Below are 70,806 nucleotides of genomic sequence, written 5' to 3'. Positions count from 1 at the left end.
CTCTGTAGCCCAACCAACAATTGAACCCACCCATCACTCAAGCCTTCGGAACCTTACTCAGCACCATTCCACTGCCAAAGCCAACAAAAAAACAAGTCCCCACTATCCGAAGGCTTTCAAACCTCCTCATTGCCAACAACCTATAAACCAATAACCTTACACATGTATAACGGACAAACAGACCCTCGTCACTTTATCATGAGCTTTGAAGCCGCGATAGCTTCGGCAGGCGGCAACGATTCCGTACTAGCAAAATCTTTTGTCATCACAGCCCAAGGTGATGCACTAGCCTAGTACTCCATGCTCAAGCCAAAGTCTATATATACTCCTAGGAAAACATTCGTGACAAAATAATGACAAACTTCCAAGGCTTCACAAGTGAGTCCCTCACATCATTAGATTTGTTCTAGTGTAAGCAGCAGCAAAAGGAATCGCTAAAGCAATACTACCACATATTCGTACACCTCAAAGCAAGAGCCCCAAATGTCTCAAAAGATGTAGCAATGGAAGCAGCTATAAAAGGGCTCCGGATATATAGGACCCTTTGCAGGGCACCTGGCCAGGAAGAATCCATCAGCAATCGAAGAACTCTATAGCAAGTCCGAAAAATACTGTAGGTCAAATAACGACCTCACGAGAAGGCTCGAAGAGCATAATCAATTCAAGCAAGCTTCGCAGCAGCAAGGAAATCAGTACCAGCCTCGGGATAGCACGCAACAAAATCAACCCTAGCAAAGACAAGCTCAGCAAGTGTTCAATGTCCAACAACCCGAAGGTCAGAACAGAGCTCAAGACAAGCAGCAAGGTCAGCAAAGCACGGATAATAGAAATTTCAAAGAACCTAGTCACCAGAGGAACAACCAAGGGAAATCTTTGAACAAGAACCAAGGCAACGAGCAGAAACCTCACAAGCAGTATTGTTTCTTCTACGGTGAAGAGAAAGGACGCTCCACTAGAGACTGCCTAGACGCGAAGGAAACCCAAGAACGCATCAAGCAGAAATAAAATCGCAGCACCAAGCAAATTCAAGACAAATCAACCATATAACCCAAGCACCTTGGCAACAACAACCATACTACCCGATGTACCCAAGTCTCAGTTCGACCATGGTACACCCTTCCACCCAGCATACTACCCTAAATACTTACTAGCCTAGTGAGCAAATCAGCCCCCTCGGCCTAGCCAAATAAACACACAACACTCAGAGGCCAATCTAACCTATGTAACTCCAAAAGCCCCCCACATCACATACCTAGACACAAGTCAAACAAACCATGCCAGACAGCACGAAGCTTTACCCCCACTGCCCCTTTCCACCACGCCAAAGCAAAAACCCCATCCGGATAACCAAATATCCTCACACTACCGGCCATCGGTACGATTTTACCAATATCAAGAGGCTCCGTAATGGAATTTCAAACCAAAAAGCAAAAGAAGGATCACCTAAGACTGGTAAATAATGTATTAGTTAATGGGCATGTAATCCATACAGAATGGTCTAGAGTACCAATCACTTTTTTAGAACAGGACCTCAAGCTTGAAAACTACCCACACACGGACACCATGGTCATAAAAGCCAACAAAGCAGCCTGAGATGTCAGCGGGATCCTAATTGACACCGGAAGCACCACGGACATTCTCTTCGCTAGCATCTTCTACCAAACAAAGCTAAGCAGAAGTCAGCTACAACCTTTGGAGACTCCCCTCACTACTAGAGAACAGACTTTAGAACGATGTCCTAATTTAGCATTAGCCTCGGCATTTTTTGTCCCCGGGACTAAAGGACCTTTAGTCCCGGTTGGTAATACCAACTGAGACTAAAGGTTCCTTTACTCCCGGTTGGAGCCACCAACCGGGACTAAAAAGTCCTCCAACCTTTAGTCCCGGTTGGTAACACCAACCCGGACTAAAGGACCCTTTAGTCCCGGTTGGTAACACCAACTGGGACTAAAGGTCCCCCGATGGGTTAGTTCAAAAGGAAAGCATTCCATCCATTGTTAGATGTGTTGTGTAGGTGGGGTGGTAAGCTCCGCGCAAGGCAGTGTATGAGGTCTTGGGTTCGAATCTCACGGGGCATAGTGGTGGGAGACATTATTTTTTTTTAAGCTGGGAGGATCTTTAGTCCCGGTTGTAGCAAATCGGGACTAAAGGTCCCCACCATTAGTCTCGGATTCATAGTCCCGGTTGGGAAACCGGGACAAAAGCCCTTTCCCAACCGGGACAAAAGCCACGTTGGCTTCAGGGGAAGAAGAGTAGATGCCCTCCAAAAAATATCCCTCCCAGTATCCTTCTTCAGTGACCAAACAAATACAAGAATAGAATACATCACCTTTAACGTAGTGGACCTGTATTATCCCTACAACGCCGTCTTCGGAAGAGGTTTCACCAACAAGTTCAATGCAAATCAGTCTTCCCGGCCTCCGAGACAAGATCGTTGATGTTAGCGTCAACGTCACTCAAGCTTCCATCCAAAAAATTTTGAACCCTCGTGCTAGCCATCATGAAGGCTTCGGCAAAATTCAGCCAATCTCCCGGTCCAAATTGCCAAACCTTCGCCCGAGGACCAGTGCCCCGAAAATAAGCCATGGTTGCACAGCTCGAACAAAGCAAAGGCTAAAAAGCAAGCTAACTCAAAAGGAATTACTGTGTAGCGAAAGCGACATGCGGTACCTCCATTTTAACACCCCCAGCCTTATATAGGAACTAGTATAAAGGTCAAACTTTCGTACTGATGCTTCGACTACCGTGCCACTAGCGAGCCAAGGAGAGGCAGCCATGTCAAAAGAGTAACACAGGCAGCCTCATGCTCGACACAAATTGTTGAAACTAACGGTTCCAGACAGAGTGAGGGAGACAGAGGCCTCCGCCCGCTAGGAGTCGCCCTCGGGCGGAGGCTCGGGACAGGCACGACAGGTGAACTTGTGGGAAGCTGGCACGAAAAGCTAGGGTTTCATTCATTCATTCACCATCTATCCGCACGGTTACAAATGTTCTCTATTTATAGGGCTTAACTACTTCCTGACAGAATTTATTACAATACCCCTCAACTGCTACAGTACATCCCTGGAATATTCTGCCACTGGTCTCTTGTTTGCGGGGCAATCGTGCCACACGGTCTCCAAGTAACGGGCCTCCATAAGCGGCCGGCCCACCGTGCCTCGATCTTCGGCCCAAAGGCCTGGGTTCCCGATGCTGGTCTCCGTCTTTGGGGGCGCGCCGTCGCCTTGGCGGGTCTCCGCCGGTCCGGTCGGAGACATCGTCCGTATGTCTCCGCCCGGCCACGCGGGGGCCGTGGTTCCCGACGCTGGCCTACGTCTTCGAGGGCGCGCCGTCGCCTTGGTGGGTCTCCGCCGGTCCGGTCGGAGACGTCAACCGTGGGTCTCCGCCCGGCCGTGCGGGGGCCATGCTGGCACGCTCGTGCGGACCACGGGCGCCTGCGCTTCAGTACCTGCACACACTTAGGCAAGATTGTTTGTTTAATTAGTTCAGAGGTAAGGCGGCCTCCGCCCTCATCGCCGGAGACGCCAGTGAGCCGAAGCGGGGTGGCGTCCGCCTGAGCATAGGTCGGAGATGTCTGTGCCTGGCCTGGGCGGAATTCGCGACAAGCTCGCTGAGCCTCGTGCAGTGCCCTACGAGCATAGCCAGGAAAGTTCCTTCAGTCAGCGCCAGGTCTCCGCCCTAAGACGGTTGAAGACGCCTTGGCGACACCTCGCTGTCGGAGGCCTTCGTCACCCGCCGAAGCCGTGTTACAACAGTTCCCCCTTTTGAGACCATGGTTCGCCGGAGCGTGCCGTGAGCTCAAAACGCCTTGACCAAAGGCGTCCGCGGGGGCGGAGGCCACATTCATTGGCGTCTTCGAGCGAGGCCCCGCTACTTCCCCCCTGGCCCGCTCTGGCGTGGCCGCTGGTCTCGTTGAGAGTAGCCATTGGGCAGCAAATCTAGTCGTTGTCCTACGGTGCGGCCGTTTATGCCGTGTCAGTTTCCGTTGCATACCTTGCGATTTTTTCGAAGATGACCGTTGTGCGGCAGGCGAATTTTCCGGAGGTGACCATTGTATGGCGGGAGCCGGACCGCCTGCCCGCTGCCTATATAAGGGTGCTATTGGTGGCGGGGTCCCCCCCGCATTGCTCATTCGCTTTCGTTGCATTTGAGAAATCGCTCTGCTCTCTTTGCTTTCGTCTTTTGCTGCCCTCGCGCGTTCCGTCTTTCTGCCTGCGTCTCGCGCTTAGGCTGCTGTCGCTGTGGCTTTCCTTTCCGCCTCCACCCAAACTCGCCGGCCCGCCTTTTTCGGACCCTATCGCCACCTTCTCGGCGTTAGGGCCGTCGACTGGGGTGCGCACTTTGAGGAGTGCATGCTTGCCTCTGCCTCCGCGTTGGAGTTTGAAAAGCTGGTGGAGGAGGATTTGGGGAGTGTCTCTGCGTCTGTCGGAGACCTGATCACTGCGGATTCCAGAGATATGGTGATAAAGTCTTGGGATTTCGGCCCCTCCTCTATTACTGAAGAGGCAATCGCGGAGATGTTGAAGGAATCATGTTTTCCTTCTTCCAGGGTAAAAATCCCTCCGTCGGGCCAGACTGTTTCGGAACCGGAGGAGGGATATGCGGTGGTCTTTCAGGACTTCTTCACCTGCGGCCTCCGCCTTCCTTACATCCCCTTCCTTCGCCGGGTGTTGGAGACCTTCAATGTCCAGCTCCATCATCTGACTCCTACAGCCTTCCTCACGCTTAGCAAATTTTGCTGGGCGTGCGTTTCTTATGGTGCCGAGCCGGATGTGGACACCTTCTGCGCGTACTACGAGCTGTAGAAGCAGCCGAAGAAGAAGAAGGAGATACGAGAGGGCAAGGAGGTGGAGGTGACCTACCAGTACGGTAGTTGCACCTTTATGTCTAAGAGGAACCAAGGCGCGGACCGCCTGGAGATCTCTTTCTGCCAGAAGGGCAAGTGGGACCACGGCTGGCTTGAGCAATGGTTCTACGTAAAGACCTACGGGGTCCGTAGCACTACCGAGGATGGTGCGGAGGTCTTGGAGTATCCATTGACTTCAAGGATGGAGGAGATGGTGCCGCTCACGCGCGTGGATCCACCGGAGGAGGTGTCTCCGATGAGGGAGGCTTGTGATCAGGCTTTTGCGGCAGCGTGCCGCTACTCCGGTGGCCGCGACCTGGTGGAGGAGATTATGGCCTCCAACTACTGGCCCCTGGGCAAAAACAACCCAGCCTTTCGGCTGGAACAGGTGAAGGTTCCCGTTTTTGGGCCGGAGGCCGGGATTCCATTCCCCCGCTTCGGTCAGTCTTTGGGGGAGGGGGTGACGGAGGATAGTTTCATCTCCGAGGTTGAGGAAGCCGCCGTAGGGTTGGTTGGCAAGATTTCCGAGCGTGAGTACACGTCTCGGATGGCCGTGGCAGGCACCATGCCGTGGCTCAATCAAGTTTTTGAGGAGGTCGGGATCGTCTACCGGGAGCGCGAGATTCCCGCCGAGGTCCTGGCTTCGATTGAGAAGAAGAAGAAGAGGGCCTTCACGAAGAATGTTACGGCGGAGGCCGAGTCTAAGAACAGGAAGGGCGCCGTTGTTGCTCGGGTGCCCATGAAAAAGAAGAAGAAGAGCGGTGCTCCATTGATCGCACCGGCCATGTCTTCTGCCGGTAGTGCAGGCGTTGCCTCCACCGGCAGTGAAGACGTTGAGAGCTCTTCCGTCCCGTCAGCGGACACGCAGGTTGCGAGCGGAGGGGATCGAGCTCTCCCGTAGCTCTGGTGTTCCCTATGAGTGGAGCTGTGAGTGGTGCTGGGCATCCGGAAACCAGCGCTGCCCCGGCGCGCTCCTCGCATGGTGCTATGAGCGTCGGCGAACAACCGGAAGGTAGCGCCGTCGAGCCTATGCCCGACGTTCTTGGCGGGCTGTGCTCAAGCTCTGAAGAGGACACGGAGGCCGTCCTGCGGCACGCTCCTTCGTCTCCTGCCGCTGTCACGCCTTCACCCATGCCGGCGGCCAACGTCGGGCAGCTGGAGGCCGTGCTTGCTGAGCAGGCCCCGGCGGCTCGGCCTTCTTCGAGTCCTCCGCCCGTCAGGCCGCTGGCTGAGGAGATCCAACCCTTTGGGCCTTCGCCACACGATATGGCGGAGACTTCTGCCCAGGGGGCGCGGCAAGCTGCCTAGCCTAGGCTTTTTATGAGTAAGTCTGTTTGGTGCACATTTTTGTGTTTACTATTGTTTGGTGCACATTTTTGTGTTTACTGTTGTTTGGTGCACATTCTTGTGTTTATTGTCTTCGCCCGGTTCATTTGTTTACGTATTGTGCCAAGTGCTAATACTGTGTATCTGTTGCTTTGTAGGTGATGTCATGGCTGGACTCCTCACCCCAGAGGAGCGAGCAGCCGCTGTCGGCGCTAGGTTTGGTCCGGGGTAGCCGGGGCTGATGGCGCCGGGTCCGAGTGAGTATAGAATGTTTTTATTTTGATCAGCATTTGGCCTGTTGTTATTGCCTGTTTCTGATCTGCCCTCTGACCTGAGCTGTTGTTGTTGTTTTTTTTTTACGTAGGCTCCTCCGACACCTCTATCTCAGGTTGGGAGGAGTGTTATCTTGCTGTTCTTGGAGACGTCGGAGGTGGTCTTTGGCTGTTGGTGTGTTTAACGTGAGATTTGCTTTTCTCACCTTATTGTTTTGTGTTTGTTTGTTCTTCTTTGAACAGATCGCTTCAAACAGCGTCTGAGGGACATGGATTTCTTCCAACTTCTCCGTGTTCATCTAGAACACCAGAGCCTGGTGCGTCTCCGGCGGTTTGCCCCTTTCCTTTTTTTTTGTGTATGTTCGCTTTTAGACTTGTTTTTTATTCTATTGCTGATCGCTTTGGTTTTCCTCTCTCTGGTCGCAGGGGTATCACACGGGCGTTGTTATGGAAGAGCACTGTACTCGCGAGGTCTCCGACCGAGATGCTGCGATTGAAGCGCTCAAGGCAGAAATCGAGCGCCTGGAAGGTGAAAAAGGGGGGTTGTCCGACTCCCTTGCAGCTCTCCGCCTGTCTCTGGCGGAGAAGGAGCGAGAAAAGGATGGTTTGAGGGCCGACCTCACCAAGGCCCGGGATGCAGAGGTTTTGTCCATCGAGTAGGCCCGTAGGGCGAACGAGCTGGCCGAGGGTCTCCGGCGAGAGCTTGCCTCTGAGAAGGAATCTGTAGCTGCGGTGGGGGAGCAGCTGTCTTTGACGACGAGGCATTTGGACTCGGTCAAGGGAGTCCTTGCTACAACCGTTGGCCACTACCGGGCCACCGTCGCTGAGCTCAGAGGCGAAACCTCCGCTCCTCCGGAGGAAGACAGCGTGTACGCCCTTGCCTCCTGGCTAAAGCGTCACCTTGCGAAGCTCCCTGGTCTGATCAACGGCTACATGGACTACGGGGCGCTAGCGGGAGTAGCGAACTATGCCAAGCTTTTGGCACGTGGCGGGTGTACACATACCGAAAGTATTCCGGAAGGAGCGCTGCTTGGTCCGGAGGAGCTCGGTGAGACTTCTCTTGGTTTGCGAAAAACCTTGAGAAATTTCATTGGGCACTTTTGGGCTCCATTTGGGAGATCTGCTGCCCGGAAACTGACGGAGGACAAGAGGGCGAAGGTATTTATAGTCTTTGCAGCCGCCCCCTTTTTTTGTTTTTTGCGAGGCTGCGACGGCTTTCGTTGCTTGTGCCCCTGATACTTTAGCCTATGCTGCAGGATGTGCAGAAGAGTCTTGCGGGCAGGCCTCTGTCAGTTCCGCGCTCGGCGACTGCGGTCGGTACCTCCGCCGCTGGTGGCGCTCCTATGGGATCTACGATCGGCGGTGGTGGTGGTTGGAGGCCGCAGGCGCCGTGCCCGCCCACAGTTGATGCGGGCTCCGTTCTAGGGACTTCCGCTGTGGCCGATGCGCCGGAGGTCTAGGCTCTTTGTAGCACTTAGTTGTTTTGGCGTGTATATTGTAGTCCAGTTGGACTTTTGTGAATAAAGTTTATTTTGTTCTGAATGGTTTTGTGGGAAATTTTAACCTTGCGCAGGTTCCGAATCGGGAGCCTATGCAAGATGTTGCGCCCTTGACTCTCTACAACGACGGTATTTATGTGAGCGGAGAGCTTTGGGAGTATTGGCGTTCGGCCTTTCCCCGCGGCGTTGCGCGCGACGTGTTTGAGTCAGTTAAGTTTGACATAGACGACGAGCGCGCTGGGTTTACTCGCGTGCTTGCTTGGCGCGGACCTCCACCACAATAGTTAGGATTTTATTGCAAGTTGGTGTCCTGTAAGAATGCTTCTCGACGTTTTATGGAATACAAGACAGGTTCACTTTCTTGATTGTTTGTGCGGTGGCTTGAGCCTGTTGTGCTAGCTTACATATCTCGTCTAGTCCCGAGCTTGCACACCATTGTCCTTTGCTTGGGCGAACGTGCACGATACAGAGGTGGTGGCCAGGACCTTCGCCCCATGTTTTCTCCTTCTCTGTGCTCGCTTGATGGCCGGGGTAGAAGCCTCCGCAGTTTTTCGACCGGCGGAGGCATACTTGAAGTCCGCCTGGCGAGGCTTGCCGAATCGGTGTTTGATCCGACTGGAGGTTTGGCGCAGCTTATGCAGACGGCGGAGACTTTTGATATTTCTTTAGCTGGGTGTTTTAGCTGTCTGGTGGTATGGGTCTCCGACGCTGCACACCCGTGGGGCATGGTTGATTTTTGGAGATGGCAGGTCAGGTCTCCGGCATCAGGGGAATGTTACGAGATTTCGTGCGATATCCCCCTTCTTCCGTAGGCCTTTGCTGTTCATCACCGTGCCGTAGGTCCTATCTCTTTTCCCACTGCCTCCGGCTGTCTACTGTTGCCTCTGATTTTATGAGTTTTCGTACAATATCTACGGTCGACTTGGATATCAAGGAGACCCCTGCCTCCATGGCTATTGCTGCAGCTTTTGCTTGTGCTATGCCTTGCTCCCCCCTTGCGCCCTATGCTGACTGAGTTTTTAAGGGTATGGGGGGAATCCGTTTTTATAGTGGGGCAGTGGCTTTTGGGTGTTAACATTTTTGTATGTTGTTAGTTGGAACGTATCTTGGCTTTAATAGCCTGTATCTTGCTTGAATTATCCGTTCCTCTTGAGATCTTTTGAAGTAAAGAGGCCTGGCGCCGTAGTGGTGGCAGTGTTTTGTCAGACACTTTCTATTTTTGATGTTTTCGATGGCGGAGACCTTCTTCCTGGTTCTAGCGCCACAATTTTGTTGCCCCTGATGCTAGGGGTGTTTTTTGTTAAGGTCGGAGGCCTGTTTTGCCGAGGTTGTTTTTTCCTTGGCGCCTGAATTTGTTCAGGTCTTCTTCGAGGGTCGGAGGCCTTTTTTTTGACCTTGCTGTCTGACTTTGTTCAGGTGTTCGTCAAGGGTCGGAGGCCTGTTTGGCTAATTTTTTTGACCTTGCTGCCTGACTTTGTTCAGGTCTTCATCAAGGGTCGGAGGCCTGTTTGGCCAATTTTTTTGCCTTGATGCCTGACTTTGGACAGGTCTTTGTCAAGGTCGAAGGCCTGTTTTGGCTGTTTTTTGCTGCCTTGATGCCTGACTTTGAACAGGTCTTTGTCAAGGTCGAAGGCCTGTTTTGGCTGTTTTTTGCTGCCTTGATGCCTGACTTTGGACAGGTTTTTGTCAAGGTCGAAGGCCTGTTTTGGCTGTTTTTTGCTGCCTTGATACCTGACTTTGGACAGGTCTTTGTCAAGGTCGAAGGCCTGTTTGGCCATAGAGGTCGTTTCAAATTGCTCATGCCTATGGCTGGCGCTTTGAAAGGACCTGTACTTTTTGTTTACCGAATATTGCGGCGCCAGAGCTGGCCGCTTTCGGTTTTGGGTTTTTCGAGCGTTCTTTTGGGGAATTACCTCTTTATACTTGTAGAGGATTTTTATATTGAGCCTGCCTCGTTAAAAACCTCACCTCCGCTTGGAGTTCCCCTGTGAGGAAAGAGTGCAGGCTCTTTTACATTTTGTTTTGATTGAAGTAAAAAAAACTTAAAGGTAAATAAATGGAGGGGCCTCTGCTTATATTTTGCGGAGGTTGCCCTTTGGCACATTGCCTAGATGTAGTATCTGCGAAGGTTGTCAATATTCCAGGTGTGGGTTGTCGTGACACCTTCGCTATCGGTCAAGTGGAAAGAGCCAGGTCGGCCTGCTGCCGTTGCTATGTATGGGCCTTCCCATTTCGGTTGGAACTTGCCGACAAGTTGTGCGTTGGGTTTTCTTCTGAGTACGAGGTCTCCGTGTTTTATGTCTTTCCTTACCACCTGGGAGTCTCTCCACTTTTTGGTTTGGGCGTGATATTTTGCAATGTTTTCGACTGCTTCCAGTCTTATTGCTTCTATTGTTTCTTTTGCATATTCTTCATCTTGCATCATCAGCTGACTCGTTGTGCGGAGGCTTTCATGCTTTATTTCTTCTGGCATCATGGCCTCTTCTCCATAAAGCAGTTTGAATGGTGTGAATCCTGTTGTTCTTGAGACGGATGTATTGTGTGACCAAATCACTCTAGGTAATTCATCTACCCATTTTCCTTTGCGTAGGCCCAGCAATGTTTTTGATATTGCTGAAAACACTATTATGTTTGCTCTTTCCACAGCACCATTGGACTTTGGGTGGTATACTGAGGCGAAGGCTAGTTTTGTCCCTATGCTTTTGCAGAATTCTTTGAAGTTCTCTGAATCGAATTGTTTTCTATTGTCTACTGTCAAAATCCTCGGTACACCGAATCTGCAAATGATGTTTTGCCAGAAGAATTTTCTGATGGTTTCTGAGGTTATCTTCGCCAGCTGTTTTGCCTCTATCCATCTTGTAAAATATTCCACTGCTACTACTGCGAATCTATTTCCTCCTTGGGATGGCGGTAGTGGGCCGACCAGGTCCATACCCCATCTTTGCAGCGGCCATGTCGGAGGTATAAGCTGGGTCTCTGACGATGGTTTTGACTGCCCTAGAGAGAATGTTTGGCATGCTTTGCATGTTCTGACTGTCTGCTCTCCGTCTTGTATGTGTGTTGGCCAATAAAAGCCTTGCCTTATTGCCTTTGCTGATAATGCTCTTGAGCCAATGTGTGACCCGCAAATTCCTAAGTGTATTTCTTGAAGCAACTCTATGCCTTCGCTCTGCGATATGCACTTGAGGAGAGGCTGGACTACTCCTTTCTTGTACAGTACACCATCTAAGATTGTGTAATTCCTTGCTCTGGCCTGTATTCTTGCTGCTTTTGCTTCATTTTCTTCACTAGTTTTGCCTTCTAGGAATTCTGTTATCGCCTTTCTCCAATCTTCATTTTGCAGGTGTAGTATTGCCTTTGGTGCCTTAGGTGTCTCCGCAGTTGCCGGAGACTTCAAGATCTGGTAAAAAGTGTTTGGTGGCAGTGGCAGGTTGTTTGCCACAGCCTTTGCCAATTCATCTGCCTCTGCATTTTCTGATCTTGGTATGTGCTTCAGGGTGAAGCCCTCGAATCTCCGCTCCAAATTTCTGACAACGGATAGGTATTTGATGAGTTCCAGCTCTCTTGCTGTGTATTCTTTCTCTACTTGGCCAGTGACCACTTGAGAATCTGTTTTGACTGTCAATGTTTTGCCCCTAGGGCCTTTGCTTTGCTCAGCGCTAAGATCAGGCCTTCATATTCTGCAATGTTGTTTGTTGATTTGAACTCTAGCCTTGCTGCGTATTTCATTCTGACGCCGGAGGGTGCCGTTAGGACAGCGGAGGCTCCTGCTCCGGCTTGGCCCCAGGCTCCATCCGTGAATGTTGTCCAGCCTTGGGTGGTTGGTTGTACCTTGGTCTCTGTCGGAGGTGTCCAATCTGCTACAAAATCGGCTAGTGCCTGTGATTTGATTGCTGTTCTGGGGACATACGAGATACCAAATTGTGATAGCTCTGTAGCCCATTTGCCTATTCTGCCGGAGGCTTCTTTGTTTCTGAGCAGGTCTTGCAATGGCAGCGATGTTGGAACTAAGATTTCGTGGGCTTATAAATAATGCTTTAGTTTTCTTGATACCATCAGCACTGCGTAGGCAACTTTTTCCACCTCTGTGTAGTTTAGCTTGGCTCCGGACAGTGCTTCTAAGATAAAATAAACTGGCCTTTGAGTTTTGCCTGATTCTTTTTCAAGCTCGTGAACTAAGACTGCACTGACTGCATGGTCGGAGGCCACCACGTACAGCAATAGGTGGCTTTCTGATTCTGGGACGGAGACCACTAGTGAGCTTGCCAGATACTCTTTCAAGTTATGGAATGCTTCCGACTGCTTGGGCCCCCATTCAAAGTTGTCTCCGCCCCTCAGGGCTTGGAAGAAGGGTAGGCTGCGTTCTGCTGATTTTGAGATGAATCAGTTGAGCGCTGCTATTCTTCCCGTCAGCTTTTGCACTTCTTTCTTGTTTTTGGGTTCTGCCATTATCATTATTGCTCTGGTTTTGTCCGGGTTCACTTTGATGCCTTCACTGCTTATGATATATCCGAGCATCTTCCCTTTTGTGACTCCAAATATGCATTTTTCTGGGTTGAGGCGGAGGTCGGCTGTCCTGAGGTTGGCGAAGGTCTCCTGTAAGTCGGAGACATGATCGTCCTTGCTCTTGCTCATGACCACTATGTCGTCGACGTAAGCTGTGATGTTTCTATCTAGTTGTGAGCCCAAAACTTCCTTTGTCATTCTGGCAAAGGTTGCGCCAGCATTTTTGAGGCCTTTCGACATTCTGGTGTAGCAATATGTCCCGAATGGAGTTGTGAAACTTGTCTTGTCTTCGTCTTCTTTTTTCATCCAGATTTGGTGGTACCCAGAGAAACAGTCGAGTAGAGAGAACCTCTGGCATCTGGCCGCCTTGTTGACGGAGGCATCTATTCTTGGCAATGGAAAGGGTCTTTTTTGCAAGCTTTATTCAGATCTGTGAAATCTATGCACATTCTCATTTTGCCATTCTTCTTTGGTACCAGTACTACGTTTGCAAGCCATTCTGAATACTTGACTTCCCTAGATCACTTTTGCATCTAGCAATCTTTGCACCTCCGCCTTTGCTGCCAGGATTCTGTCCTCCGACATTTTTCTCTGTTTCTGCTTTCTTGGTCTCATGTTTTCATTGATATCCAGTTCATGCTTGTATGATGTTCCCTGCTGACTCCTTGGAGGTCGGAGGCTGACCAGGCGAAGATATCCTTGTTTTTTACTAGAGTTTCCATGAGCTCTTCCTCCTCTGCCTTGCTCAATTCTGAGCTGATTGTTACTTTTCTATCTGGTAACTCATTTTCTAGAGGGATCAGCTTTGTCTGTTCTTGACCTGCCATATCTATTTTTCCTCTGGGCATATCCAGGAGGCTCTTGTTCTTTGTCTGCTGACTCGACTGCATTGATGTTTCTTTGGGCTCTGTAGATAGCTTTTTCTATGTTTCTTGCTTCTTTTTGGCTACCTCGGACTATGATAATACCATGGAGTGCTGGTATTTTCATGCACAGGTAGGCCATATGCAGTGTTGCGTTGAATTTGGTTGTGAATCCTCTGCCCAAGATGGCATTGTATGGGTAATACAAATCGACGACGTCGAAGGTTATGTACTTGGTTCTAGCATTTGCTTGGGTTCCGAACGACACTGGGAGTGATATTTTTCCTAGTGCTTGTATCTGCTTGCCTCTGAATCCTATTAAAGGGGATTCGGAGGGCTGTAATTGATTTCTGCTGAGCTTCATTTGGTTGAAGGTATTTGCGAAGATGATATCTGCTGAACTGCCAGTGTCAATCAACACTCTGCTTATCTCCCATGCTGCTATGTTTGTTTTGATCACCATTGCGTCTATGTGAGGGTAGCTTTCTAGCTAGAGATCTTCTTCTGTGAAGGTGATTGGGACTCTGGACCAATCTGTGTATTTTGCTGTGCCCTGGACTGCTACATTGTTTACCAGGCGGAGGTGATTCTTTTTCTGCTTTTTTCGTTTGAAACTCCATTGATGATCCTCCGGCGATTGGTAGTATCATGCCTATTGTTGGCAGTGCTCCATGAGGGTTGACTTGGTTTTCTGGGTTTGGCTCATTTTTTGGTGTTGGGGGTTGGTTGTGAGGTGGTGGCAGAAGGCAGTTGTTGCATTTGCTGCTGTTGCTGTGGATACTCGAACCTACTTTGGTTTTGTGGCGGTTGGTTTGTTTCAAGGTAGGTTATGTGGGGAGTTTTTTGGGTTTATGTAGGTCAGGCTTGCCTCCGACCTATAGTTGCCCGCCGGAGGCTGCTGCGAGGGCGCTGACCGCCATGCTAGTAGGAATTCTGGGTAATAGGCGGAGGCCAGTGTGGAGGGATGTATTTGGTTTGCGTTTAGCGCTGGGTACATCGGGCAGTACTATTGGTGGCCAGTTGTGTAGGTGGTGTTGACCTCTCTTGCGTTCTGCTGTGCCGGAGGTTGGGCGGTCTGCTTGTTCTTCATTCTTTTCTGTGTCTCCTTTGTCTCTGGACAATCTTTGGTGTTGTGCCCTGCGCTTTCGCCGTGAAAAACGCAATATGGCCTGCGTTGTTTCTGGTTGTGGTTTTTGTTCCAGTTTTTGCCTTGGTAACCTTGCCTACCTTGGTTCCTGGTCTATGTCTCCGGCCCTGCTGGCCCTGGTAGTTGCCCTTGTTCGGGGTGAGGTTGACCCTCGATGCTGAGCACCAGCCCCTGGCCTGGTTTCTGATTTGATGTGTTCTGGTTCGCATAGCTCTTCTGTGAGTTTTTGCTATTGTTTTGCTGTCTGTTTTGACCCTGCTCCTCCAGCCTTTTCCGGAGGTCATTGTCTGATCTGCAGTACTTCTCGAACTCGTCGTACAACTGCTGTATGGAAGTTGGTTTCTTTCTTGCTAGGTGTGCTGCGAACGGCCCAATTCGGAGCCCTTTGATCGCTGCTTCAATGGCGATCTCTTCTGGGACGTCTGGTGCCTTCGCCTTTAGTTGTACAAATTTCCGAAAGTAGTCGTGTAGTGTCTCTCCCTGCATTTGTTTGCACTGGAACAGATCTGTGGATGTCAGCGACTGTGCTGCTAGCCCCTTGAAGTTTGCCAATATCTTGTCCCGGAGATTTTCCCAGGAATAGACTGTGCTTGGTTTGAGCATGGAATACCAAGCCAACGCATCGCCTTCGGCAGCAATAACAAATGACTTTGCCAGGATGGCGTCATCTCCGCTGGCGGAGGCTACTGCTGCCTCATAACTCATAATGAACTGATGGGGGTCTGTCTTTCCGTTGAACTTTGGTAGTGTGATTGGCTTGTACGCCGTTGGCCATGGCGATTGTTGTATGCCTTCAGAGAGTGGGGACTTGGGGTCGATAGGCCTTCGCATCGCCTGAGATGGCATCGTGGTTGGGCTGGTCACTGGTGGAGGCATGTTTGCGGTTGGTGTTGCTGCGGAGGCTGGGATCGCGGAGGTTGATGCTGGTACTGCATGCTGCATACTTAGCATCTCAGCATGTAGGACTGCCAACTGCTGCCTTATTTCTGCTGCTTGTGCTGACGCTTGAGTAGCTTGCTGATTAGCTGCGAATGATGCTGCCATTCTGTCCCTCTCTTGTTGTGCTCTTTGCAACTGTGCTTGCAGTTGTTGCAGTTCTTGCTCAAGTGTTGTACCTGAGTTTGGTTGCGCCTCCGGATCTTGGATCTCTGGATGTTGGGGTTCCGGTTGTTGACCCTAGACATCTGCTCTGGTGCCATCCTCCGCTGGCGAGGTTGCGTAGGTGCTACGGGTGGTGCGCCTAGGCCTTCCTCTCTAACCCATGGTCGTTGCTGCTCTGGTGGTGGTTTTTCTTTTCCCTGCCATCGTTGGTTTGTCTTGGCCAAACCACGGTGGGCACCAATGTTGAAACTAGCGGTTCCAGACAGAGTGAGGGAGACATAGGCCTCCGCCCGCCAGGAGTCACCCTCGGGCGGAGGCTCGGGACAGGCACGACAGGTGAACTTGTGGGAAGCTGGCACGAAAAGCTAGGGTTTCATTCGTTCATTCACTATCCATCCGCATGGTTACAAGTGTTCCCTATTTATAGAGCTCAACTACTTCCTGACAGAATTTATTACAATGCCCCTCAACTGCTACAGTACATCCCTGGAATATTCTGCCACTGGTCTCTTGTTTGCGGGGCAATCCTGCCACACCGTCTCCAAGTAACGGGCCTCCATAAGCGGCCGGCCCACCGTGCCTCGATCTTCGGCCCAAAGGCCTGGGTTCCCGATGCTGGCCTCCGTCTTCGGGGGCGCGCCGTCGCCTTGGCGGGTCTCCACCGGTCCGGTCGGAGACATCGTCCGTATGTCTCCGCTTGGCCGCGCGGGGGCCGTGGTTCCCGACGCTGGCCTACGTCTTCGGGGGGGCGCTGTCGCCTTGGCGGGTCTCCGCCGGTCCAGTCGGAGACGTCAACCGTGGGTCTCCGCCCGGCCGCGCGGGGGCCATGCTGGCGCGCTCGCGCGGACCACGGGCGCCTGCGCTTGAGTACCTGCACACACTTAGGCAAGATTGTTTGTTTAATTAGTTCAGAGGTAAGGCGGCCTCCGCCCTCATCGCCGGAGACGCCCGTGAGCCGAAGCGGGGCGGCGTCCGCCTGAGCATAGGTCGGAGATGTCTGCGCCTGGCCTGGGCAGAATTCGCGACAAGCTCGCTGAGCCTCGTGCAGTGCCCTACGAGCATAGCCAGGAAAGTTCCTTCAGTCAGCGCCAGGTCTCCGCCCTAAGACGGTCGAAGACGCCTTGGCGACACCTCGCTGTCGGAGGCCTTCGTCACCCGCCGAAGCCGTGTTACAACACAAATGATCTCAGTGGGGGGGGGGTAGGGGGGAGTTAACCCTCGGGTCAGGTCTACCAATGCCAATGAGGTTACCACCGAGGGTCCACCAACACCCTGACCTTTTACTAGACTAGAAGTTTTCTATTGTTGCAAGAGGAACATGGTTGTACATGCATGTGCTGGTGGCTTGATGATGTTGGAAGTAGAACTTGATGTCCTTGTACTTTGGGAGGCAAAACCATTGTTATGGTGGCTCATGTTGAATGCTTTCTAGGTTGGTGGTACTTCTAATTTATATATGCTATAAGAATGAGTACAATCAGCAGTTCTTCTATGATTTTTGTGGTACATCTATGCTTTATGGAACACAAGAATCGGAATAAGCAATATTGTGATATTTCCTATCGGCTTCCAATTTATTTGGTGGTGGACATCAGAGATAGTAGTTTCCTCGAAGGGAAACCTATAGAGAAATTGTGTTCAACTGACAAAAATATTTGTATTTCCTTGAAAGGACACCTACATGAAAATTGTGTACAACCAACAATAATATAACTATTTCCTTGATGGTAGGTTCACAAAGAAATTACAGCACACCCACAAAAATTTAAATTATCCCTGACAATAATCCTACAGGGAAAACAAATACCCCGGCGGTTCTCGACGGTCTTAAAAAACTGACAACACTACATTATTTTGTCAAATGACCATCAGAAAATTGAAAATTACCGTTAGGGATAAAGTTTCTGTTGGAAAACTCACAAGCAAAATATATTTCTCTGTCGTGCTAACTTGACGAGATTTGCCCGTCGATTGCCGGACAGAATATATTTCCTTGTTTGCTGCGCACGGCATGATGGTCCACCGATACTTGCAGGGTGTGGTTTATATAGTAAAAAACATTTCTAAAAATATTATACTCCATGGTACCCCTTCATTGTAAATTATAAGGCATTTTGGTTTTTCTAGATATATTGTTTTTACTAGGTATCTAAACAAAATGTAAATCTAAATGCGTAGCACACATTTATTACATTCGGATAGTTCTTAAAGTAGTAGTTAAAACGAAAGCGAACGCTTAAACCATGCCAAAACAAAGATATAGATGGATCAAAGAGCCGCACAAACCAAAGCACACTATGAATCTAACAAGTCCGGACCATGGGCAAAGCTGGGTCCTTTGTACAACAAAATAAAAGTGAATATAAAGTACTCAACAAATGCAACCTTACCCTACAAAGTGAGATGAATACATGCATATGGATAATTCAAGGAATAGGGCTTGGCTTGATTTGCGTAAAACTATCTTTTGACACATGCAAAGTTTTGGTTTTGTAAATATTTTGCAAAAGACATTTATTTTCTATATATATGAGTATTTTCTGAAAAAAGGGTTTGTCATATTTTAAATGCTATTGAACACTTTGTTCTCACAACACATGGCGCAACACTATTGCTACTCATTCCAATCCGACTAATTGTTGATACCAAACCATAATTTGTCTGAGACCACGAACATTAGCTATCCAGACGCTCTGCAACTGTAACCTAACACCGTTTTAAAACAGACAAAGATCCCCCTACCAAGGGTTTGCTAGCTGATGGGGCAACAAAGCAAAAATGGGTCTCACATCTAAAATTCATGAAAAACAACACGAATGCTGCGCTTATATACTGTAATGAATAATGACTTGTGTGATACATATTCAGATCATCGCTCACAACTCCAGGTCTTTGTTAGTTCCACACACTCCAGGTCCAGGAGCACATCATCATCATCGGAACAACTCTGGAAAGGACCACATGATGAACCTGGCATAGATGTCATTCTCTAGGAACTCTATGTGTGCAGCTCTGCCGATCATGGTGCTCAGGTTCCGTCCTTGGGCGGACTGGTCGAATATAACGTCACAACCCATGAATACCCGTGTTTCCGACGTTGGTGCCCGGATCTGGTCCAAGCAATTATTCAGCATCTCAGTGAACACCTGCCCACGCTTTGAGTTATCTGATGACGAGGCGTGGCAGAGGTCGATTCTTGCTGAATGATATGGGACATAGCCATCCTAGCAAGTAGAATGATGACAGTTTCAAGTAAAGTGATGATGTCCAACTTTAAGCCTGGGAAAAGAAAGAATGTTGGACATACATATGCAGTACCTGCGGTGATGATACCAGGATGATATTTTTGAAGTTCTCCAGTGTCTTCAGCTGTCACAATAGAAAAACAAAAGATTAATACATGCGACAAGTTTGACTAGATTCAACAGTAGTTCAGTTTTAAAAACTTAATATAATGTATACCTTGCAGAGCTTGTAAAAGAATGTATTCTGTGGGTCGTGGTCATCACTGAAAGTGAGCTGATGCATGCACTGCATTCCCTTGAGCCGTTTCATGAGCCAGAGGCCAGAGTTGAACAAAGAATTTGGGCTGTACCAGTAGCCTAAGTGAGGCCCCGATATGGACTTGTATGTATACAGGTTCTTCAAAAATGGCTCCAATTTGGGTTCTTTTGAAACAGAAAGATAAGATTAGTCAACACATTCACACAACTGTTAGGAAGGGGAAAATTTTCAAGGCCGCCAATTTGAAAATACCTGTGATGGCACTTCTGAGGATAATGTTCCCAATAGAATGGCCGACAAAACTAAGCTTAATCTCTTTGCAACCTCCATTTTTGGAATACTTGTCCACCTTCCTTTTGAGGAATGCCACTACTTCATTAGTGAGCCTTCTACCCATTTCTTTAAAGTCTCCAGACGTTCTATCCTCATTTATCTGAGACAGTAGGCACTCAGCTCCAGGATCAAGCAAAAGCCATTGGTTTTTAACAAGGCGTAAATCCAAATGATGTCCCTGTTTATTTTAGGGATCAGCAGAAGTTTCAGCTAAATATGTTGCAGTATATGTGATAAGGCTGAAACAATTATTACCAGTCCCAAGAAACTTACCTGAAATCCATGCACAAAAATGACAGCTCGTAAAATGTGGCCACTCTTGAAACCACAAGTTTTTTCCTCCAATGATTGTCCTTGTAGTAGAGGTGACACAATAGTACCCACTGGTTCTGAAGCATCTGTTAGAAAATCCTTGCTAGAACAATGTTGTGGAATAACCATGACATGCTGCTCTATGCGGACAACGGGGATACATGAAGGATCAGCATAAATATGCATATCTTGAACAGACGGCGTGTTAATCTGCAGTATGTTTTCCATTAGTATCCTTTTTACCATAAGTGTAGAACTTGAATAGTATTCCTGACTTGAAGAAAGACCAACCTTCATTTGTGCTATACTTTTCCTGTGCAGTTCAGCCTGTGACATCGAATTTTGTATAGGCTACAAACATGGAACCATCAAATATATAGCAACAAGAAAATACGTTAGGTCAATAATGCAATTTCTCATATAAATTAAGAGTGATCGATGGTAAACATTCAAGAGAAGGTAATTACATCATGATGGACCTTTCGTGAACTGGAAATCCGAATCAAATGGCGAGGAGAGCCATCATTCATGCTTCTCAAATAGCGATGTGGAATCTCAATCTTTGAATGAATAATCCATATTGACCATTCCGCTTTGCGATCAATATCCCACATATCATGCAAATAATCCAATATCTTTACTTTATGTGTCCTGCATTGGACCAACAAAAAATTGGTGGATATTATGAAAGAGTCATTATAAGTTTATAACTAAGAAACCATAAGACTAAGAAACACCCGATCAATGGATACACCCATCTTCAAAAATGAAATGCATGAGAAGATAACTCACCTGTGAAATTTCAAGAACTCATTCCATATAAATGAGAGTTGGCTGCTCACAATTTGAAATAGTTCAAACAATTCTTCCTAGGATAGAGTATACAACAAGATATCATCAGTGCTTCCAACCACAACACCAGAACTCTGAAACAAGTTGTGAGATGCATCAACCAATACAGATATTCTAAAAAATAGAAAAAAATCATGAAAAGTGAAGTATACCTCAAGAAAATCGCGTAAGATGCCAGTCATCTGGGGACTACACTTTGTGGGTGTACCTTGCCCATTATTGTAACTGGGCGAACCGGACTTTGATGGTTGAATTGTCTCATATTTACCAAGGGTTAAGTCAGTGTGATCTAAATCCTCAAGAGTATTACCAATAGCATTACTGATCTTCTTCACTTCTTCAAGAAGTATTTCCCTAGATATTAGTGATGCCTTCACAATATCATATGACTTTGAGCCAAAACTTTGTTCCCGCGGCTGCATATTCCACACCAACTTTTATTCATAAAATTAAGAACGCAATTTATTCGTTTCTATTACTAAATTCCTATTGGCTATTGGCATGGCATAAACATATATGGTCTGCGCAGCTGATGCTTGATTAAATCCCTAAGTAATATGCATATTTGTGACATGTTGATTACAAGCATATTGTAACACCCTGAAAATTTTCATTTCCTAAAATAGCCAAATTGATTTATTTAAGCAATTTTTGTGAGCATTGAAACTAGGGAAACAATAATTTTTATGGAATTAAAATCAATTATAAGGTTAGTAACCTGTTGAGGCATTCATGCTGCTGCACATTGTTTTTGTAGTGATTAGCTTTGACTAAAATTTGAATTGAATTCAAATTTACCTTGAAAATGAGATTTGAAAATTTTATTTATAAAAAGAAAAAGGAAATTTCTTTCCCTTCCCTCCCTTCTTTAGTTTCGGCCCGTGGCCTATTTCCTCCGCCAGCCCGGCTCGGCCTCCTCCCTGGCGCACCGCACCGGCCCAGTTCCGCGCGGCCCAGCACTGCGCGCCTAACCGCTGCCGCGCGCCCTACGCCGCCCTCAGCCGCTGCCAACCCGGTCCCGTCCGTCAGAGCCGCCCCCAACCTCCCGCTCGCCCCGCGCCCGGTCCAACGGGTCAAGCCGCAACCGCCGCTCCACTTCGCGTCGTGGGCGCGTCCTCCCGAGCGCCCGGCCTCTACAAAAGGGTGTCGAACCCCGCCGCGCGCAACCCCTGCTGTCTCCCCGCTCCCTCTCGCGTCGCCCGTGCCCGAGGAAACCGCCGCACCGCAGCGCCGGAATCCGCCGTCCGCCCTCCGCGCGAACCGCCGTCCCCGAGCCGCCGTCTCCGCCCGTTTTCCCCGCGGTGAGAATCCCTTTGCTTCCCTCTACCTCCCCATGTTGTTATTTTCAATTCTCATGGCTTGTATGACCGTTTTCGAGTGCGCCATGGAGCTCCTTGCTGCCGGCCATGGCCGCCACCTCGCCAGCCGCGTCCTCCGGCCGCCTTCTCGGCCTGGACAAGTTCGCGAGAACCCCCTTCATCTCCCGGTGCCCTCGGTTGGGAACACCGTGGCCCGTAGGCCTTGTTTTCCCGCACGCCGGCGAGCTCTCGCCGCCGTCCATGGCTGAGCCGCCGCGGCTGCTACTGTTCCAGCGCCGGCGTCACCTTCTCCCTCCCCAGATCTAATCCGTGCCGCTCGATCTTGATCCAACGGCTCTTAGTGGCCGATACCCCTTCGCGGGTAAAATTGCTTAAGAGACCCCCTGTTTTCGCCTAATTGAACCCGCAGTCCCAAGCACAATTCCAGAGTACGCTTTCCCCTTTTGAAAACGTAATTTAAACTGTTTTAGTCCAAAATACGTTTTTAGTATTTACAGAAATGCCACTAGATTTGTTTTGCTCATAAAAACTTCGTTTTAGCTCCGAATTGACCCATTCAAATTGCTTTAGTTTCGTAATTTCATAATCTACGTGTTAGTACCACTGTTAATCATGTTTGCAACTTTTAAATTTCATGGTTAGAATTAATTAAATATATTGCTATAGGAAATCTCGTTTAATTCATAACTTTCGCGTTTAAGCTCTGATTTTCGTGAACTTCGCGTTGACGTGATCGTAGCGAGACGTAGATTCTTTTCATAAACATTTTATCTTGTTTTCTTTACTGTTGGTGTACTGTTCTAACCGTAGGATTGTTTGCTTTGCATGAATGTTCCTGGAATGTTGTATGTTGACGTGTTGGTCGTGTTCAGACGGTGAGGAGAACGTTGGTGACCAGGAGTGCTTTGACGACCAGCAGTATCAGCAGGAGTTTGCTAACCAAGGAAAGTATAGCATGGGATCTACCTTGATGTCCTATTCACCATTTATTAATTACTTATTTGCATGTGTCTAATTTTGATACTCGTAAGGACATCCTAGTGATTGATTACCCTGTTCCTTGTTCTCCTATGGGTTAATTGCATATGGGTAGATTTTGCTAGCGCTCTAACTGAACATGGTCTACACAATGGTTAATGGTTCTATGGAACTAAAGGTAAAACATGCTTTATAACAACTGATCCATAGGGCGAATGAGAAAATGACTTTCGATCATGTTGCTCTCAGCCCTCCATAAGGACTTATCTGTCAGCAAAAGCTAGGACTGATAGTGCAACCGTGAGAGTCATATGGCTCTGACTTTAGCTCAGTAATAGGACCTTTTCTAGCTTGTTAGAGGTTACCTTTATGGAGCAAAAGGGGCTTGCCACGTTGGGTATAGGGCTGCCTCTGTTCCTATGTGTATAGCCGCGATGGATATGTGCCATAAGAAAGGGGGTTCCTACATCTGCCTGCCGAGAAAACCTAGCGGCCCTAACTTGTTAGAGAAACCTATGAAATGGCTTCATAGTGTACCCTGCATGCTCACCTTGGCAGCGATATGGGAGTAATTAACCCGGGCATATGGGAATCACGACTCGCGGTGAATGTGCACCACCTCTGCAGAGGGTTACAAACTGTTATAACAGCCGTGCTCACGGTCACGAGCGGTCCGGAAAACTCATAGAATAATTGGTTATTCATTGTTGTTCGTTTATGATGGTATATGATGATAATATGATGCAAATGATTCTAATATCTGATTATGTGGGTAAATGGGAGTTTAAGCATAACCTGATAATACTGGATAATAAAATCTTGACTTACTAAAAGTGCTAATTGCAGTAAACCTGTGTCATCCTTTTTGAGCTTCATAACCCTATGTTATCTTGTTAAGTACGGGAAGTACTTATGCTTGTTTACTTTCTATATTTGGATAAAAATCCTGGATGGGTAACAGATGACAACGTGTATAAGGAGTTTTCTGAGGATCCCATGTTTAGCATCAACCTGTTGAGGCTGGAAGTGGTAGGCAAAAATTAAGGTGGCTACCATCAGCATTTTGTCTTGACGAAATGAAAATCAAGTGAGACTATGATTTATATTGTTTTATTATTACAGAAAATGGTGCTTGGCAGCGCAAAGGACACCTACTTTTATTTGGTATAAGCAGCACGACTATTGTGTGAACTGTGAGGAATGAATATATTACGGACCGCCTGCTAAGATGGCATGGAACAACATAAATTTTGAACTATATGTGTTTTGCAGTTTTGATGCGCATAATAAGACTATGATAAAGCGCATCTAAGCGAGGAGTTCAGCATGGACACCTGCCTTGTACCATGGAGCCTAGTTGGGTTCTATAGAGTTTGATGGTCAGGAAACTATCAGACATTTAAAAAAAAACAAAGATCAGATGCTTGACATGGCATAGAGAAATACAAAGCACATATCCTATTTAAGTAACACCAGTATGTCATTTTTTCAATGATTAACAGCAGCATACCCTTTTTTAGGATTACCACCAGCACACCTTTAGCAAGGTATAGGCAGCCAATCTGCATTATATTGTTAATTAGAAGAGCTTGCTGAATCTAGTGTATCCGTGGTAGTGAAATATGCATACTATGTGTACATCTGAGAATAGTCTCATAATTAGACACAGAAAGGGAAAAATAGAAGAATCGTTATGGTAAAATAAAACATGGGATACAGCCATACAACCATACTCTTTTATAATTTGTCAGCTTGTGTGTGTGACTAATCTCTGGGCACACATGAGTTAGTGCATTCAATTTTATCCTTAAAATTGGGTGTGACACATATACATGTGGTTTATGTTATAGCAACATCACAAAAGCATTGTAGTGGAAAAAGTATCTAAAAAATATAAAGAATCACAAACATGTGTACCTTCAGTGATGATGATTTAGTCACAGCGGCTTTCAGGTACACTATGTGTATTGTCAGATCCACAAGTGCCGAGTGCAAAGCGTCAAAATGGACAGGGCAATATGAGTGTAAGCCCAGGAGTGCTCTATGTGGGATCCTAAATTCATGGACAGGGATCAAATCTGTGTCATCACTTGAATCTTGAACTTCAGTCCTATGATGCAAAAGGAAGCAGCTTATCAGAGTTGATGAATATGGACTGTAAAATTTTGGGTGCACATGTAATTTAACACAATAACATACACACCACCCATTCCCCAGTGTTGGGATATATATATGAGCTCGAACTTCAATATAACAGAAGAAGTTGCTGGACCCTAGAATGGAGAGAGAGTACAGATTAGGCTAAAGTAAACAAGGTTCATTAACAGAAGTAAAATCTATAATACTCAACCTCGTCTTCGCTGTTGGGTATGTAGAAGGACACCATAACTGATAGATAAATATCTTGCCTAGAATATTTTACAAGAAATGGCTGTGTATAGAAGCTATTGTCAACATCATCTATTTTCCAAAAGCCAAATGAGCTCTTCACACCAATATCAATAGCTGCATAATCCACCTAGCATGTCATTATCTATTAGCCAAAGATTAGAATTCAAAAGTCATATGGTTAAGAAATATAGGAAAATGTCAAAAAACAATTCTGACACTTCATTCTGTTCCTGGATGTTCTCAATTTATACTACCAAGGATTAACGAAAACATAATGATAAACCACTGCAAGAGGGTTAGCACATGTTTGTTGCTTTAGCATTGTATAATATTATCCAAAAATAATGTAGCGCAACACATAGTTTTTCATGGCGATGTCCTAAACAATTTTCACTTTTCATCTATACTTTGACATAAATACAAGTAAAAATAATCAATTAATGATAGTTCCCTTGAGAAACTTCTGATTCTAGGTATGTCAAGATTTAGACAATGGAGAGATTATTAGGATGGCCTACATGTTGATTTTATATATATTTAGTAATGAGGGAATCATTTACTCTACATAACAATATAATTAGTTCAAGAGTAGGTATGATTGAATCAGAAACTACAGGGCAACAAGCACAGTATTGATCACAATAAAGCAGTGAATTTTCTTTTCCCTCTTGAAACAAGCAAAAAAACTGCATATCGTTGTATTATTAGGAACGAAGATAATAACTGGTCCAAATAGATTATAAATCAAAATGAAGTAGGGAAATTTGTATTTGAGGAAAGCTCATCATGAAGTAGGTAAGCAATTTGACCGTTCATCTTTCACTCTAACCTTCAAAATCATGCAAGAAATATATCCCATAGTGTTACGGCGCCTGCGGTGTGGTGAACGGAGGGGAGAGTGGAGGAGGCTGGACTGGGAATTGGAGCGCAAGGGGTAGCGAGGAACGTCAGCGGTGGGTTCTTCTCCAGTGGGCGCGGCTGAAGCGCTCGACGCCACCGTCGAAGGGAAACTCCCACCCCGATAACCAGGGAGAGTTTATTCCTTCTTTGGTAAAGATTACAATCTCCTAAGGTGCCCTTTATAGTATAGGTGCACTTCCTAAACAAACTCCAATCAAATCTCTTAACAAATCTCTCCCTGGTCTAATCTCCTAAGCCGACCAGCCTAGCCATGGCTTGGGCCCGCTGGCGTGGTCGACGCCTATAGGTGCGTCCAACAAAGGAGTCTATAACACATAGAAACCCATGCAATAAACAGAAATGTGAGCTTTAGACTACCCTAAATGTTGATCATATTAATACGAGAATCATTTAATCTACTTAACGATATAAGTACAGGCATGTGAGTTCCCCAACTTCAGAAGAAACAAACCCATGCTGCCTCGCCGTAATCAACTAGCTCTCTATACTTTCATAATGAAGCAGTGGTTCATGTTTTCTTGTTGTCAATGAACAAGGTTCGTTTTATTTTTTTATAAATTTTATCTTGTTTTGTATTTTATGCAGCATTAGCACAGGCACACTGCTAGTTAAGATAGGAACATGTCCAAATAGGGTACAGCACAACAAATTGTATTGCATGTTAAATCATGCTGTGAGAAATATTTCCCGCATACCAGAATGAAGAATGAATTATTTTTATCTCTGCATCAAGAAAGGTGAATTCGCACCTTCGTATTGCGTGACCCTGGCCGGTGAGATCGGTGCTCTATTATTCTTGTCGTCCTCCCACAGGGCACTAATCTTCATGCGGTACCATCTACAGGCAAACAAAAAATCAAGGCCAAAAGGGAAGAATTGAATTTCAATGCATTGCAAACAAAAAAACCAAGGAAATGGAACAGCAAGAGTCCCATAAGAATATGATTTGTTTCAACACCAAATTTGTTCTCCAAATTAACAAACAATGTAATGCGTATCTTTTTCTACCCATCAAGGAGAGCCGAAAGAATGCATGCCATAAAAAAAATGAGAAAGTTAATATGTTCTTGAAAGGAAAAGGAGAGGGGCTGGAAATTTTTCCCCGAATCCTTGTTGGTTGCTACCCTTGCTGGAACAGGTCCAGATTGTGGAAGCGGTCGATGTAAACGGCCACCTCGTGCGCCGTCTCCATGACAACCGACCGACGCCCGTGCAGGAATCGCCACACGGCGGTGATGCGACGCCGGCGAGATCGCCCACCCCTCCTCCCGCTCCACGTACGCCTTGGTCGGGCCACCCTTAAGCGACCTCCTTCCTTCCTGGCCTCTTGTTGCTGTCCGACGACAACTTTTTTTTAAGCCAACCAATGGTCGGACGGACTGGTTAATGGGCCCACAGGACCACAGCGCAGCTCTCATCCGCAGGCCCATTCGTGGAAAAATCTTCCTGAATTCCAATGATAATTTGAGCGGACATAATTTCCAAGCCAAGATTTGAGTTTTATGGATTTCTTAAAAAGGTCTATTTTATCTCTCTGAATCAGGATGGTTGCTCGTAATATTCTCCAGGAGACAGTGGTTACAGGGGTGTAGTGTTTGCCGGGTTGTGTTTTGGCACCATCAGGCCATTTTGCTCTTTTTTCCCCTGTTGTATAGTTTTGTTTTATTGTGCTCTGCCATCTCTCTTTTGTTATTTTTTGTATAAAAGGTCGCTGTAGAAAGGCTGGATGGTACCTTCATTCTTATGCTTTTTATTCCTATCGTCTAGAAAAATTGCGAAAAAGCTTTTATCGTTTTTTCAAAAAAAAAATTCTCTCCAGATCGCCATAGTCTGATTCTTCTTCTCAAACCCTAAAACTATACATCTTATCCTTGTGTGACGTCTTAAAACCAGTCAAGTTACCTCCCTCCGATGGTTTGTAGTGGTTTCTAAAGATGGTTTTATCTTTTCTAGTTTAAAAAATTCGATAAATACTTGATGGTCTTTAAAGCACAGAAAATGTATATAAGCTTTCAAAACTTTTGAAGTTCTAAAGATAGGTTTTGATATGACAAATCAAAATAAAATATTTAGAGCTTATTAGAATATCTCTAGATGCTTAAAAATAGATTTAGCTCTAGGAAAATGAAAAAAAATTAATAAAAAACTAAAAAATTCTCAAAACATTCTAATTGATATGTCAATGTGTTTTGAAAACTTTTTGCGAAAAAACATAATACACAACTAACATGGACGGACGTATAACATGAATGCATTCAACATTAATGTATGCTACATTATGCTAGTTGCATCTTATATTTCTTATAGTGAAAAGTTTTTAAAACATGTTTATATATTGATTAGAATGTTTTCGGATTTTTCTAGATTTTTCTCGATATTTTTCTCATTCTCTAGACCTAAACCTAATTTTTAAAAGTTTCTTAAGATGTTTCACGCGCTCTAAATATTTTATTTGGATTGGTTGTATCCTAATATATCTCTAGTTCTTTTGGAAGTTTTGGTAGGTTGGACTTGGAGACATTTTCTGTGATTTAAAAATCTTATATAGTATTTACCCAACATCTTCTAAAAAAAGATAAAATCGTCTTTAAAAGCACTCTAAACTAGGGCAGGGAGGTAATTCAAAGTGAAAATTCTCTATATGACACTGGAAAATAGTTGTGCTTCCTTATTTAACACTAAATTTTTAACCTTCTCTATCTGACATCAATTTTATCTTTCGTTCCTTATTTGACACTTCGGTCAGTTTATAGGTATAACTACTTTAAGTGGACAATGGTAAAAAAAGAAAATTTTGCCCCTGCCAAATGTTTCCATTCCCTAAATGTTGGCAGTTTCCCAAAAAAAAGAAAATAGTAGCAGTAGCACGTTCCAATACCCAGGGTCCTCCATGATCGGCTAGGGCCCCGATCCTGGCACTGTGTTTGCTGCCCTCTCTTTGGACAGTCGTGGCCATGAGCCTATTGACATGCTCCGTCTTCCATTGCTAGGGGTCGCCCCACAAACCGCCACTCCACCATGCTCCATGGCCGACTATTGTGCGACCAACCCAACCAGCAGCCCAAGCAAGTTGCCATGCCCCCTTCTCCATGGCTGCACCTTGCCATGGTCTATGATTTTGGGTGGAGCCCGACGAGTTGAGTCGGGTGGAACATGAGGATTACACCAGCCTGATTATTTTCCGGTGCGAAAATAACTCAAGGGTATTTTGGTCTTTATACCGTCACCCACACGATGTTGTAATGCCAAAAGAAAAACGGAAGTGATCATATGTCGAATAACGGAATAAGGCATAAAACATAAAATCGGTGTCAAATAAGAAAGTTTGAAATTTTTTATGTCTAATAAGTAAGAATGAGTTTTTCTAGTGTCAAATGGCATTTTTCTCTAATCCGAATGGTTTTGAGAGTTAAAAAAACAAGATGTCTAATTTTAGAGTTCAAAGAGAAAGATTGGACTTCAACTATAGTCTAAGTTTAATTTAAGGGATAGAATGGACTTGTTCGTCTGGGTGTGTCCGACCCAGGCTCAGCCCACGAGGGTTATATCCTTCGGCCTGCTAAAGCCCCCGGCAAGGCGGCAACCCGACGCCACGGCGAGCTCGCGCCGCCGCCATGTTCGCCTCGCGCGCCCGCCACCTTCTCCTCAGCATACGACCCGCCAACCACGGCATCCTCCTCTGCGGCCCGACCTCCCACGCATCCCCTCCCGGGTGCGTCGTCGGCGCGCAGCGCCACTACAACCACCACCAGCTGCAGCAGGAGGACGAGTGGGAGGAGTCCAAGGCGGTGAAGGTGACGGTGTGGTGGGATTTCCAGAGGTGCCGCCTCCCTCGCGGCGCCAGCCCGCGCCACCTCGCCCCGCGCGTCACGGAGGCGCTGCGGCGCGCCGGCATCCGCGGGCCCATCGAGATCACCGCCTTCGGCGACGTCGGCTGCATCCCGCCCGCCGAGCAGGAGGCGCTCGCCGACACCGGCGTCGCCTTGTCGCACGTCCCTTCCAGTTGCGTCCTCTGTCTCCTCCCTCCACTACTCTCCCCCATTTCCTCGCTCTCTGTCATACTAGCAATTTCGCGGTAGACTCAGAATGTCACTGGAGCGAAAAATGATTGGTCGGTTTACTTCCGATTGATTAGATTATATGTAGTTAGCACTGCAACAAGTTTACCTGAATAGTATTTTTGGCTGGCTGGCTGGCTGGCTGGCTGGCTGCAACAACGTGTTCGGCTGGCTGGCTGGCCAGCCACCTCACAAAAACACTATTTACGTCATTATTTTTCTCTCACAACAATCAGCCAGAACAGTATTTTTCAGTCCTGCCGAATATTGAATACGGTGTTGGAATCATGAGGAATCTTTTCGTGATCAGTAGATATTGGCACAATTTATCTGAATAGAGGGGGCTTGGTTCATATTAGTGTTGGGCCAATGTTTGTATAGTAGCTCAAGGGAGCATTGCAAAGACTAGTACATAATTGTCGACAGTGTGAGGAAGCAGTTTTCCTTCAGCTAACCTTCAGCCTGTTCGCTTGGTCATAAACGATTGTGGATTATAAGCCAGAACAGTATTTTTCTCTCACACCAAACCAGCCAGCAGTAATAATCCACGATCGTTTCAGCCGAAACGAACAGGCTGCTTATTCGAGATGAATAAATTAGGACGTGGATTATCAAATATTAGGACTTGAATATCATTAGTGACTTGTTACTTCGGCGCTGCTGTTGCCGTTTCAAGTTAAATAGGACTCCATAAACATCAACTCAAGTCATATGTTAAATTGTTTACCTTTTCCAGAGATAGTTGATACACTTGAATTTTTTATTTTGTTTCCAAGTTGCCATTTAAGAATGACACCCTTTAACTTTGTTTTTGTATTTTGATTTCAGTTATGCAGTGTTGTCTGATCATACTAACAATATGGTTTCATTTTCTAGGTGGAAAGGATGGTTGTGATCGATCATTCATGTCTGATCTTATCTCTTGGATTGCTCAGAACCCTCCCCCATCTCATTTCTTCCTTCTATCCGGGGATAAAGACTTTGCAAACATCCTGCATCGTCTTAGGATGAGCAATTATAACGTATTGCTTTCTTGCCCTGATTCTGGCTCCAAGATGTTATGCAGTGCAGCAACATATCTGTGGGAATGGGAGGATCTAGCTAAAGGGGTGGATCTCAAACCCAAGTATTTAAATCATCCACCTGATGGTTTATCCTCTCCTTGGTATGGTCGATGCAGTGAACCTGGCCGTGACTTTCTCCTGAAACCAAAGAACCCCATGGCTTTACCAAGGAAAACCAAGGAACCTAACGTTCCCAAATCCGCTGTTGTTGGAATTAAGAGAGTGCTGCGCTTTTATCCTCAAGGGATCAGTGTTTCAGACCTAAGAAGAGAGCTTAAAAGGATTCATGTGAATATTGATGCAAGTGCATTTGGCTTCAAAAATTTCTCTGCCCTTCTCCTAGCCATGCCTGATGTTGTGAAATTTATAGATCCTCTACCAGGTGATAGAGGTGCAGGTGCAGAAGCTGCTGTGGTTGGGGTTTTCAAGAGATCAGGGGATTCTGCTCGAAGTAGCATTCCAGAAAAATGCCACAAGGAAGGTGAAAGTGACGAGACATCACCATGTACAGAAAAGAGAACACTTCAAACGGAAGTCCCATCATCCCCATCAGATCAGCCATCTAGAGACAACAGGAAAGCTCTTGGATTTACTCAACGACCGGAGCCACCTTCCAAACATGTGGAAGCTGATGTTACTCGGGCTGGGGATGTTCCAGCACCACCATCTGATGCACCACTTGTAGACCAAAGGAATGATGTGGCTGTTGATCCTGTTATGCAAACAGAACGACCAGTTAGCTCGATGGAAGCTGATAAGGTGAATGCTGTTGATGCTCCTTCCTCGTCAGGGGGGCAAGGTAATATCAGCAACAAAAGGGGGTTCTTTGAACGCATATCATCCTTATGGAATGGCCAAAAGGCTTAGGTTTGATGGCGTCTCTTCTAAAGCAGTAATGAATAAGTAGAATAGATAATGTAGAATAGATGTTCAGAGGTGTAGTGAGCACAGCACAGGAACATGATGAGTGTTCATCTGAATATGCTTAGTATAAGGAAGACTGGTATGTGAAGAGCATTGTATTTTTTTTCTCTTTTCCTTTTTTGGGGTGAGGAAGAGAGGATTGTATTCATTATTCATGTATGTTAAGCAAGGTTTAACGGACGCCAGAAAAAGAGGATTGTATTCATTACTGAGCGTACGTTAAACCTTGTTTTCATAAGGATAGATGATGCAGCGAGATGTTCTCGTCTGAACAGAAATTTCGCTGGTGCCTGAAAATCCATCTATATTTCATGGTTCTTCTGTTACATATTTACATAGATGTTCCGTAATGCAGAACTATTTGGAGATGCAGCTTTTTTTACACCAAAAGCAGAATTGGTAACTCTTTTCATTGCACAATGCCTCACCTATTGAGAAAGGTTTAAATTTGGATAGCAATTGCAGTCGAGTTGTATAACAAGCTGATCTTATGATATCTAAGCTGGGCTACATCTGCATATACCGCTAGTAATCTAAGTACATGACAAGTCGGAATCATTGTAGAGTTCTGTCAGCTCCTTTTTCTTTGTGATTGACAGCAAACTTCCAATCAGGGACAAGTGGCATTTCGAACAGGGCAGCACTCGCTGGTTACTGGAAACCAACTGTGAACGACCGAGCCATAGAGCTCAACAAGCGAACTCTAGGAACAAAGAAGACTTTGGTTTTTCATGAAGGGCGGCCTTCCTCTTGCAGACGCACTTAGTGGATTATGCATGAGTACTACTACTACCTGATATGAAAGGATATGAAAGGATGCCTTTGTCCTCTGCCGTGTTGCTAAAAGGATTGAGGCATTGAGCCAATGGAGTACATTATTGCACAAGAAGAGCTACGTAAATGTTGTTTCAGGCACCCTGTCCAAATTGATCCAACGGCAAAACCACATTAAGCGACGGTATTGAACGGCGATCAAATTCTTTTTTTTTTTTTTGAGAGGAACAGCGATCAAATTCAGTATAACTGTACGGGTTCGAAGTATATGCATGGATTAGAACAGTGGCATGCCCTTGCATTCTCTACTGTATATGGCCCGTCGATGGCCATGTGCGAACTGTTCAACCGATGAGGACAGCCTGATCGTTTCATCTTCCGCACGGCCGCACAAACGCACAAGGTCGCCATCTCGCCGATGACACTCGTCTTCCTGCCGTCCTGCCTGTGCCTGTGCGTTTCATCTTCTTCTTCCGGCTAGATGGTAAGCAAATTCGTAATTCCTACTTTCTTGTTTTCCTATAGCCGGCTGAATAGCTAATTAGCTCGGTGTTTGTCAATCTTTGTCTGATTAAGATCAAGTGCTGAAGGCATTAGGCATTTAGGCAACAGAAGGGTACACCGTCATAGCATCGTTGATTCTAGTTTCAAGGTCTGGACATCCTTTATATATTTGTTTCATTTTTTGGAACTTTTTTAGGGCATTATACTAGGATTGTATGAATTAATTTTTGGTTTATAAAACAGGAAGGCCTTCGACTGTTTTGCTAATTCCACATCATGTCTACTAGAAATAGAAAATATGATTCTGGTGCTGAGAAGCGTAAAAAGAGACAGAGCTTCCGGTGCTGATAAGCGTAAAAAGAGACAGAGACTAGAAGCAGCAGCTCAATCTCAAAAGGGCGCTCTTGATTAATTATCAAGATATAATTGGAGATTTTATTTCGAGAAATACTAGACGAACGATGCTTTTCAGTAGAAACTTGAGGTCAGTAATACTTTTCCTATTTTAGAGTTAATGTTTGATATATTTCTACATATTATATGAAGAAACACATATTTAAGTTATATATTTGATGAGTGAAAATATACATCAGTTTTATTAGCCATTCAAATTTTAAAAAATCTGGGCCTCAATTTATATTTCAAACCGGAGCCCCAAATTTCTAGAGACGGCCTTGTGTATATTCAGTCTGTTCGTTTGGCTGTGGCTTGTCGTAAATGATCGTAAATTTTTAGCCGGAATAGTATTTTTCTTTCACACAAACCAGCCATCAGTACTTTTTCACGAACAACCAACCGAACAGGCTAATTAGTTGTGGTGTCAAATAGTCCTCAGACCTCAATCAGATCTATGGGGTACCACGTTGTATGAACAAGTCGAACACCACTGGTCCAACAGGCCTATGGTGGAAAAAAAAACATTGCTCAGTAGATTACCCAAGCAACAACACGAAATAGGCGCGACACTTGTGTTACGCTTAGTACGTCTTTCAAGGAAAAAAAAAAGACAGAGAGACCTGAAAACAAAACACGTGCTATGGTTAGCAAGCCGCCACACAGTCAAAAGCGTCAACAAACGTGTTGGACGTCTGGACTGTTGCCCTGCTGGGCTCACTCCACTGGTACCCAAGTCGTCGTCGCTCGTTCGTTGCCTTGCCGGCGGCGGCGACTTGTACTTGTACACCCGGCTCTGTTTTCCCCGCCCACGCCCGCGCCCCACGCCGAGCGAGCGAGAAAGAGGGGGAGGGGGAGAGGGAGAGGTGCGGAGCGGAGCGGAGAGGATGCATCTGAGCGCGAACGAGGGGATCGAGGGCGTGCGGTTCGCGGTGACGGGCGGGCAGGGCTTCGTCGGCGCCGCCCTCTGCCTCGAGCTGCTCCGCCGCGGCGCGCGCGAGGTCCGCTCCCTCGACCTCCGCGCCGTCTCCGCCTGGTCCCCGCAGCTCCTCGACGCCGGCGTCCGCCTCATCCAAGGTCAGCCCCCCTCCTCCGTTCGCCGTCTTCAGGTTAGATCGCTGCGGCGTCACCAGTCAGTCACCACGGTTTTACTACTCTGCTGTCGCTGTGGAAGAAAGGCTTTACTTCGTGTGGATTATTACTGAGTCGCCAGTTGCAGAATTGGATTGCTTGTACAATTAAGACGCTACTATGTTGTAGTTTGGCTTCTGGATCAAATTGCAAATAAGCGTATCCTCTAGTTGGAGATTCAGATTATTGTGCCCATACTACTTGCTTAACCTCTGTGTATCAATCTTAAGTAGGTAAGCTCTTGCATAGTTGCTTCTTGACATAGTTACAGTAGCACTAGCAATGCCAACCACCTTGTCTTCCTGCAATCTCCCAACCCACCATGTCTTGCCTGCAATCACCCAGTTAGCTTCTCATTGTTTGTGTTTGATGGAACCAATGAGTTACTCATCATTTTGAGCAACTATTGTTGAGTGACCAATATATGGTTTGTGGAATGGATCAGCAGTTACTTAATAAGGCCTTGTTTCGCAGGGGACGTTAGAAACAAGGATGAAGTGGGGAGGGCTGCCATGAACATGGTGTCAGAAGGCTTGTTTACGTAAGCACGTACAATGTGGTGTTTGGAGGGAAGCCGATTGCCAACGGGAATGAGGCGCTGCCTTATTTTCCTATCGAAGACCATGTCGATGCTTATGGGCACAGCAAATCAGTTGCTGAACAGTTGGTACTGAAGAGTAATTGGCGGCCAGCAAAGTAAGTTTACCTTTTTTTCTAGGCTTCAGTGTCATGTACACAGTAAGCTAACTTTTACCTCCTTTTGAAAATAGATGTCCTGGAACTGGAATACATGAACCAAGGTTTTAAAACTATACCAAATGTACACATTTGTTGCATGGAAATAATTAATTTGTATTAATGGATTCACCATCAAAGTACTGCCATATCATTGTAATTTTTAATATTCTTTGCTGATGCACGATTGAAAAATATGGCAACTGTGCTTACTTGTTGGAGACTGTTGACATCCAAAACGACAATTCTAAATAAATAATTTAAGCCAATGCTACTCTTTGCACAATTCCTTAGATTGTGAAAATCTTAGTGTTGTCATGCATAATTGCTCCTTCTTAAACAACAGATAGTCATTTCATTTCATTTTGTAAGTCAAGAGTGACATTTGATAATACGCAGCCTGTCTTACTGATTTGGTGAAATCTTGCAGAAGTGATAAAAGTACACGTCTTTATACATGTGTGATTCGCCCTGCTGCTATATATGGGCCAGGTGAAGAGCGTCACCTTCCAAGAATCCTGTCCCTTGCAAAGTTGGGATTAGCATTCTTCAAGATTGGGGGCCCAGATGTCAAGACAGATTGGGTCTATATCGATAATCTAGTTCTTGCTCTGATATTGGCAAGCATGGGACTTTTAGACAACATTCCTGACAGGAAGGGAACCCCTGTAGCAGCTGGTCAGGCGTATTTCATCTGCGATGGTAATTGTTGTTAACCTTTGTGATGCTACTAAATGACATTCATGCAGGTGTCATCATTGTGCTTTGTTTTTCTGTCTTGTCATACTGCTATTTTTATTACTTTAATTTAAAAAAAAACTTTAATCCTAATCAAAGTAGAGAAGACATCCAAGTTTTGATGTCTTGATTTTTACAGTACTGTGATTGTTAGTGATTTATTTTCAGCTGATGTACTGCATAGAATATAGATCCAAAAAAGTAGTTATTTAGTGACTTCCTTTTCATTTGTTCTGAACACTAGAAGCTTAACACAATTCATTTTTTTCCGTAATCAGGTAACCCAGGATTCCATTATTTGAATAACAGAATTGTTCGCAATACAAATACATAGTGTTCTATGACATGTTTACAGAAGTGAATAACTGAATACTGAACCTTTGAAATTTAGACTTTTTCTCCTTAAGGGAAGTATCACCTGAAAAGTTGTTTTCTTGGAATGCCTGTGACATAGAGCACAGTAAATATATATTTGCAATTATACATTTCATTGCCTTATTGAGCCATGACTGTTTCACAGGATCACCATGCAATACTTTTGAATTTATCGTCAGCCCCCTATTTCAAAGTTTGGGTTATGCTGCTCCTCAAGTGACACTGGATACCTCTGTCGCCCTTGCCATTTCAAAAATATTTTTATTCATATCTACACTGTTCTATCCATGGCTAGATAGTAAATGGATCCCACAGCCTCTGATTCTTCCTGCTGAAGTGTACAAGGTCAGACTCTTTTTCGTGTTGAATTTGGTCTCTCTTTTATGTTGCTAGTTTATCTAACCCAATATAGTTTGAAATGTGAATATAATGGTAAGATGCAAGTGCATTGGTCATGTAAATTTCATCTTTAGTTTGAAAAATCAGTCCTTTTCAAGGGATCTCTCTACTGAAAACTACTCTTGACTAGGCCAGCAGATTTGCAAAATAATAGTTGTGCTTGATTTGATGTTGGACAAAAGTTAAGATCATATGTAAATAGTACATTGATGTTGGTTGCTAATTGTGGCAGGTTGGTGTTACACACTACTTTTCTTTCTTGAAAGCTAGAGAAGAACTCGGCTATCTACCTATGGTGAGTCCTCGGGAAGGCTTGGCTGCAACTATCTCATATTGGCAGGAGCGGAAGAGAAGGGAACTAGATGGCCCAACCATATTTACTAGGTTGGCTGTAGCAATCGGGTTGCTGGCTGTATTTTCTTCTGCTTGTCTTCCACCAATTGGCCCGTTGAAATTGGTGCTTGACATCCATTTGTTTGTTTTCCGCTCAATGCTAGTGATCCGGCTGGTCTTTGTGACAGCAGTTGCATTGCATCTTGGTGAAGCTGTGTATGCCTGGTTCTTGGCCAAAAAGGTTGATCCAAGGAATGCTACAGGGTGGTTTTGGCAAACCTTTGCTCTAGGGTTCTACTCTCTCCGTTATCTTCACAAGAGAGCCAGAGAGTGAATCTGTGTTGCTTGATTCCAAGGTCAGCTCCCTGGACCACTGTCATCTTCCTCAGTTCAAGACTTCAGATGGCTGCATCACAAATCACTATGCCACTATGGTTTTGCTTCACTGTTGCTGTGGCTGTGCTCCTCGAATGCAGCAAACTAGTTGCCGTGATGCCTTCGTATGCCACGCGGACGTGGCTCAAAGGCCACGACGCTATCCTGATACGCTGGAAGCAGCCGGACAAGGGTCAGACAAGAGGATCGGACATATCGCGGGATTTGATTCATTACTACTTCATGAGCACGGATAGATGAGATGTTCTTGTCTGAACACCGTGTCGCTCGCTGAAGCTAAACCTACAGTTTTGTGGTTCTGTGTTACAGAGATGTTCGTAATGAGGAACAATTTGGAGATGCAATTTTTTTAACCCCAGAGCAAGATCCATAAATGTATTATTAAGGAGCAGGATTACAATTTGGGCTTGCAGTTTGTCAATCTCCCCTTCATATGTTACTATCTTGTAATTACTCTAATAGAAGCAGATCCTTTCTGCCACTGGAGCTTGATACTCAGCCCTCGTTGAAGCAACTATTTTCGTTATCTTGTAATTACTCTAATAGAAGCAGATCCTTTCTGCCACTGGAGCTTGATACTCAGCCCTCGTTGAAGCAACAATTTTCGTTGCACGATGCATTCACCTATTGAGCAAGGTCTTAATTTGGACAGAAACCAAGTTATATTCAAGCTGAGCTACATCTCCATATATGTTCAGCCGTCGAAACTAATAACAACATACATAAGTGTAAGCTATAATTGGCCCCTTGGTGTATGACAAATCTTCTGTCTACACCACCCTTATCATCTCTGTAAAACGAAAGCGCATAGGTCTACTGGAGAAAAATTGGAAGGAACATAAAAGGCGCTGTTGAGATGACTTTTGATGTACCAGCAAGCATTTCATTCAAACGCATCAAGTCTTCTTCCAAACAGCTCCAACCTTAAGCATTACGCCTCGGAATTGCTCTCTAGTTATTCGTAACAAAGAGATTGTTCTGTAAGCTCAGATCAGCATGTCAGGCTAGTCTTAGCTTTTGCTTTCCTTCCTCTCATACAGGAGCACTGAAAGATCACCCCATTTTCACATCTTCACCACTAGGGAAATCCATGTCCAGCTGAGCTGGGTGCCTGTTCCCGCAGTATGAACACTATTTGACTTCCAGTTCAATTCATGAGTTCACTGAAGTCCAGATGTTGAACTCATCCATTCTTAGAGTGAATGAACTAGAACTTTGTTTTCCACCTCCACCATATGCCTACATTTTTATGATGTGGCAAGAGATGAACAATCAAATCCAACTACAAGGCCATGCAGATTTGAAGAATACAATTACAACGGTGGCATACCTTTGCAATCTCTGATGTATTAACTGTACTGTCAGTAGTCCTCAAGCAAACCTTTAGGACACCCCGTTGCATGAAGACCACTGCTCCAATTGGCCTTTGATGAAAAGGGAAACATTATTCAATAAATTACCAAAGCAACACAAAATAGGCATGGATGTGTTCTGTTAAACCTGAATAGAGCTCATACCTTAATCCAGCAGCAGCACTCCTCTGACTTAACTCCAAACCAATTTCATGGCTCAATTCTGTGTGTCCATCTGCTCTGATTGCCTTATAGTTTGAAAAAGGAAAAGGAAAACATTTACTATAGCAAATGTGATATTTTTAAAGCTAATTGTATAATATTTTTCCCAAAAAATAACATTATATAAGCCATATAGAGCCAGTCTCTAGAGCTGGTCATACACAAGTGTCCAGCCAAGTTCAAGGTCAGATACACAACAATCCAAGAACACATGTGGTTAAAAATAAGCATAAAACCATTCCGTCAATTTGCATCAAAAGTCCAGTTGAAAAAACTCGGCAAGCATGAGCTACTACAATAGAACATCTTATACTGTGCTCTTGGAACGTGGAAGAAGGTATCGATCAATTAAAGATGATAACATAAGGCTAAGACAAGCATTCAAATTTGCACAAAACATGCCTATCTCCACTAGCTAGTAGCATATAGTATCACTAAAGCAAGAGCACTCATGGATGCAAGAAGTACCTGCCTTTGCTAATGCAATGCAGTTTTGCCTTCAGTAATCAAAAGAGCTGTGCTGCGTACGTTATGCAGCATGAAGCTATCGAAGTTAGACAAACACAAGTGATGAAATCAGTATAAAATGCAAGAGCGTGTTGTTCACATACCAAGCATTCACCATACGACCCTCTTCCAAGCTGAATCCTGAAAGGCTTCTGTATGAACTCCCCTGCAGCCTGCAGGCGGTCATGAGCTTGCGATTTCTCCCTAGCAAGCAGATCACCAACATCAAGTTGTAGTAGCTGTGTGGGGTGCCAATACAACAATGCAATCATTGACCATGTCATTCTAAATGATCAGGGTCTTACAAACAACAAGAATAATGGCAGAATGTAGTGCTAAACCTGTCCAAAAACATGAGGATATGTGACACAGTTCAACTTTGCGCGTTCATCCCTAAGTGCTGTCTGAAATTCCTTGGTGTTAGGCAGCTGATACCGTCGCAAGTCTGCATCCTCTATGTATTCAAGAACATTTGAAACTCGCTTCGCATCTTCTTGGTCCAACAAGTTTTCACACGTTCTCTGTGTGGAAATAGAACATCCTCATATTTCTTCTAATCATACAAGATAATGAACATAAATGAAGTGTTTTCTCTACCCACAGAATCAGATTTTGTTCCTGCTAGCTCCTTGGAGAAATAATCAAATACAGATCGGGCACTGCCTTTTGACATGTCAATATGAAGCTCCACATTGCTTGGGCACTGACCCAGCTTGGGAATTCTTGCTAGCGTACTTTGCCGGTGATCAAATGCTATCACACTGCATCAGTCAGCAATGTCATAAGGGTATACCCCTCTACCATGTTGCTCACTTAAACGAGATCTAACAACATAGTATTTGTTTTACATCAGCCAAAAAGTAAGGGGTGTGTAACCATTGGGCAATTACACTATGTACATGAATATGAGCCATATGGAGTGATTAGCAACTTCAAGTGTTGTAAGTATGTAAACAGCTTACTTCACAAACTGGTATCATCACTATGCAAAGCTTGTAGGCTAAGAGTAGATATGTTCCTCTCTTTTGATTGTTCCACACAAAAGCAACTTCTTTTTTAAAACATTGGCAGCAGCAGTAAACTTCAACTAATTAATTGGCGTTATTCCAAGTCATCTTTTGAACATTGTCGGCAGTAGTAATAATTAACTAATTATCAGTGTTGCATCGACTACTCAATTCACCAAGCCGTACAATGAAAAGCATCATCCAGTATTCCAGTGACCCATTTTAGCTGCAACTCATTCTCTCTGGAAACGCACCTGGGGACGAATCGGGCGAGCTCGAAAGCAAACTTCTTGGGCCCAATGAAGTCCAAGAGATAGCACGTCTGGAACCCCACATCCTTGAAGTCTTCAGCTCTAATCGATCAGTTCATTTCAACAACACAAGCCGTCATGGGAGGAACAATCGCACACGCGGATTACAACAATTGGTAGGAGCCAGTGAAATCCGAAATGGCGAGCCATGAGCGGGGACCAACCTGAATGGCGCGACGGAGGAGAAGGGGAGGACGAGGAGGCGGCGGCGGACGCGTTGGTGGAAGAGGCGGGCGGCGAGCGCGGCGTAGGCGCCAGCGAAGGTGGGGTAGTTGTAGAGCGCGAGGCTGGCGGGGCCCGCCTGGCCGTCGTCCGTGTCCGCGTCGGAGGGGGGTGAGGCGGTCTTCGATGGGGCTGAGTGCAAGTGCGAGTGCGAGCGGATGGCCTCGAGGGCGGCTTCCGAGCGGAAGGCTCGCCGGAGCACGGCCGGCGGCGGCGAGGGGGCTGCGGGGAGGCGCGGTCGGCGGCGGAGCATTGGTGGCTCAGTTTCGGCCCGGCTGTTGACTCGGGTCGGGTCGGGGTTTGGGTTTGCTAAGGCCCCGTTTAGATGCCACCCAAAAAGCCAAAAATTTTTGTACAGTACCTGTCACATCGAATCTTGCGGCACATGCATGGAGTACTAAATGTAGACGAAAAAAAAAACTAATTGCACAGTTGGGTGAGAAATCGCGAGACGAACCTTTCGAACCTAATTAGTCCATAATTAGATACTAATTGCCAAATAAAAACAAAAGTGCTACAGTAACCAAAATCCAAAAAAAAAATGATCTAAACGGGACCTAAGTGCAAAAATAAGTGGGCACAACTATTTCATCGATACTTTTCATGTAACGAACATCATTTTTTCTCGCAACCGATCAGCAAAAACATCAGTCAAATTTCAGCAAAACAAACAACGCTATAGACATGAACACGTTGCTGCCAAGCCCGCCAATTATCCAGTAATTTTCGTTACATGATGGTAGAGAGCACCAAATCTCAGTGCCTGTTTCAAACGCATTGAATTTCACAATAATTGGCCCCGTTCGCTTCGCTAAAAAAACAAACAGAAACACTGTTCCGGATGATTTGCTATGAGAGAGAAATACTGTTCCAGCTAAAACAAAAACTGAAAAAGACAGAAATAAGTTTATTTTTTACACGAAAAACTCATTCCAAACAGGGCATTGGTTGCCGCATCTGCGCAAACTAGGTGGATGAGAGCTGTGGCAGCACTTTGGCCTGGCGTCAGACTTACAAAATCAGACCCTCAGCCAGGCTCCCGAGGAACGAAATTTCCTTCCATTTTCTCCTAGGATGCTAGACGGTTCGCCAACCAAATGGCTTTAACACTTAGTGGATGGATACGGTAACATTTGCATCTGATGAACCTGACACCGGGCCTATATGGCTGGGACGACACAGGCTAAGTTTTGCACCCGTCATCTCGTCTGAAAGCGGTTGTTTTGCACCCGCCACCTGAGGAGCACTTAAGGAGGAGCTATTTTTTTCAATTCCGATTCACTTCAGTTGCTCTACTATTCACCAGAAAAATAGATCCACCATTGCTAGCTGAATATTTTTCCCTCCAGTTCTGAACTGTTGTCGCCCATAACCCAAAATGTGATATAAACTGCAACTTTCCTTAAACAATAACTTCGCAATGTTTTGATTTAGGGCCCGTTTGGTTCGTCTAGTAGCTACTAAATTTAGTAGCTTTTAGTCAATTTAGTAACTTTTTAACCAAACGCTATGATTAAAAGCTATTAAAAGGGCTTTAGTCCTCTCTAGTAACTCTGGAGTTACTAAAAGTGACTAAACAGTTTAGTAGCTACTAAAGTTTAGTAGCTCGAACCAAACACCCCCTTACTAGAGAGATGTGTCTGTTTGTTGTAATGGAACATACTTCTTGTTGCGCGGTTAGTCAACTAGATGATTTATTGTTCTGAGATTTATTGAACAATGTTTTAATTCATCTTGAAACCATACTATGTAAAGTGTATGAACATGCGCTGCTCTAACTTATATATGTGCACGAGAGATTTGTCCAATGTATCAATCATTAGCATAGCCAGAACTATTTGTTACAACCCATATTCGTGTGAATCACAATATGAGAATCTTTGGCTCCCCATGAAAAATTCTGCTAGTATAGCCGTATATGAATCCACACCACCGACACCGCCAACTTTCTCAATTCCATATCATGTATGAACATGTAGAGAAATGGTAGAGAAGGAATTGAAAAACTTGAATGCAACACAAGTCTGAAGCAGATGAAATATTTAGAACATACACTTGCAACATATGTGTCAAACATATGCAACATTCAGATAAAACACTTGTAACGTGAAAACAGTCACTGCAACATAAGAATGAAACAATTGAAATATTTAGAACATACTCTTGCAACATATGGGTGAAACATATGCAACATCTAGATAAAAAACGCTTACAACATACGTCTGAAACAGATGAAACACTTTGAACAAATGCTTGAAACATGCATCTGAAACACTTGCAGCACACTTTGCAGCATATGCAACATCCCGATCTACTTTTGCAACATCCATATGAAACACTTCCAACATACCTCTGAAACATCTGAAACACTTGAAACATACGTTTACAACGTGCGCTTTCAGTGCAACATCTCCTTGCTGCTTGGGAATGGAGGCTTGTTGGTGCGTGGAGTTCTATGGTGTAGTGCTCGCCGGTGGCGCGGAGCTCGCTGCTCTCGTGGAGAAGGTCGCGGCAGGTCCTGTGGAGAAGGCTACGATAGGTCCGCGCGCTGGAGAAGGCCGAGGTGGGCGGAAGGTGCGGTGGAGAGGGAGGAAGACAGACTGTCGTGTTCTCGCGTGGAGGAGATGCCGGCCGGCGGAGCGGAGGCGCGATGGAGAGGGAGGCGCGGTGGAGAGCGCCGTCGCCGAGGCAGTGCGGCGGAGCACGTCGCTGCGGTGAGGTGGTTTTTTTTCTTTTTTTAGAACGGTTGGGGGCGAGAGGATGAGGAGATAAGATAGAGGTCGTTGGGCTACGTCGTGGCCCACCATTGGCATCGTCTGGTTGGACGGACGCTCTATACCCAACATTACCGAATTAAAAAGTCAAAATGGTATTCTTTTCCATCAGCAACTATCAAAACAAAACATTTACATAGTCAAATGTCAGATGCTACAAATTGATTTCTAGGTTCAAATGCACACCTCTGTAAAAAAAAGGTACAGTAAAAAAGTTCACCGCTGAAATTTTACACACCCGGGCCCACGTACACACTGCTCGACCGTACGGCCGGGTGCCACACCACAAATATACTACCACGAACGTTACCGCAGTAGTTAACTGCATGCGCGCCATCCACCTAGCTGCTGCCGGCGCGCTGCCGCCTCTTCCACGCGACGAGCGCCGCGAGCACGAGCAGCATGACCGCCCCGGCGGTGCCGGCAACCACGAACGCTGGCACACGGGCAGATCGCCACCGCCTCCTCCTCCCTCTCGGGCTGTGGTGTCGACTCCGGGGCCCTCTCGACCGGTGTCCGGCGTCCCCCGGCTCGCCATCGCTCTCGCTGCCGCTCGGCGGCTCCTCCTCCGAACCGGACCCGGCCACCTCGTAGTGAGCGTGGACGCCGTCCCCGGAATCGGCCTCGTCGTAGACGTGGACTGGCTCCTCCACCGGCAGCGTGAGGTGGCTGTGCTCCGACGACGCCGTGGACTCGGCGCCGTCGTCGTCGTCGTCGTCACCGGCCGCGACGTGGAGGTGGGTGCCCACCGCCACCGGCACCTCACCATGCTGCCGCGCCGGTCTCCGCCTCCACGGCCACGGCAACCTCATGGTGACGAACTGATGATTGCTCCAATATGCAGCCTGCAATCTTATAGGGTAATCGTGGGCTGAAGCGCGCGGCGGCACATACACCTGTGGAGACACGGAAGAATGGCACTAGAGACGATTAGAGAGGCGGCAGAGAGCCGGGGTGGCGGCCTGGATGCATATGTTTGCAGCAAAAGTAAGGTGCCTTGCTTTGTCGCAGAGGCATGCACATGCCGTCTCCATCTGGCACCTGAGATATGCAAGACAAGGACTAGCTGGTATATATAGGGATGGCAATAGGTGCTACATACCCAAGTATCCATGGGTTTTATAACTGATAAAGAGACGAGTAGTATGGACAAATTTACATACTCACAGATATTGTTATTAATTGGATGAAATTCTCTACCCGTCAAGTAGACGGGTATAAGTGTGGTTATATACTACTCATACATGTCAACCCGTAGGTAATAAATACCCACACTAGACAACTAGCCACCCTATTCGAAGGTTAATTCCGTTTATGTACTTGATGTTGATTGTTTAGGGCTTTTTTGACGGGGCTCTGGATCTGGCTCCTCGGAAGGAGTGGTCTCTCTGAAGAAGCCAAAATATTTTAAAAAAACAAAAATATTTGACAAAACGGCTCCTTCTGGTTTCACGAATGGATGAAAGATACCAAATGCCCAGACTGTCCTTATACATGAGAAATTAAAATTAAAACACAACTAATTGACACATCGATTATCTATAACAATGATTATGATTAAAGTAAACTATATTTAAAATATTTTTAACAAAAAAAGAGCTAAATCAAACATCGTATGGGCCAAGGCCCAAAACGGCCTGCACCACTCTACCCACAAGAAGCCACACGCTCCTCTCAAAAAACAAAGCACGCCGTACCACTTATTTTGTCATAGGAAAAAAAAAATCCAATTTGCCTCCCAACTTTCGCAAAAGTTAAACCGGTCAGTTGACCTCAGAGGCTGTTTCTCTCGGCGGTTTTTCTTTTTTTCTTTTATGTTTATTTTGGCTGAATTTTTTAAAAATCATAGTAAATCACAAAAAAAAAATCATAAAATGGAAATTTAATTGTGTTGCACTCAACATGAGTAGATCTACACAGTGAACACATGATATGTTATGCTTTCGTACACAGTTTTTGCTGTAATTTTAGATCTATGTTTTTCCGTAATTAATTCATAGTTACAGTTTCTCTGGTCCAATTGTGGAGAAATCTTTTTTTTGGTGGAATAATCATTGCACGCTTGAGGTGTAGAAAAAATTTCATACTCAATGGATCATACATAACTGAGTTATAGATTTATCTAGGTTTATCTAGATAAAACTATAACTCGGTCATCATACATGATCCAATGAACATAAAATTTTTGCTAAATTTCAGACATTTAATGATTATCCCACCATAAAAATTTCACCATAATCAGACTATAGAAACTACAGCAACGAATTAATTACAGAAAATCATAGATCTAAAGCTACAATAAAACTTTATACTAAATCATACCATATCATATATTTACTGTATAGATCTACTCATGTTGAGTCCAACAAAAATTTTATGCTTATTAATTAGATCATGTATGACTGAGTTATAGATTTAATATTCTTTTAAAACTATTTAACAAACATAAACCTAGATAAATCTATAAATCAATCATACATAATCCAATGAGCATGAAATTTTTACTATAGCTCAAGCATGCAATGATTAGTCCACCATAAAAATTTAACCATAATTTGACTAGAGATACTGCATCATCTATGAATTTATTACAGAAAAAGCATGGAACTAAAGTTATACCAAAAACTTTGTACTAAAGCATACTATATAATATGTTTACGGTATAGATCTACTCATGTGGAGTCCAACACAATTATATGATTTAATATGATTTTTCAAAGATTCAGACGAAATAAACATAAAAGGAAAAAAGAAAAAACCATTGAGAGAAACAGCCTTGTAGGTCAAGTGACCGGTTTTGTAAGATGAGGGAGGAACTATTTCTGGTTTTAGACTTGAGGGAGGAAAAACACATTTTCGCGAAAGTTGGGAGACGGAAAGTGGACTTATTCCTTTGTCATATGCTGCGGTGATCCAAATGGACCCAAAGAGAGTGGGCTGGGCTGGGCTCATCTTATGTGAGGATTGATTGCATAGATGCCTATTGTTCATATGAGCTGAATTATAAAGCTAAAATTAGCTGCACTATATAACATAGATTATATAAACTAGGGGTTAAACAAATAGATAGGTCCATAGTAAAATATGCTTATGCTAATAAATAAACATCAAGCATGATACTCACATGTGTTTGTGTGTGTGTGTTTTTTTTAACTTTTACCTCATGTGCACATCTTGTCTCAAGGGTGACTCTTGATATTTGGCTGTGCGTTAACAAAATTTATGTGCTGTTCTAATGAAAATGATATAATGTTTGCAATTTAACTATATTTACAAAGAAACTGCAATAGATCTATCAAAATTCGGCGTGGCTAGCGTCCAGACACCCAAGCAACCCGCCTCCGTTCGCCATGCTCTGACTTGCACGTGCACCCCGCCCTTGACGCTGCGCCCACTGCTCGGATGGACGGCCACGCAGCCCGCCCACACCTCGCACGTGCACGGTGCACCCTGCCCTCCGCACCCTGCTCCTTCCCCCTAACCCCCTCCTCTCTCTCCACATGGGCAGGACCCGAGTGCCGGTCCCCAGCTCTGTCGCGTCCCATCCCCCGGCACCCGGGCCGTGCGCCCATCACTCATTGTGCCCCCGTGAAACACTTGCAACATGAAACACTTAGATGCAACATACGTCAGACATAGATAAAATATTTGAAACATATTATTGCAACATATGTGTAAAACATATGCAACATCCAGGTAAAACACTTGCAACATGTTTGTGAAACATATGCAACATCCAGATAAAACACTTGTAACATGTGTATGAAACATATGCAACATCCTGATAAAACACTTGCAACATATGTGTGAAACATATGCAACATCTAGATAAAACACTTGTTGCAACATACGTCTGAAACAGATGGAATATTTTTTTCAAAACGCTTGCAACATACCACTGAAAACACTTTGCAAAAATATGCAACACGTGCAACATTCCGATCTACTTTTGCAACATCCATATGTAACAATTATAACATACCTTTGAAACATCTGAAATACTTAAAACATACATTTGCAACATAGGGAAGCGAAAAGGTTGGGGTCAGTCGGTTCCGGTCATCGGGGTAGGATCCAGCAGCAATTAGCGGCGCGCTAGCACCACCAGCACCGGCCACGCTCGTGGGTGCCCTTGGCTCGACCGAGGAAGACCTGAGGCGCCACGACACGTGCGCCCTAGTGGCCATGCAGGGGTCAGCAGCGCGCCCAACGGCGATGGGTGACGGACGGAACGACGAGGGAGCGAGTGGCGCAGGTGCTAGGACGGAGGTGAGCGGCGCTGGGAGTGAGGCGCGCGACTGTGGCAGGCGATGGGGGGAAGGGTACATCGCAGGCAGCCCAATGAGCACGTGGTGGGGGAATTGAAGGGGGCGGAAGATCCGAGCGGCCACGCTGCTTCGGGGTCGGACGGATAAGCATATGAGGAAGTGGAGATTTGTTTTTTTTTGTTTTTTAGAGAGAGTGGGTCGCTCCTGTGAAGCCGCATCCGGACGGGAGTCACGGACGGACGCGCGTGTTGGATCATTATCGATCAAAATTATGTCCAGGAGACTACAGATCAGTCTTCCAATATCTAAAAAAAGACTACACGGATCAGTATCCTTGTGAAGTAGCCTTGTAATAATGCAAAGCACAATAAACTAACCTACTTTGATAAAATGGAATTTAATTATGTAAACGTTGACATCACCTTATATCATGGTATTGTCGTTGTACTGTACACGTGAAACATATGAGATGGACGATCATCATGCAGATTAGTTATTGTCCAGGTATCAAACAAAAGTATGGCTTGCACACTCATCGCACTGGCAAACATGATGTGATATTATTTCTTCGTGAATTACTATTTGAGTATTTGGGACAACATATTGTCAAAGCAGGGGACCAGGACCAATGAGGCACCAAAGAAAATTGTACTATTTATATGCCTACCTCATGGCAAACATTTTTGCACAATTAATATTTATGAAAACTGAACAACCAAAGAAGGTGTCTTTATATCGCTTACTCCCTCTGTCCCAAATAGAATGCGATTCTTGCCTTATCCTAAATTACGACCGCTTTTAGTTTTCTTTGCAAATCAGATTACAGACACGGTCCAAGTTTATGAAAAAAGGATTACTATTTATGATATCAATTAAGTGTGATTAGATTTTGCATGGAATATTCACTACTACAAAAACCATTTTTAGAGATGCCACTCTTTTGGGTAAAGGTAGCCATATCTAAATCCGTATCTAATAATAGTTTCTGAGCCGACCCATCTCTAGAAATCGATTTTTTAGATGCAGCTAGCAAGCCAAACCGCCTTTTAAAATGGTGACTTTAGAGGCATATGGAATTTCAGCCGTCTTTAGATCAAATGGATTTCTAGAGGTTGCTGGCAGTTGTTGGCCCGCCTCTAAAAATATATGGAGCATAGTAAAATTCATAACTTTTGTAAATCAAGTAGTGTGAAGACAAACTTTATCTTGAAGTTGTAGTACTCAAGAGATCTATAACTTTATAGTTTATGACTTTTCTATTTAAAATCCTTTGAGGTCCAAAAATTTTGTTTTAAGTTTTGATAATTTCAAATTTAATATTTTAATTTTTTTCAAGTGACCTTGGATGGTGAAACGTTATAAACTAAAGTTGTAGTACTCTGCAACTTTGTAGTTGACTCTTTTTCATTTGAACTATTTAGTACGTGGAATTTCTGTTTGAAGTTTTTTTTGATTTTGAATTTTCAAAGTATCTCGGATGGAGAAACAACCTAAACCAAAGTTGTAGTATTAGAAGATATATGAAAATTTGTAGTTGGTAACTTTTCATTTCAAAAAATCATTTAGATCCAAGAATCCATTTTAAGATTAATGATTCTAAAGTTCATTTTTTTATTTTTTTTCAAATAATCTCGGATGGAAAAACGACATAAACCAAAGTTGTAGTACTCTAAAAGATATAAAACTTTTCAGTTCAAACATTTTTCATTTGAATTTGTTTATGGTACCAAATATGCATTACCGTATTCACTAAAGTGAATATAAATAAAAGGAATGTATGAGTCACTTCGTCATAAGGGACTTTGAGGTACAGTGGTTAGAAAACAACGTGTAAGGTTAGAGGTCTTGAGTTTGAAATCCCGCAGCTGCATGTGAAATTCACTGTGACTTGTGACTTGCAAGGTTTTGTCTGGTGGGCCTCTCCAAATATTTTTTTTAAATGGTCTAGTTTTGAAATTCTAGAAAATGATTTTTACAGGCAGTTAGGATTTGACCCTGTCTCTAGAAATTGATCGGTAAAGAAATTGTTTCCAGCCGCCTCTAAAAAAGTTGTGTGTAGTAGTGATTGTTTCATCTATACATACTACATGTCATAAATATGTTGATACACTTTTTTAATAAATTTGGTTGAACCTAAGATAATTTGACATGAAAAAAAAGCTAGAATAACATCCTTCCTTGTGATGAAGGAAGTAAAACATACATGTAGCTAGCATCACATGTCTCACACTATGGTTGTATGTGATCCTTTCTCATATGAAACACACAACTATGCAACAAAAATATTTTTTTGTCATGTATAATGAAACTACTGTCCTGCTTCTATACACATAATATATGTCATCATACAAACAAAACCTACACTACAAGCACTCAACCCAAAGTATAGCCTCAAAACACAATCTTAAAGCACATTTAGTATCCATTTCTATTGCACAACTTATGCCCTTAGCAATTCACACAATAAAGTCATATTTCTCGATCGCTCTTAAAAATAGAGAGCGGGTCCAAGAAGGGAAGCAAATGTGATACAAATGACTACTAACTTATGATCTACTTTAGTAAATCAAACATGAACATTGATACACCTTTGATAGGATCTAGATGGCTAGAGGGGGTGAATAGCCTATAAAAATTTCCTACAAATTCACAATTTACTAGAGCAAGTTGATTAGTACAAAAGATGATGCTAATGGCAACTACTTGCTCTATATGTCTAGATCACCCATGCAAGCCTCCTACACAAGCCCAGTAGCTTGGTCTCTAGGTTGTTTCACACAAACAAACAAGCTACTACTACCAACTAGAGAGCTACACTAACTAACACGAGCTACTAACAAAGAAACTACAACTAGCTCTAATTACCACTAGGCTACACAAGCAAACAAGGCACACTACAACTACTCACAAGAATAACAAAGAATGTAATGAACAAGTGAGTAGATAACAAACCAACAGTGTAGGTGAACACAAGATATATCCCTGAGGCTCTCGGTTGCTTGTCGGCAACCTACGTCCTCGTTGTGGCGGGTCCCAACCCGATGGTTCGTGCGCTAATTGGCCTCACACACCAAGCCCACTACATAGGCGCTGCAAGAACCAACCGAGAAGTGCACTCAACTATCCATGATTCCACTAGAGTTCCTCTTTGTGAATCTCCAGCGAGGAATAAGCACAAGAACCCCTTACAATCAATTGATCGGAGCCGTCAACAATCACCAAAGCCGCTCAACGATCCTCCACTACCTCCAAGCTATCTAGGTGGAGGCAACCATCAAGAGTAATAAGAATCTCATAACTCAAACAATCACTAGTGCCACTAGATGCCTCAACTCAATGCAAATGCACTAGGATCACTCCCAATCTCACTTAGGATGAAGCAATCAACAAGGAGATGAGAGGGAGGTGTTTGCTTAGGCTCACAAGGTGTATTAATACGTCAAAGTACCAAGAGAGCCATCCAAGGGCTAACCACCATATATTTATAGCCCCAAAGTGAGCCATCCAACCATTACTCTCACTGTAGCCTTTCTTGTGGGCATCGGATAGTCCGACGATGGGCGTCGGACAGAGTCTCAACGTTCGATGCACCACAGTGTTGCCACCTCGTTCGCTAAGCCATTTGAATTTTACCATTGGCGCTTAATGGCTCACTGACCACGCTCTAGCTATTAGTCCAACAGCATCGTCTTTCGATGGTCCTCGGACTAATTGCCTGCTAGCATCCGATTGAGTGTAGAAAGGTTCTAGAGAGCATTTTTACTCATTAGACTGGTCTGACGACCTACTGTCGAACAAACCTCCAGCGTCTGACAACTCTTGACCGTTCCTCGTTGGTGGGTCCCTATCATGGGGTCAGAATCGTGGCAAGTATAGTTGTTCGAGTCGGTGTCAAAGTACGGGTCTCTGGTGGCTCGGGTGGACTCAAGAACATAAGAATCATAGAGAAGACTGCAACGGTTTATCTTGGTTTGGGCCAAATGATGCCCTATGTCTAGTAGCTGATGATCCTTATACTCAAGAGCACCCAAAATAGGGGGTTACAACATAGTGTAAAGAGAGATTTGGTAGGAGGGTAGCTCGGTGCTAATCCTAAGGTTGTCTCAGTCACTGGTGGAGCCTTCCCCTTGTTAGAGAGGAGGAAGACGATGGGATGTGGTGGAGGGGCTCTCGGTGCCCCTCTCTAGGTTGCCCTATTCTCGGTACTGAGCAGGAGTGGATGGAATGGAATGATCTATGTTCAGTTCTCTTCTCTCCTCCTTCTCTTCCTCCTTCTCTTCCTCTCCCCTAGGTCCTGACCTTATCCCTTATATAATGAGATAGGTCGGGTACATGGCAGTTTGGGGAGGTGAGTCTATGGTCTACATGCGTCGGAGTCCAGGAGGGTCTTATAGCGGTGCCTTGTGGACCATGGCGATGTCGTGGAGCTGAAGAAGCCTTGGGCAGTTGTCCTGGCTGCTCTATTCTGACACTCTACGTGTTAGGCTATGTTCTTGGTGGACCTTCTAGAGTCTTTTTGGTGGCAAAGGAGGTCGACTCTAGGGGCTGACGCATGAGCCCGAGAGCCACCTAGCCCCTGGAGGCTGAAAGGAAGCTTGTCTTCTTGTGTCATTCCCCGTGCGTGACCCTATCAGTGGGAGTAGCCGGGAAGGCCACTCCCGAAGCCGTGGTGTTTGGGAGCCCTCGAGCCTCGATGGCTCGGGGGTTGTCTTCTTGTGCCCAGGCCTTGGCTGGCAGTCATAAGTCAGGTAGAAGCTAAGGCCCGAGCTCAGGCAGTGTCATCGAATCGGGAGCCTGAGGCCCGGGCGAGCCCTCGAGCCCTAAGAGGGGGCTACGCCATGCCTAGGCTCGGTTAGGTTTCTTCATTAGAGGGCGCGCGTGAGCATACCCGATGGGTAGTAGCCCTCGAGCCCCCGGGCGATCCTAGAGGGGTCGGTTGGGGGTCTCCTCGATCAAGAACCATTGATCCCGAGGCTTAACATACCTATATGTTAGGATCTCGTCAGTCCCCTAATGAATAGTGCCCATGCTACGTCCGTTGAGCGTCGAACAAAAATCATCAGACAAAAACGTCCGCGTTCGATGTGACTCAAAGTCACTGTTGCGGGTGCCCAGCAAGGGTTTGCTCATCGACACTACTATAGCGTGCGTCCAACGCCTTGCCCAGCGTCTGATGACCCTAGTGGCCATCCAAAGTGTCTCAAACACTTGTGCATGTGAGTTCGCATTTTCACAAACATTTTAAAAGGGTTTTAGCGTACTCACTAGGTTCTAATGCACATGCAAAGAGTCAATTCACCTAGCTGGCACTTAGATTACCATTTTGAACTTCGAGTTCCCCTCTTTATAGTATGATTATCTATCCTAAACTCAATCACACACTCTATTATGTCTTGATCAGCAAAACAAAATGCACTAGCATATACCTTTGGCTTGTGCCCTTGCATTTTGTTTTTCTCTTTCTTCTTTTCTAAGAATTGAGCACCTTGATCACCATTTGTGGCCATCACCATTACCATGTGTGCCATCCTTGCTCAATTCTTGCAAGGTAGCCCTGCCCTTGCATTTTTGTGCTTAATCTTTTGGACCGTGGAAACATAAAGCTTGTACAATGCAAAGCACAAGTAACATACGACCTACTCTAGTAAATCGAATCAAAACATTGGCCTTATCTTATACCATGGTATTATTGCACTTGTTATAATCTTATACATTAACATGAGACTATACATTGGTGTAATTATTTTTCTTACTGTCATGAAAAGTATGATGGATTGCTATAGCATTGTCTTGATAGCATGATATGGTGCTTTCTTATTAATCATGATGTGGGAATTTGGAGGCACTATGACTAGATTTCATAGGATAGGCATACCCGATGAGCCACGTAAGGACACTTACAAACATAATAAAAATTCAAAAACAATTAAAAAAGAAAGGCATCTCGTAGCGCCTACAACATGTATCTAGCTGACATCGTGTGTCATATGCTGCTATGATTACATTTTTTGTCTTCCATGAGACGCTAGGACATGCGATGCTTGCATAGTCGATGGGATTTTAGACTTAGTCATTCCACCACCAAGATAGGCATACCCAATGAGCCACATAAGGACACTTACAAACATAATAATTGTCGGTGCATAAAGTGACCAACACGTAAATATTTGTAGTTTTGCCATACGATGTGATCAGATGTGGCCTAGCACTCAATGACACAGGGTTTATACTAGTTTCAGGCAATGTGCCCTACATCCAGTTTGAGTCGATTGGTGACTTTATTTCTGAGCCTAGGTGCTCGAAGTTTGTAGTGGGGTTACAAACGAGAAGGAGAAAGATGGGGGGTACAAGAGGTTCGGTCGGACTCTGGTCTGAGGGGTCCAAGAGTGACGGGAGCTCCGCTATGTGCTAAGTGTTCGAGCGTGTGCTTGTGGTTTGAACCTAGTGGTTCTGTTGTTGTATCTTAGTGAACTGATTCGAACTTTTTTGTTGGAAGAGTGCTCATCCCCTTTTATAGATGAAGGGGATGGCCTCACAAGTGAGAGAGAGAGAGAGTACGTACTGCTGCTAAGTCTTGCTACCCATGCCAATAGGTATAAGATGATAGTAGGCGCCCACAACATTGTTTAATGTTAGATGCACATGGGAGATTGCGTCATCTTCTTCTGGTATGGCAGACGTCGGTGTCTGCCATACTGTTGATGCCGAGAGGCATGCAGGGGTTTTACCATGTTCGCCTGTACGGTAAATGCCGGCGCCCATAATACTGTTGATGCCTAGAGGCATGTGGGGGGAGCCTTACCGTGTTTGTCTAGTATGGGAGTTGATGGCGCCCACAACACTGTAGGGAAAATGTCGGCGCCTATAACGCTGCTTGGGTTCTGTCATGCTAGGAAGGTCGCAGGATACTATCCTATAGGTGTATAGGGTATGTTCCTCGGTATTGCAGTTGACTTGAGTGCCCTACCTTACTTTCTCCGTCTGTTTCCTAGTCCTTACTGAGCGGGCGTCCCTGGTCGGTTGGTCCCAGTCGGCTCTGATTGTGCCAGTTGGAGAAGAGCAGTGAGCAAGGGTTCAATGCATCCCCGGTCGGAGAAATAGGTCGGTGTCAGAAGTGGTGTTTTGGCCAAGCCTTCTAGTCAAAGAGGCCGTCCGGAGGTGGGCCGGTGACGGAAGCGAGCATTATTCCTCCTTTGTGAGGCCTTCTAGTCGGAGAGATGGGCCGGAGTCGGAAGCGGGCGCCATTCCTCCTTGGCCAGGCCTTCCAGTCGGAGATTGGATTATTCTTCTGACCTATCGTTTAGGTGTTTGGGCCAGCCTAAGAGTTGTGTGTCATTCACAATGTTGTCTGCAGGGCTGAGCCTTTATTGGGAATCCGGTCCATGAGGGACCCCGGGTTTATGAACCCGATAGGAGCCACTGAGCCCCTGGGCGATTCGGTTAGAATCGTTTGGGGGATTTTTTGTCTTAACGGTGGGTTTACGCGAGCGCACCCGCGGGTGTAGCCCCCGAGCCCCCAGGCGATTTGGGTAGAATCATCTAGGGTGTTTTTCGTGTTGCCAACGGGGAAAGTTTTGTTTTGTCTGTGGGTGCGCGCGAGCGCACCTACAGGTGTAGCCCCTGAGCCCCCGGGCGATTCGGGTAGGATTGCCTATGGGGGTTTAGTCAGCGGATGTGTGTACGTGCATTTTAGTCAAGAGAGAGGCATCAACCAATGTGTCGTGCGTAGCCGAGGTGGTTTTTTAGGGACCGGGTGAGACAGAGCTCACAGATCCTAGCGTCGGGAGCAGCTGAGGGATCGGTCGAGGCGGACTCACGGACCCATCATGCGCAGCCGAGGTAGTTGTTTTAGGGATTAGGCGAGACAAAGCTTGTGGATCCTAGCACGAGTGCAGCCGAGGGATTGAAATGGACTCGTGGATCCAAGCGTTGGGCGCACCGAGGGATTTGGGTGAATCGGAGTCATGGACCCAGGAGTAGCCGAGGCATTTTTCGAGTGTCTTGAGCCCCTGAGCCCCATTGGGCTTGGTAGGGTTCGGTTTGAGTTTTATACGTTACCCCGTCCTTGGTTTCTCACAACCGGAGGGGCTGAGCTAACGTCGCTTTCCCAATGGCTCGGGCTCGAGTGACGCACTCGGTGAGCTCGCTAACGGGTATGATCGAGTGAAGTCTGAGTCCGTCGTTCATGATAGGGTTGGCATAGCCCTCATGTGGCACTCCACTACTCCTTAACCTGCAACCCAACAGATACCTTGGTCATTCCAGAGACCAACCCGGGTGGCTCGCTGGCCTCCCCTCGATGGAGATTCTGTGGGATTGGCAAAGGTTTAGGATCGAATGAGAAGGTTGAGATGGCCCTATCCGTTTCGGGGCAGACTAGGTGAGGGCTGCTCGGGGCTCATCTGCGTTTTCTCCCCTGGCTCTATTTGACACGAGGCGGCCTCGAGCCCTTCATGGGCCAGCCTTCGAACCCCGGTCGGTCGTTGCTCATGTTTGAATGAGGCAACTGTCGCTTCGTGACGCAACACGGAGCGTTGTGATGCATTTAACCGCATATGCGATGCCTTAGCACCCAAGCCCCTAGGCAATTCGGGTAAAATCGTTCAGGGGGCGTGGGCATATGAAATGAATGTGTGTATGGATGTATGAATGATTATATGAAGAAATAGTGGGGGTTTGGTAATGTTACCTTGATGACTCGAGTGACGGGGTTTGAAGAGCTCCAATCAGAAATGTCCGACCAGGATCCGTGCTCATTGTTTGTGACAAAGTCGGCATGGCCCACATGGGGCGTCCATTTGCTCCTTACTTGTCTCTTGGCATTTTCCTGAGCCGTTCGATTGACTTAGGAAGCCCATTGGTCTCTCCTAGCGGAGATCCCATTGTTCGAGTCTTTCCAAGTCCTGCCTGGGAAGGCGGAGGGCCGCCTGCGCATGGTGGCACTTTGTTTCTCATGCCTGGTCATGCAGTAGTGGTGGGCCATACCTAGGCCACGTCCCATCTGACTAGGCGCCGTTTCGTCAGGCAGGGTGCATCCCATCGGCCATGGCGCGTCCCGTCATTTCCCATCCGCATTGAATGGGGGAAGGGAAAGAGTTTTTCACTTTGATCCTTTGCCCTTCTTCAGCTGCTGCATTTCCTCCTTAAATAGGGGAAGGGAGAGGGTTTCTCGTCATAGTCCTTTGCCTATTCTCTAACTATTGCCTCTCCTCCTTCTTCCTTCTCACCAAGAGTGCCTGTATGCCGTGGCAGTTCCTAAGTGAGAGAGAGGGTAAGTGAGGGGGAGAACTCACAGATCCCTTCGTGAATCCGGAGCACAATGTCAAGCTGGAGGCTACCCGAGGTGGTGCTGGCCATCTTTGCCTAAGAAGGGGCGGCTTCCACCGAAGGAGGTGGCGCGCTGTATTCATCTACGAGGCCTTTTTCGGGATGGAGCCATGCGTGGACTCTTTTCGGTGGATCTTCACCGGGCGAGTCTTGTCGGAGGGGAAGTTGCCCTGGACTGTATTGGTGGAGGGTTTTATGCCTGCAGCTGCTCAGGTTGGCCAGTTCATAAAGTTTGATGAGATATTTTCCAGCCACGGTGGCCATACCTCAGTGGGCAGCGTCCCTACCCAGGAGCTGCCTCGACTGCATGAGAAGGTCAGGAGCTCCATGCTCTTCTGCTGAGCATCTATGGGTGCAATGCCCTTGAGGTACCCGTTGCACTCGCTGAAGTTGAGGGAGCAAAACCGGGCGGGGTCCTTGAGGTACCCATTGCGCTCGCCGAAGTTGAGGGAGCGGAACCAGACGGGGCCCTTGCGGACGGTGGTTATGTTCGGCGGCATGTGCCGTGGCCTCTCCTTTGGCATCAGCTGATGCCGTCGAGCGGCCATAGTAGTATTTGGAGTAGAAGTAGTCAGTAAATATAATCATTAAGTTTGCGGGTGAGCCCCCATGTGAATAGTTTTTTGTATCACTGAATACAGCAGTTCTATTTTTGTGATAGAATCACTATCGGTTCCTTGTTTTTTATCCTAGCATAGCTTTGTTTTTATCCTTTCTTTTTTGCACCTGCCCGTTCATTCCATAGGCTGCAGCTTTTAAGAACCTAGGCATGGCCTGCGGGGCTCGGCTGCTCGTAACCGTAGGTCGTGGCGGGGTGCGTTCGGTTGGGAGTAAGAACAAAGTCACGTAGGGTAATCAAAGGAATGGAATGCCCTTTTGTTCGGGCAAAAAGTTTTTACCATGTGATAGTGAAAAAGAGAGGTAGTATTTAGTATTGTACCCTCATGGAGCCCCCGAGCGACCCGGGCTGAAAGTGTTTGACTAAAAAGTGGTGAGACTGAATGTAGGGGAGAAACGACGTAGCTTTTCAATGTTCCAAGTGTTGAGGAGAATGTTGCCGTTGTCGTCCTTCAGTCGGTAGGTGCCCGATTGGATGACCTCGGTCATAGTATAGGGACCTTCCCATGGTGGAGAGAGTTTGTGCTTCTCCTTCATTGATTGGGTCCTCCTAAGTACAAGATCGCCGACTTTGAGGATCCTTTCCCTAATCTCCCTTTCATGGTACCTGCGGAGAGTTTGCTGGTAGCGAGCAGAGTGGATGATGGTCATCTCACAGTTCTCCTCGAGAAGGTTGACTACGTCTTGCTAAGCCTCCGTGGCTCGGTCATGGTCGAAAGCCTTCACTCTTGGGGTGCCATGGTCGAGGTCGGAGGGCAGCACTGCTTTAGCTCCATAGGCTAGGAAGAAGGGTGTGAACCCTAGTGGATTGGTTTGGGGTCATTCTCAGGCTCTAGAGGATCATTGGAACCTCTACAACCCATCGCCCAGTGTACTTGTTGAGTCAGTCGAAGATACGTGGCTTAAGTCCTTAGAGGACCATGCTGTTGGCACGCTCGACCTGACCATTAGTACGTGGGTGTCCAACCGAGGCCTAGTCGATCCTGATGTCGTATCCATCACTAAAGTCGATGAACTTCTTCCCAGTGAAGTTAGTCCCATTGTCAGTGATGATGTAGTTAGGAACGCCGAACCGGTAGATGATGTCGAGGAAGAATTTGACCGCCTCTTCCGAGCGGATGTTGGTGATGGGTTTAGCCTCTATCCACCTAGTGAACTTGTCGACCGCTATGAGCAGGTGAGTGAAGCCACCTAGGCGCTTTTTAATGTGTCCTACCATGTCTAGGCCACAGACCATAAATGGCCAGGTGATAGGGATGGTTTGAAGCTCCTGCGCTGGCAAATGGGTTTGTCGAGCGTAGAATTGGCATCACTCACATTGATGGATGACCTCCTCTGCATCTCGTAGTGCGGTGGGCTAGTAAAAACCTTGGAAAAAGGCTTTTCTAACCAGCAACCTTGGGGCCACGTGATGTCTGCAGATCTCGGCGTGGACCTTGAGGAGGAGCTGCTTCCCCTAGTTGGTAGGGATGCACTTCATGAGTACCCTCGATGGACTCTGTTTGTAGAGTTCATCACCGAGCGCGACGAAGGTCTTCGCTCATCGAGCGATCCATCAGGCTTTAGTCCTTTCGAGTGGGAGAACCTCCTTGAGGAGGTAGGCAAGTAGCGGCGCTCGCCAGTCGGTTTGATTGAGTACCAACATGGCGACGTCGATGGGCGACGTCGTCATGGAGGCAATGGGGTTGGAGCCGCCGACACTGGCTTGGCGTCAGGGTCGGAGCCCCCGAGCTCCGGGTTGGCGTTGGGGTGTGTCTAGATCGGACCTTCCAGGATATGGGCGGATGGCTCGTGGACGTCGTTGATGAAGACCCCGCTTGGAGATGGATCCCGCCTGGTGGCCAATTTTGCAAGAAAATCGACAGCATCATTGTCCTTTCGGGGGACGCGATGCAGCTTAATTCCCTAGGAATTTGTCCTCGAGCTTGCACACCTCTTGGCAGTATGCTGTCATGATGGGGCTTTTGTAGGAGGACTCCGTCATGACTTGATCGACGACCAGCTCCGAGTCACCATGAACGTAGAGTGGTGTAGCACCAAGTTCGATGGCAATGCGTAATCCTTTGATGAGGGCCTCATACTCCATGGTGTTGTTTGAGGCTAAAAAGTGGAGGCGGATAGTGTAGCGGAGCCTACTCCCATCTAGGGAGATCAGAACCACTCTAGCCCCCAAGCCGGGCGCCATGACGGACCCATCGAAGTACATTGTCCAGTACTCGTGGGTGATGTCTAGGGTCGGTAGCTAGACCTCCTGTCCATTCAGCAACAAAATCCATAAGAGCCTGAGACTTAATGGTAGTACGGGGGATATACCTGATGTCGTGGCCCATGAGTTCAAGTGCCCACTTGGAGATACATCCCACGGCGTCGCGGTTGCGGACAATGTCTCCGAGCGGGTATGAAGTGATGACCACGTCTTCATGGTCGGTGAAGTAGTGCAGGAGCTTTTGGGTCGCCATCAGCACGGCGTATAGGAGTTTCTACACCTGGGGGTACCAAACCTTGTTGTTGGTGAGTACCTCCCTGATGAAGTATATGGGCCGCTGGACCTTAAGGTGGTGTCCCGGCTCCTCCCTTTTGACGACCAGGGCGGCACTCACCACATGGTTGCTTGCCGCGACGTAGAGGAGGAGGGGTTCTCCCCTTTCAGGAGCAACGAGGATTAGGGCCGATGTTAGGGATGCTTTGAGGCTCTCTAGAGCCTACTGAGCTTCCTTAGTCTAGACGAAGGCGTCTGTTTTTTTGATGAGCTTATAGAGTGGCATCCCCCATTCTCTGAGCTGGGAGATGAATCGGCTCAGGGTAGCTAGACAGCTGGTGAGCCTTTGTATGCCCTTGACATTGCGTATAGGGCCCATGTTAGAGATGGCCCTGATCTTTTTGGGGTTGGCCTTGATGCCATGCTCGGACACAATGTATCCTAGCAGCTTCCCCTTTGGAACCCCGAAAACACATTTCTTGGGATTCAATTTGATGTTGCACCTTCGGAGGTTCACGAACGTTGCGGCCAAGTTTGTGATCAGGTCACAAGCTTGAGCCATTTTGACCACTATGTCATCAACATAGACGGCGATTGTTGGTTTTGGCCGCTCGGCTTGTTCAGGCTGATCGAGCGGGTTGATTTGGTCAGCGAAGCATTGCTGCATGCACCTTTAGTAGGTGGCGCCGGCATTCTTTAGGCTGAAAGGCATGGTTACGTAGCAGTACAAACCATACGGGGTGATGAACGAGGTTGTGAGCTGATCGAACTCTTTCATTGTGGTCTGGTGGTAGCCCGAGTAGGCATCCAGAAAGGAGAGGATCTCGCAACCCAAGGTGGAGTCCAGTATCTGGTCTTTGCGTGGTAAAGGAAAGTGATCCTTTAGACATGCTTTGTTGAGGCCAGTATAATCAACGCACATTCTCTATTTCTCGATCTTCTTTTTAACAAGAACAGGATTGGCAAGCTAGTTGGAGTGGAATACCTCTCTGATGAATTCGGCTGCCAAGAGTTTGGTGATCTCTTCACCTATGGCCCTGTGCCTCTTGTCGTCGAAGTGGCGTAGGCGTTGCTTAGCAGGCTTCGAGCTTGGGATGAGGCATAGTGCGTGCTCGATGACATCCTGTGGTATGCTCGACATGTCAGATGGCTTCCATATGAAGACATAGCATTGGCGCATAGGAAGTCGATGAGCTCGCATTCCTATTTGGCCGAGAGCTGGGTCCCGATCCGCACCATCTTGGTTGGGTCAGTGGGGTCGATCCCCACTGCCTTGGTTTCCTCGAGCGGGTGGAAGGCCATCGAGGAGGTTGGTTTGTTGCAGTCCGGGGACTGCTGGGGTCGATGACTCCCTGAGCTGTGGGAGCTCGAATGAGTTGATGACCGTGGTAGCATGCTTGAAATGCTCATGGTCGCACGTGAAGGCATGCGAGAAGGCGCTGCTCATGGTGATGATGTCGTTCGGTCCCGGCATCTTCAGCTTGAGGTAGGTGTAATTGGGGATTGCCATGAATTTGGCATAGCATGGCCGCCCCAAGATGGCATGGTCGGACCCTAGGAAGTCCACCACTTTGAAGGTGAGGACCTCCAAGCAGAAGTTGGCTTGGTTGCCAAATGTGATGGGTAGGTCGATCTGCCTGAGTGGGTATGCCTACGCTCCCGGGATCACCCCGTGGAAGGGAGAGCCCGCTAGGCGGAGTTCTGACTAGGGGATATGCATGGTGTCGATGTAGAGGATGTTGAGGCCGCTGCCTCCATCCATCAGCACCTTGGTGAGGCACTTCTTGCGGATGATGGGGTCAACAACAAGTGGGTAGCGTCTCGGTCTCATGACATGGGAGGGATTGTCCCTCTGATCAAAGGTGATCGGAGATTTCGACATGCTAAGGAAGGAGGGGGCGGCTGTCTTGACGGCGCATGCCTCCCTATAGCATACCTTATGCTGGCGCTTGGACCAAATGGCATTGGATCTGCCAAAGATCATGATGCATTCTTTCTTGGCTAGTCGCCTCCTTTCTTGGCTATCGCCTCTTTGCCGTCTCCTTCCTTTGGCCCATCGGCCTAACGTAGGAAACATTTGAGGAGCTCACAAGTCCTTGTAGAGGTGTTTGATGGGGTAGGCATGGTTGGTGCATGGGCTATCCATGAGCTTGTTGAAGTGGTCAGGCAGGCCCTGCTGGGGCTGCTTGCCCGTGCGATCAGCCACTGGCGACCAATGTGGTGTTGTCTAGCCGGCGCCGATCCTTTTTATTCTTCTTGCCCTTTTGTGTGGAGGGGCCCTCGTCTTCGTCTGCGTGCTTGGCCTTTCCTTTGTCCTAGGCCTTCAGTTGAAGACCTACTCTAACCACCTCCTCGCTGGAGGCGTTGTTAGTGGCAACGTCGAGTAGGTCGTGGGTGGTACAGGGCTTTAGGCAGCCAAGCTTGTGGATCAGGGACTCGCAGGTCATCCCGGAGAAGAATGCACTGATGACGTCTGCATCGACGACATTAGGGAGGGAGTTGCATCGTTAGGAGAACCTATGGATGTAATCCCATAGGGACTCACTGGGCTCTTGCTGGCAGCTCTTGATGTCCTAGGAGTTACCAGGGCAGACATACATCCCCTGGTGTGGGGGGTACGACCTCGGATACCCACGACAGACCACATGGGCTGCGCCCTCAGGGGCGGCCTAGCCCAGAAGACGAAGCCTTACAGGGCATGACTCTGGTTGACGCCTTTCGCAAGACATCTGGATGATATCCTGAAGATACTACGAGATCTATTAGGATATGTATGATCCCAAGATTCGCGTAATCAGTTATTACTTTCTGGTTATCTCTTAGTTCTAACCAACTTGTAACCCTGCTCCTCGGACTATATAAGGCGGGCAGGGACCCCCTCCAAAGACACGCAATATCATACGATAGCTAATACAAACCAACAGACCACAGGAGTAGAGTATTACGTCATACTAACGGCCTAAACCTGTCTAACTCGTGTGTCTCTATTGCCTTCTTGTTCTTGATCTCACGCTCCTCTGCCGATCAATCTACCTTCGTAGGATACCCCTCGGAGGACTACCGATGATATTCTATCAACAGTTGGCGCGCTAGGTAGTGGACTGCATGTTGTTTCCTCGTCGAATAAGATAGTTTTTTCCATAGGCTCTTCGTCCCTCCCACAGCCTAGCCAGATCTTCACGGTCGGATCGATCTCCTAGATCATCAACGTTGACGGAGTCGGAGAGCTCCTCGAGCCAACGCAGATCTTTTCTGCGCCGATCATCCCCGCACCTACGACTACAGATCTGATCTCAGAACCACCTCTAAGGTCGCCTTCATCAGCAACTCGCTGCCCGCTTCCTCGCTACTAGAGGAGGCATATCAACAATGATGATCTGGTCGAGTCCATCGATCGGGTCGGTCTAAAGCTTGTTGATTGCCTCTCCATCGCTGAATCAGCCCTGGACACTTTGGTTCAGCGCCGACCACCCTCTGATCTAAATCTATCGGAGGCTACTCAGAAAACTCCAGGAGTTGCGGCTATGCCCTTTGGACTCATCAACATCGCCGCTACTTACCAAGACGCCCTGAGGGGAAAATTTGCCAACCAGGTGGAAGATGCCCATCCACTCGCCAACCAGCTCACCGTCCAGCCTCCGCCAGCCTTCAACATGCTACACATAGGCCGCTGCCCTAGGGCGTCCCTCTAGACCATCCCGTAGGAAAACCCAAGCTCTGAGTCTTAGGGCTCTATGGAGACCCTCGCCGAAACCTTCACTGAGCAACTCCTTCTCCCACCCTTCCGGGGTGGCGATCTTCAACGTCAGCGTCGACAACCCTCCTCAGAACGGCGAAATCGAGGAGGAACGTGTCGCTCGTGAGAACCAAAACATCAACTGCACGCAGCGCCGAGAAAATGAGGCAGCCATTGCGAGGGCCGAGGCTACTCGTAATAATTAGCTCGACTCACAAGGAAGGCCACTCCCGCTCCACCGTGACCTCGATGAAGAATTTCTCCACATTGACGGCCATGATGTCTTCAAGACTCCAAGCGCTAATCTGGCAGTGGCTACCAACGAGCTCACCCACCTCCTGCAGACACCCGAGCTCGCCAAGGTCACCTCCATGCTTAAAGCAGCACATTGTCAGGTCAATGAGATCCGCAAGGATCAAAGACCTTCATGCTCTACGAGCATGATTCGTCGATCAGCTACGCCGAGATCCAATCGCCACCCCAGTCAAAGCTGTTTCATCGACCAGTCACTGCCTCTCCATGGGGGAGCTGAGGGCCACCGTGCTGAACATGCCAACATGACCAGGAGGTCAAACAGGACACTTGAGTGCACCTCAGCAACCTTCGGGATGCACGACGATGTATCAAGCAATGTTGCTTCGGTCGGCATAAAGACAAAGTACGCCACCGCCAGGAGTACGAGCAGGAGTATGGAAACCTAGACTTAGCTCTCGAGCCGATCAACGCCAGCAATGCTGTGGCCGATGCCAACCACAACCCCGAAGGGCCCTAGCATTTATGAGGGCGCTCCAAACATTTATGTGGCCCCGTGGTTTCAAAATCACTGGGGTCGAGCCCTACGAGGGAAGGATGAATCCAACACTGTGGCTACAGGCTTATGCCACCACTGTCCACACCATCGGAGGAGACACCAGTGTCATGGTGAACTATCTCCCTGTCATGCTCACACCACCCGCCATGAGCTGGTTTACTAGCCTTGCCCCGAACTCCATCGGATCCTGGTTAGAGCTAAAAAAGTCTTCACCGACAATTATATGGCTATGTGTACTCAGCCGGGCACCAAGCATGATCTCAACCGCATCAACCAGAAGCCGTCTGAGCTCCTCCGCAGCTACATCCGATGCTTTTTTGAGATGAGGAATTCTATTCCCAACATCACGGAAGCTAAGGTCATCACCGCCTTCACCCGAGGACTCCACCATCGCGAGCTTTGCTCCAAGTTCAACCGTAAGCCACCCACAGGCATTGGCGAGATGATCACTACTACCAACCAATACACTGATGCCGAGGAAGCTGAGGTGCGCTTCAATGAGGATGTGGGCACTCATCGCCCACCTCGCCGCTACGACGACCGCCCTGACGATCGACGCCACAACGACCACCACTTCAATGATCGTACTTATCATCATGACTAGCGGCCGTGATCGAGCAGAAGGACCCAAGTCTAGCCAAAATAGTCACCGCCGACTAGACCACATCAGTCACTGCCAGTCAGTCAACCTCGCACCAAGCGCAACTACGACAAGTAGTACCAAAAGAATCCTCGATAGCCCATGCCCTCTTCACAAGAATGCACCAAGCACAAGATGAAGAACTACCTCGGCTTGGCTAAGGAGTTTCAGGACAAAAAGCTAGAAGACGATGCCAACTGATGGAGCCAGAGGCTGCCGACCTGCCTAGGGGCAACAACAATGCCTTCCTAGGACCATGACAAGGTGATCGCCACCATCTTCAGGGGGCCTCACCTCCACCGAAAGCAGAAGAGAATGGAAGCTCACCGCACGGCAGGTGCTCTCCATCGCTACAGAAGACTGCCACCACCAACCCTAGTTATCACCCATGGTCCAAGGTACCCATCACCTTCAGTAGGGCCAACTAGTGGGCGGACATCCCCTACATAGGGCATTTCCCCCTTGTCCTTGATGCAACCAGTCCAGAAGGTGTTGTTCAGAAAGGTGCTCGTTGACTGGTGGGAGCGCTCGGAATCTCCTCTTCGCTGGAACCCTAAAGGAGCTGAGCCTTGGGTTATCAGATCTCACACCCTCCGACTCCTCCTTTTGGGGTGTGGTACCATGGTAGGGCCTCTAAACCGCTTGGAGAGATCACCCTACCAGTATAGTTCGGCACGACAAGCAACTACCGCGTCGAACACATCAACTTCTACGTCGCCGACTTCAACACCGCCTATCACGCCATACTTGGTCAGGCCAACTCTGGCCAAGTTCATGGATGTACTTGCACTATGCATATCTGGTGCTTGAAGATGCCTGCGCCTATAGGAGTTCTACCTTCAGGCCAACCTCTCCATCGCCTACGCCTATGAGACAAAGAGTCTCGCTATCGCTGAAGCCACCGACCTCTCCATCCAGATGGCCAGCATGGTCACTGAAGCCAAGACATAGCCCATCGATGACATGGAGATCCTAGAGCTAGAGCCTCCCCGTGCCTCCGCCAAGTCATAGGAAATAAAGGAGGTCAGCCTTGGCCTCGACGACCCCTCCAAGATCGTGAAGATTGGGGCTCACCTTGACCCCAAATAGGAAAGCACTGCTCATCTCCTTCCTATGTGCCAACGACCGACATGTTTGCTTGGAAACTTCAGACATATCAGGGGTACCACGGGAGAAGATCGAGCACTCCTTGAATGTCTCGCCGACCACCAAACCGATCAAGCAGAAACTTCAATGATTCACGCTAGACAAGAAGGAGGCTATTAGGGTAGAAATAAAAGGGCTCTTAGCTACTAGATTTATAAAAGAAGTGTATCATCCTGAGTGGTTGGCAAACCCTATTCTCGTTTGAAAAATAATAAAGAATGGAGAATGTGCAGTTGATTACATTGATCTTAACAAACACTACCCTAAAGACCCCTTCGATTTGCCTCGGATAGACTGAGGTTGTAGACTCCACCGCTGGCTACGAACTGCTCTCCTTCCTTGACTATTACTCTAGCTATCACCAGATATCCCTCAAGGATGAAGACCTAGATCAAGACGTCGTTCATCATGCCCTTCAGTGCATATTGCTACACCACCATGTCCTTCGGACTCAAGAACGTCGGGGTGACCTATCAAAGGGCCATCCTAGATGTGCCTCAATCAATAGATTGGCTGCAACATCGAAGCTTACATCGACGATGTGGTCGTCAAGTCCTAGGACCGCCTACAATCTCATTGCCTGACCTCGAATGAAACGTTCGCCAACCTAAAAAAGTAGCGATGGAAGTTGAACCCTTCAAAGTGCATCTTTGGAGTTCCATCCGGAATACTGCTAGGCTACATCATCAGCGCTCGTGGCATCAAACCCAACACTGATAAGGTCTATGCCATCACCAACATGAAATGACCAACATGCATTAAGGATATACAGAAGCTTATAGGCTGCTTTAAGTCGCTTCATATCGCGCCTCAGTGAAAAAGGGCTACTTGTTCTTCAAACTCCTCAAGGCCTCCGAGCATTTTTCCTGGTTGGAGGAGGCAGATACGACTTTCGAGCAACTCAAGTTGTTTCTAACAAAGCCTTCTGATCATGATGGCACCATGGCTAGACGAAACTCTCTAGATCTATAATGCCGCTACTTCTCACGTCGTCAGCACAGCCACCGTGGTCGAACGCTGAGGAGGCCGGGCATGCCTATAAGGTGCAACATCTGGTATACTTCATCAGCGAGGTCCTTAACAAGCCCAAAACTCATTATCCTCAGGTCCAAAAGCTGCTATACGCCATCTTGATTACATCACATAAGCTCTGCCAGTACTTTGAGTATTACAGGATCACCGTGGTCACTAAGTTCCCTCTAGGGGACATCCTCTGTAACAAAGAGGCCAACGGCCATATCATTAAGTGGGCTATCGAGCTTGGCACTTACTCCATTGAATTTAGAAGCAGGCCTATGATCAAGTCTCTGGCGCTTGCTGATTTCATTGCTGAGTGGACCGAGATCCAAGAGCGCATCGCCGCCACCTGCCCTGAGCACTGGGTGATGTACTTCGACAGCGCCCTTACCATTAACGGTGCTAGTGTAGGCATTCTATTCATTACGCCGACTAAGGATAAGCTCCGATACATTCTCCAGATACACTTTCTGGCCTCCAACAACGCCGCTGAATACGAAGCATGTCTCCATGGACTCCGAATAGCCGTTGAGCTCGACGTCAAATGCCTCATGGTATATGGGGACTCCACGCTGGTCATCAACCAGCTTAACAAAGACTAGTCTTGCTCCAGCGAGAAGATGGATGCATATTGCGCTAAAATTAGGAAGCTGGAAGGAAAATTCTACGGCATCGAGTACCACCACAGTGGTACGCGACCAGAATCAGCTCGCCAACCATTTATCCAAGTTGGGCTCTTCTGACACCGCGATCCTGCCGGGGTCTTCATTCAAGATCTCCTGGCGCCATCCATTAAAGAAGATAAGGAAGTTCAGGAAGTTCCCCTTGTCCGAGCAGCTTGGTACTGGTGGTACCTTCAGTCGGCCGCCAATTGGAGGGAACAATTCATCAAGTACCTCACCAGCGCCGATGTACCCACCGATAAGACTGAAACCGAATGCCTAATCCATCGAAGCAAACATTACATGCTGGTGGACGACAACTTGATGAGGAAAAGTGCCAAGGAAGGGATTCTGCAAAAATGCATCACCCAAGAAGACTGGAGTGAAGTTACTTCTCGAAATTCACTCTGGTTCCTGCGGCAACCACGTGGCTTCGAGAACACTGATCGACAAAGCTTTTCGAGCTAGGTTTTTACTGGCCCACGGCCATCTCCTGATGCAGAAGGCCTCGTCCGACATTGTGAAGGATGCCAATTTTTTGCCAAGCAAATACACGTGTCGGCACAAGAGCTGTAGACCATTCTAGCTTCCTGGCCCTTTGCATGCTGGGGACTAGACATGATTGGCCCTTTTAAGCCAGCGCCATGGTGGCTTCCGGTATGTATACATTGCCATTGATAAGTTCTCCAAGTGGATTGAGTATAAACCGCTCGTCTTGGCTACTGCAAAGAAAGCAGTCGAGCTCTTCAAAGATATCATCCATAGATTCGGTCTCCCGAACAGCATCATCACCTGACCTTGGAACTACATTTACTGGCCATCACTTTTGGAACTTCTACGAAGACCATTGTATCTCCAGTCAAATATGTCTTCGTTGCTCATCCTAGAGCCAACAGCCAGGTCGAACAAGCGAATGGTGTGATCCTTGATGCCCTCAAAAAGAGACTATATCAGAAAGAAGAAAAGCACCCAGGGCACATGGATCAAGGAGCTACCAGCTGTAGTCTGGGGACTATGCATACTCAAGCTAGTCACAGTACCGGTGTGTCTCCATACTTCTTGGTCTATGGCTCAGAAGCCATACTACCAGCGAACATTGCCTTCCGAGCACCTAGGGTGGGAAAACTATGATGAAGGGCAAGCCATAGCTGTTCGGACAGAGGACGTCGATAGGGCCTGAGGAAGAACGCCTAATCACCTATGTCCGCCTAGCCAAATATCTAGAAGGCTTGCGGAGGTACTACAACCGCCATGTCAAAGGTCATTCCATTTGATGTCGGTGACCTCGTTCTTCGCTGAAAACAAAAAACCAAAGGGATGCACAAGCTCTCCTCCCCTTGGGAAGGGCCTTACATCGTCAAAGAGGTCACCCTGACCAGGGTCTTATCGCCTATGTGACTTAGAAGGAATCGATGTTCCCAACTCATGGCACATCGAGCACCTCATACGTTTCTATCCTTGAAATGCCCTAGATATGTACTCTCCACTTTATGATGAACAAAGTTTTGGTCTCCATAAATTGTCTCCACTTTTTCTCCATTATGGTTTAATCCTCCACTTATGGTCGCCGAGCTCCATGCTACTCCATAGCGAACTCCAATACAAAATTGCCATAACTGCGGCGAACATGTCTTCTCCAAATCGCCAACGTATTTCGCCACATGTTTTATCCAAATCACCGAACACCTTGCCCCAAATCTCCAAGATTTTTCG

At 46.7% G+C, this 70,806-nt stretch overlaps 4 protein-coding genes, 1 long non-coding RNA gene and 2 pseudogenes across 5 annotated transcripts; 3 read left to right on the top strand and 4 right to left on the bottom strand.

Moving 5' to 3' along the window:
• Positions 1 to 14,552: 14,552 nt before the first annotated feature.
• LOC136488234 (uncharacterized) lies at positions 14,553 to 15,335 on the bottom strand. The gene has a single exon (XM_066485236.1). The coding sequence runs from the start codon at positions 15,333 to 15,335 to the stop codon at positions 14,553 to 14,555; it is 783 nt and encodes a 260-aa protein (XP_066341333.1).
• A 2,967-nt stretch (positions 15,336 to 18,302) lies between these two features.
• Positions 18,303 to 27,407, bottom strand: LOC136488245 (uncharacterized; annotated as a pseudogene).
• Positions 27,408 to 29,708: 2,301 nt separating this feature from the next.
• On the top strand, positions 29,709 to 32,532 carry LOC136488238 (uncharacterized). Its single transcript, XM_066485239.1, has 2 exons — positions 29,709 to 30,172; positions 31,105 to 32,532. The coding sequence occupies exons 1-2, from the start codon at positions 29,785 to 29,787 to the stop codon at positions 32,157 to 32,159; spliced, it is 1,443 nt and encodes a 480-aa protein (XP_066341336.1). The 5' UTR covers positions 29,709 to 29,784; the 3' UTR covers positions 32,160 to 32,532.
• Positions 32,533 to 32,815: 283 nt separating this feature from the next.
• On the top strand, positions 32,816 to 33,865 carry LOC136486376 (uncharacterized). The gene is made up of 3 exons (XR_010766787.1): positions 32,816 to 33,474; positions 33,567 to 33,642; positions 33,738 to 33,865. It is a non-coding gene; the product is annotated as an uncharacterized lncRNA (long non-coding RNA).
• A 445-nt stretch (positions 33,866 to 34,310) lies between these two features.
• On the top strand, positions 34,311 to 38,522 carry LOC136486374 (uncharacterized; annotated as a pseudogene).
• A 56-nt stretch (positions 38,523 to 38,578) lies between these two features.
• LOC136486375 (uncharacterized) lies at positions 38,579 to 41,890 on the bottom strand. Its single transcript, XM_066483251.1, has 8 exons — positions 41,558 to 41,890; positions 41,337 to 41,435; positions 40,677 to 40,836; positions 40,417 to 40,596; positions 40,180 to 40,314; positions 39,512 to 39,594; positions 39,325 to 39,418; positions 38,579 to 39,233 (listed from the first exon to the last, which is right to left on the bottom strand). Exons 1-8 carry the CDS (start codon positions 41,866 to 41,868, stop codon positions 39,147 to 39,149), a joined length of 1,149 nt encoding a protein of 382 aa, XP_066339348.1. The 5' UTR covers positions 41,869 to 41,890; the 3' UTR covers positions 38,579 to 39,146.
• Positions 41,891 to 44,730: 2,840 nt separating this feature from the next.
• On the bottom strand, positions 44,731 to 45,304 carry LOC136488232 (uncharacterized). Its single transcript, XM_066485234.1, has one exon. The coding sequence runs from the start codon at positions 45,199 to 45,201 to the stop codon at positions 44,731 to 44,733; it is 471 nt and encodes a 156-aa protein (XP_066341331.1). The 5' UTR covers positions 45,202 to 45,304.
• Positions 45,305 to 70,806: the final 25,502 nt, after the last annotated feature.

Source organism: Miscanthus floridulus, chromosome 10 (genome assembly GCF_019320115.1).
Source record: "Miscanthus floridulus cultivar M001 chromosome 10, ASM1932011v1, whole genome shotgun sequence".
Taxonomy (NCBI): Eukaryota; Viridiplantae; Streptophyta; class Magnoliopsida; order Poales; family Poaceae; genus Miscanthus; species Miscanthus floridulus.
This window is presented reverse-complemented; position numbering and strand designations above follow the sequence as displayed.

What these genes read in the sequence shown, in the direction of transcription:
- LOC136488234 (XM_066485236.1), bottom strand. Translation starts at nt 15,335, where the DNA reads ATGCCTCCACCAGTGACCAGCCCAACCACGATGCCATCTCAGGCGATG.
- LOC136488238 (XM_066485239.1), top strand. Translation starts at nt 29,785, where the DNA reads ATGTTCGCCTCGCGCGCCCGCCACCTTCTCCTCAGCATACGACCCGCC. An exon ending in CTTGTCGCACGTCCCTTCCA is followed by an intron (nt 30,173 to 31,104) that starts GTTGCGTCCTCT and finishes TTCATTTTCTAG; the next exon opens with GTGGAAAGGATGGTTGTGAT.
- LOC136486375 (XM_066483251.1), bottom strand. Translation starts at nt 41,868, where the DNA reads ATGCTCCGCCGCCGACCGCGCCTCCCCGCAGCCCCCTCGCCGCCGCCG. An exon ending in GGTCGTATGGTGAATGCTTG is followed by an intron (nt 39,595 to 40,179) that starts GTATGTGAACAA and finishes TCAAACTATAAG; the next exon opens with GCAATCAGAGCAGATGGACA. An exon ending in ATACATCAGAGATTGCAAAG is followed by an intron (nt 39,234 to 39,324) that starts GTATGCCACCGT and finishes ATAAAAATGTAG; the next exon opens with GCATATGGTGGAGGTGGAAA.
- LOC136488232 (XM_066485234.1), bottom strand. Translation starts at nt 45,201, where the DNA reads ATGAGGTTGCCGTGGCCGTGGAGGCGGAGACCGGCGCGGCAGCATGGT.